Raw genomic sequence first — 72089 nt, 5'->3', positions numbered from 1 at the left:
CCCGGTCTAGGGATCTCTTCCAGACTCGGGCTTCCTAGTTTTCCGGTGTCTCCTCTTGCTGCACTGAGGAAACCTGCATTCTCACATTACCCGTTTTCTCTGAGAGGCGGGTTCGGGAACGGCACTCTCTTATGAAGTGCCCACTCTTTCCACAGTAGAGACAAAGTTTCATGTTCCGACGTCTTTCTCGTTCCTCGGAAGTCAAGGGTCCTTTTATACCCCCGATCTGCATAGGCTCGGAAGTATCCTGGGTTTTAGGGGAGTCAACCTGGGTTACCTTAGGCCGAACGTACGGGAAACGGCCTTCCCCTCTGGATCGATCACCCTTCCGTTCCAACAGTCGGTGTTCCAATTGGACCGTGAGCGCGATAAATTCCTCGCACGTAGGAGGGAGTTGCACCACTTGAGAGAGAACGTCTTTTAACTCCCCTCTCAATCCCTGATAAAAAAGGGAGGTGCGTTTTTCCTGTGGCCAGTCTGTCTCCACCACCAGCCGGTTGAACGAGGTGATGTATGTAAGGAGATCTTGTGATCCCTGCTTCAGAGACATCAATTCCCGATCCAGCGTCAACATATGCGATTTTCGGTCGAATAGCTTCCTCATTTCTGCGCAAAAATCCGAAAACTGATGTAGCATTGGGTCATTTCTTTCCATTAGGGGTATGGTCCAACTGGCTGCATTCCCTCCCATGTAGGACATCATGAACGCTGTTTTTGCCGCTTCATCCTGGAAAACAGCAGGCTTACAGAGAAAGTGCAACCGGCATTGGTTTAGGAATGTCTCGAATTTCTTCGGCTCTCCGTAGAACCTTTCGGGGGGGCCAGAGGTATACTCGTGTTCTGTAGCACATGTACCGTGGGGACAGAATCAGTGACTGGAGCTGCGCTCTGAAGGGAAAATACTCCATTCCCTTTTAACTGGCCTGATGGTTGCGCAATACCAGGAGGGGGAAGTGTCCATTCTTTAATGTATGGACCCCTAGCTTCAGGTCTCCCTTGACGGGATAATCCTGCTACTTCTCGGCAAAGGGTACCTAACTTGTTTTTGAGGTCTCGGTTTTCGGCGCGGAGGCCTGTACCTCTATTTGAAGTGCCGTTAGGTTCTCCACAAGGGAGGTGAGGACAACGTTTGTATCCATCGTTCAGGCTGGGATACAATCTTGGGCTTGACAATCTGTCACGATATGGTCAGAGTGTCAGCGGTAGGATATACACAACCCACTAACCTGAGCCGGCCAGCAGGAACGAGGAGAACGTTGCCTATCCCTTCCTTCCCTCTCCAGCTCACGCCCACTGCGACCAGAAGGCCTATGCAATGCACGGGACCAGGCGGGGGAAAACAAGGGGAAAGAAAGGAAACATAAGTGGTAGCGGTAGAGGTAGTCGTCTGGGGCTGGTCACGACAGGCTCAAAAAGGGGTTCCCAGGTAGGGCCCTAGGGACGAGAAAATAGACAGGCGTTAAAGGGGAGGCCCTAAGCCGACCATCCGCAAGCCCTAGCCCTCTGACCCGGTACTCACAGTTGTTCCAGCCTGAAATCGTGCGGTAATGGCGACTTCTACCTCTCCCAATGCTAGAAGTCGAGATCTTTGGTTCTGGCTGGGCTTGTGCGTTCTTCAATCTCCGCACGCTGTGAAGAGTCGACAGCCCCTCAGGACGGGTGCTGCCTTGTGGTGTACCAATGCAGGAGAGGTGAGAGGACAAGGGAGGGTTACTATGGCCCCCTACAATCCAGCGTCTTGCCTCTCGCATCGTGGGAACGCGACTGCGTTTTGCAGTGAGTGCGGCTCCCCCTCAGTGCTCCACGCTGTTCCTTCACAGCGAGAGCTGCAATGTTCAGGGGAGAACCGGTGCTGGTTTGAAAATCGCCCACACGCCTCTCACGGTGGTGCGTCCTGAAGCCTCACGGCTTCTCCGTAGCGCTCGACCGTTGTTACGTCACAACGGGAGCGTGTGCACGAGAAGGGACTCAGCCCTTCAGTTACGCGTCTCCGCGCGGTGTTCGTCTGGGATTTCCGGTCAGAAATGAGAAGTCCGGCGAATGTCCCATCGGCTCCTCCTGAGTTCCGGACTCGGGGAAGAATCAAGGTGAGAACGAACGACGGTCCGGGGTAGTGCTCTGTTGAACAGGAGTAAGGAGCAAGGTCGGCTTCTGTGGGAAGAGCTTCCTCGTCTGGGCTCACACAAGGGAAACAATTGTCAAGCGCCTCCTAGTGGGGGTGGCGGCCTTTTCTACTTCCTGGATGGACGCGAGTTCGTCCTGCGCGCCCCAGGGTTTTCTGGGTGCTGTAGTTTTTTGGGCCAGTGTCGGGTGATCGCGACAGGAAAACTGTGTAAGATGAATAATACTTGTTAACAGATGGTAAAATGATGATTTATTGTTTTACAAAAATGCAAAATTCTAGGTTTTTATGCAAACGCCTGCCTTGAGCAGCTTGTGTAAAAACCTCAAGGGCATATTTATGAGAGCTTTGCGTCATGCTTACACCACACAATGTGGTACATGCGTGATGCAAACCTTGTAGTCAGATTTATGAAGCCTTGCAAAGCCACTTTGCGTGGCTTTGAATGGATACAAAAATGTGATGTAAGGCAACGGAGCGTAAATCGCTGCCCTGCCTTACTCTGCAAAAGGGAGCCGTTCCATGAGCGTTGCGTGGGTGTTCTAAGGCAACTCCCATGTTTTTTTACGCTTCCCCAGATTTACAAGAACTGGTAGACCTGGGAATGCACTAAAAAGATACGCCTATCCAGGAGAGGCGTAACAAGGAGAAAGATCTTTATTTCTTCTTGTGTTTTTTCCCTCTGTTGCTGCTGCAGCACACCTACAAAAAGGTAAAAGCCTTTCAGGATTGTTTTTGTGCAGGAAGGTAGGTGCCCCTGCATAAAAGCAATCCTGCCTGAACTGTAGGTGCTCTTGCACAACGGTGCAAGGGCGCCTGCGTTGGCGTTAGTCTGCCAAAATGGCACCGGCAGAGGGGGAAAGAACAGGAATGCGCCGTATAGGATAAATACGGTGCATTCCTGCCCTTTCCCTGTGGCGCAGCGCAGCAAGGCGACTTGTGGTGCTGCCCTTTGCCATAAATTTAATAAATATGGCCCTTAGTTTTCACAATAAACACGCATATACTCTACCCACCCCTAGTACAAACCTGTGTTTGTGCCCTTGAATCTATGTGGAGCATAGTTAGATTCATGATGCAGGGTCCAATGTTTCCCATGCGTTTGCTTTGTTTTTGGAGAACATTTTGGATGGGATTTGCCAGAGACAGTTTTTGTTTATTCAAGTATTCATATTTCTTTTTCAGTATCCCCATACTTAATTGAATTTGTTCAGTGTTGTTAAGTTTTTCAGAAGCCACATACTAACTATGTGTTCTTAGCCAACTGTGACTTTTTGATCATGATCACCGTACGCCTTGTTTGCTGTACTTAATTTAACACAATCAAGTTTACTGAAGTCCATATTATCCAGTTTTCTCCGACATGTACTGCATCCCAATGGCGTAACGAAAAGTGAGGGGGGCCCTCTCCGGGCTCAATCAGGAGCTCTCCGGGAAGAGTGCAGTGCCGAGGGGGTCCCTTGGAGCTTGGGGGTCCCTTGGAGCTTGGGGCCCCACTGCACCGCGGGGGCTGCGGGGGCCTGTGTTACGCCCCTGCTGCATCCAATTAGATTCTCTCACTTTACCCCTGAAGCCTCAATTTCGGAATCTAAAACTATACTCTTTTCGAAACATAACATCCGCAAGTTCTTTCAGCGGTCTTTTAGCGACATCCAGTGGTTATTTTTGATTATAACTGCGTGCTTAGCCAGGCATTTCATGGAATATATTTTCATCAAACCAACATAGTATGCCGATAATAAAGTCCACGAGTGAACTCACTCTGCTTACTTGTTGATTTATGAGTGAGGTTGAAATCTGATATTTAGAGGGTGATACCGTTAAAGAAAATTAAGGATAAACTATTTTAGGAGAGCAGGCTAGCAAAAGGGTGACTCTGTCTAAGTCTATAGAGACGTTACTTTTCGTAAAACGACTAGAAGTGTAGCGAGAATAGTTTGCTTATTATGTGCTATTGCACCACAATATGAAAGGCTGTTTTTGAGGAAAGGCTCGGATGGAAACAAAAGAGGGAATTTCTAGTGGTGGAGCGTTACAGAGAAAACGTATCAAGCCGAGGTGGGTTCTTATGGAACAGATGACACGTCACCCTTGATGGACTGTATGGGAGAGAGTGGAGTACCAATGCATGCCACGGGTAAACTGTATCTTAAAAGTGACCTGGTGGGTGACTTATGAACAATGCATTGTTCTTCTACTGAAGAAGGTTCTTACTTTACAGAGCTTGATAACAAGCACCAGCAGCCTGCTTTAGCTGAAGCATTTGGTACAGTTTACTGGCGAAGTCTATGCTAGGCTTGACTGATGCCCGTCCAACCCACAGCCATGCTATTTGTGGGCATAAAGTGTGGAAACCTACCGAGATCGCAGGGGCTATAATACTCACACTTAATAATTTAATTTGCAGTGAATACCTGCCCTTGGCTATTCCTTTGACTCTCCCCTTGAAGCACCCACTCTTATGCACATTTATAATGTTTTTACGTGTAATGCACACCTACATTTTATACTTTGTGGAGGACACTTACATGTGTAAATTACACTCAATTTTTTTGTTTTTGACTTCAGACTCCTTAACACTGCTTTCTGATCAACAAGAAAAGATTGAGTTCAGACTGATTCAGTGGATCTCACAATCAGGGAGCAGATTTCACTGTATCAAGAGCTTCTTTAGCCCCCGGCCTCAGGAGGGAAGTTCCTTAGGGCCATGCAAGCTTCAGTGACCAGACCTTGACCACCTGTGGCTCTGCAGGAGAAAGGCGACAACAATTCTGGGTCAAAATGCTGGAAACAGAAGTTCAAGAGAGATCAGCAAAACTCCCAAAGCCACACGGGAATGCTTCAGTGCTGCAGGGGCGCCTTCTACCTTCAGCTCTTTGCAGTTTGTCTCATTGGAGTGGGTGAATGTTTTCCACTCTCATGTGTTTGGCAAACTAACATGTTTACTATTGCAGGTATGTGCTTTTTTCTAAACTAAACTGCCCCCTGCTCCCAAAGCCAAAATTGTAAATCTCTATCTCGCGTGTCTGGAGTTCTTCCCAATCTTCCTGCTCCACCACTGGCTACACTTGTTTTGTCCACTGGCCTTCAAAGGAACCCTCCTTTCCTGCTACAAGAGTTTGCCTAGGTGCCCAGCAGAGCCTGCATCCAGTGGGATTCCAGAATCCTTCTCTAAATAAACAAGTATTTGCAATGCAATCAGTCTCGCCTTTGGGGCTTTAGAAGTATGTAGCCATGCAGCACATTGTCTGCAGCTGGGGGCCGGTAGCTGTTCCACTGGGATGCGGGAGAGGGAAACAGTGTGTCCCTACTCGAAAACCAGCTGTCTGAAAAATGCCAAATATCGAAGGATTAGTAAAGGTAATAAGGTAATAATGCCCTAAAATTAAGTGGGGGGAGGGGGGGTGGGTGTATTAAAGCCATATCTGAATTGAGAGATCCTGCTACGAAGGGCCATATGCCAAGAGAACGGCAGGAGCCTAAAGGACGAGCCATGTGCATGTGCTCCTTCAATAGTGGGGTTAGAACGCACACCGGCATGTAAATGCGATGGTTGATGGTGCATTGAGATAAAGAAAGGTCTAGGCTCGGGAGCACTGGGAAGGGTAGAGTGTTGCCGAGTGCGATTGGCAGCCATATAGGTAGAGGGGATTACAATATACCAGCCCTGGCAATCGGTAACAAAAGAAGTAAGGAAAAATTAAATAAAGTAGACAAGTTGCATCAGTGAAATTATGCGGATAGTAGTTATGTGTTATTTAGTATACTGGCATTATGTGGGGCGGGATTGTGTGTTTGTTTTTTTGTTCTCATTGTGCAATAAGTGGGTAAGAACATCGTAGGCTCCCTCTTTCTCTAGGTATACAGATCACCTCTCAAATTGGGGGAAAGTGAATGCACCTTTTACATGAGGGCCCATCCTTCTTGATTCCATTCCAGTGAGAAACTCTATTAGAAACTTCAAAGACAGATCTTCTGGTTCATGTCTTATTGTCTTAGTAGTAATCAGGGCTTTAAGTGGGCCGGGTCTGTCCGGGTCTGAGCACCGGCAGTTTTTTTTTGGGGCCCTCGAAACGGGTCTCTATCGGGCTCTATTTTCGTGGCTACTAAAGGTAGTCCGTTCTTTATTTTTATTTTTTTTCGGACCCGTTTTGAGGGCCCAAAAAAAAACTGCCGGTGCTCAGACTCTGCCCACTGTTGCTGCACTCATGGGCGTAGGAAGTGTGGGGGACGCGGGGGATATATCCCCCCCAGATTTTGGAGTGGGGGGGACGAGGGGACAAAGGAATTTCCCCTCTCCCTTCTGTTATCACAGGGCCATTAGCACGTGAAAGCGCTACCTAATGGCCCTGCACTTGACCTGCCTGGAGTCAGAGGCCACCCGCCCTCTGCCTTTTGTTATGCTGCAGGAAGGCTCAGCCGTTCTGGGAAGGGCAGAGAACGGAGAAAAAATAAACGCTGTCTCTTTTCCTTCATGGCAAGGACCGTGTCCACTACTCCTGACCTGCCTCTGGCGGCTGCCCTCCTCTCTTTATTCCTCCATCTCTTTCTGTCTCTGTCTCGCTCCTGCTTACGTGCTGATTTCAAGAGGCAGCTCTTAAGGTACTCTCTCTTGCCTCTCCTTTTCTTTATTTTTTCCCCTGTGAAATTGATCCAAAAAAGGCTGAACACTTTGGCTGTAAATGTCCTCATTTTCTGACCGTTTTCGATTGAAAGAAAAACCTCGGAATGGAGAGAAAAAATAGTTAAATACCTAAATAAAGCAATACAGAGTGGACAGCAGACAGGCCAGACTGTTATTTACACCCACACACATTAGCGCCACTTTACAGAGTTTGCCAGTGAAAGCCCTAGTTTCTTTTTATCTTCTTTCTTTGAACAACATTGTTTTCCCAGGGTGGGTAAGTGCGCCATTCCTAAAGGGACTGCAATACCTGGTTGATGGGTAGAGTGGAAACGTTTAATATGATCATTTCCAACTTTTTAATTATTTTAGCTTATAAAATGCGGCTCTGTGTTTGGGGATGTGGTCTTTTTTAAACCAAACTGCATACATTTTGAAAGGATATAAGCAATGGACATTGAAAGGGGTCCCTTCCTGGTCCTGTAGCCATGCCTTGAACTTTTCAGGCAAAATCACTTACTGATTTCTGAATAATGAGTTTAAAACCGTTAATGTAACCATGTTTTTTTCTGATTACAGTTCGCATGCTTTGCTTATTCATGCATTCCCTATGAGTGTTTGCTTTTTCCAGGGTGTTATTCCTTTTTTTTCAGGCAGCATTTTACTGTTGCTTAGTGCATAATTTGAATTTAGTCGCAGCACAATTGAGTTGTGCTGAAGGCAGTGCGAGTTTCTCTCAGTGGGGCAGTATGGTGTTCAGTGTGGGAGAGAATGTGGCACTCTGGCCAGAGCTGCTGAATTTGGAACTGGAGAACCATGTTCAGACCTTCATGACCAGTTCACCATACCACACTCCTAACAGAGCTTATTCCGATGCTACACCTTAGAAGGCCCGATAGACCTTAGAAGCCCAGGTGTCTTAGCACCCGCAGGTGGACCTGTCCACCACAATCCATACTGCAGTTCAATTCCAGTCTTACGGGCAGGCATATGAAGAAGCACATCCTAGATCAACAGTGAATCTGTCACTGAGGTCACAAGACCCTTGAGGCCAGTCCACCTCACCCATTGGTACCTCCATTGGCCTTTTTCCAGCACTAGCAGTGCAACTTGCCAGGGGTGGCAATGTAGGATTTGCATGCACACCAAACTTAGGGGGTGATTATAATGGCTGTGGGACCACCACGTCACCCCGTCGGTGGCGGTTCCACCGCCATTGGTGACTGCGTCACAGCCCGCCATATTACAATGGCGGGTGGTTACCTGGCGGTCGGACAGACCAACCACCACGCACCCGACGGGCTTCTTGAGCCCGCCGGTGTGGTGGAGGGGCTCGTGGTTCCTACAATGCTGGTGGTGCATACCATGCACTGCAGCAGGGATTACGATGTCCCTTAGCCGCCAGCTTATCAATGGCGGTTCACCTGCCATGGAAATGCTGGCGAAAGGGACATTGGGGGCCCGTAGCAGGCCCCTTTACCCCTGGCCCTCAGACATGGGTCCTGGGGGGCATCTATGATGCCCCACAACATATCACTGAACCATGTGGCAGGCACCGATATATTTAACATGTTCCTTTTTTTTTTACTTTGCGGCGGATGATGCAGCCAGCAGCACCTGCTGCAATGTAAAAGATAGGCACTGCGAACACCGTAGTGGCAGTCGCATTGTAATGCCTATCGTGGGGCCTCCACCTTGAAGGCCAGCGGTCCCATTCCCCGATTCGATGGCGGTGGTACTGAAGTCCATTTGGACTGAGCTGAAAAAGGATAAGATTCATAAACTGTAATTTTACAAAAATTAATGTCACATCTAGCATGAATTGAATTTAACAAAAGAAAATTGTGTGTGTCCTCCTACTAAAATATTGACAGGAGTTAAAGTATATAATTATGGACTACAGCCATGTGACAGATAAAGGTCGCAGTTAAGAAATCCTCAATTTATGTCATCTGGCCGTGTGTGAAAGAAAATGGAAAAATCTTCATGCCTATGGGTAAAACTCAATGGTCCTCCATTTGAAACATTTGACCCAAAGCTGTATGTAAAGAGTTGGCTTGCAAAAGGTAGAAGGTCTGCTGAAGAAAATTGTTGTGAGAAACCCCAGCAAAACAAACACACTGAATATCTTCGAGGGTTTTGGGGAATCCTGCAATAGATTTCTAAGTAATATAAATATTCTTTACATGTTTTTTAAAGTGTTTGGTATTTTTATGGGTTATACTTAATAAATATACCTTTTTGCCTATTTTATTATCCTTTGCTGGATGCGACTTCATGATTTTCTTAAGCACACAGTGCTAGTTATTTTGATTTAGACCACGCCCCTACTCGGATAGGCCACGCCCCTTCAAGACATTAACCACGCCCCTTTTAGAGCACCCCCAGTTTTTTTTTCCGACTTAAAGCACTTGTAGTAATCATTGGTCATCCACCTTCCTCTCCAAAACCCCTTAACTAAGTATTTCCTTGACTCTATTCCAGTTCCATAAATACCAGAAATCAGTTATTTATCGTCTGCACTGATAACCATTCGTGTAGCTTAGGGGGACTCTCTTGTATCTGCTTTATACATGTCTCTAACCTGGCAAGTAAGACCGATACAAATAATAGTCTTTTTTGTTTATTGTTTAAGTTCAGTGTCCCAACATCCCCGTTTGATTCTCTACAGACCCCAAAGATAATTAATTATGCGCTTACCTCGACATCTTGGCTCATCGCCTCGTTTAGGACCGTACCCACATTAGACCAAAACTGCTGGAGTTGTGGGCACTGCTAAAACATGTGGATGTTGTTCACTCGCTCTTCTCCACATTTTGGGCAGACCTTCACTTTCAGACTGCTCATCTTAGTTAGCTTTTTCGGTGTCCAGAATGCTCTACGTAGTGTGAAGAGATGTTTTTTTGTTTGAGCGGTGCAGATTTCGTTGTGTACCATAGTGTAGCCATAGATACTTGCCATAGACGTTGTACATCCCACATGGGCAGGTCTCTCCCCCAAAGCTCTGTTGGCAGTGTAAAGTCCTCTTCTCCAGCTCACATCATAGGCCAGTGCCATTTGGAGACTTCTTTCTTAAATGGAACTCTCAGTAGCTTCTCCTCTAGATCCCTGTTGCCCGCCCCTTCTTTCTTCTGTTCCTTTACCCAAGTTGCCAGTTGGTAGTATTTAAACTTTGACATGTTGCTTCCAACACTCAACAGTAATTTCCAGCCTATGAAGGTTCCTTCTTCTACCAAGTGTCCCCACTTTAATACGCCTGCCTCTTTCAGGGGGATTGATAGTTTGTCTTTAAGACATGTTGGATTTCATGGAGATTCCCAGGTGGGGGCATAAGCACTGTAGTATAGAATCTTTAAGATTTTCCTAATTGATACCATAATTTACAAGCTGATAGTAACGTCTTGAGCTCAATCTTTGTAAAATAATTGGGATGCCCAAATTTGTTGTGAAAGTGACTTTCTTCGGTCACTGCCTGCTGTTGTAACGTATATTCCTTAAGGACTGCTCTAATATTTTTGAATTGGATTGCTCGACAATAAAGTAGGAAGTCTGGACTTGCAATTCCTCCATGCTCTTTTCTCCTTCTCAGCTTTTTCCATGCAATTCTCGCCCACCTGGCCACGTATTCTTCAAAGTATGAATCCCTAGTTGCAGTTTTTTATCAGCCAGTGGGTAAAAAATATGTATTGGTGATCAATGCAGTGCTAGCAGCCATTGTTCAAAAAACAAAGATCCCATTAACTTTGTGTCCCTCCCAAGCTGTGTGGAAGGTCTAATGAAGGGCAGCAGGGAAGAAGCGACAAATGGCACCTGAAGAGAGCCTCGTGAAGGCAAGCCTTCATACTGGGAGATAAGTTGTCCAAGATCACACATTCAACACGCATATAGCTGCTTAACTCTTCATTTTCCAAAATAATTTTAAAATTAGAAACTCTTGTGTGATTTACTAGGCAGAAAGAAAACACATTCAGAAAAAGGAGTGTGTCGGTAAAATATATACATTACAAAACAAACCGTGAAAGCGCCTATATGTTTGGGATCTTTAAATGAATTTCTTTTGTTGTTGTGATAAAGAACATCACGGAAAAGGCACACCTACATACAATAAAAACACGTGCCTTACTGCTTATAAGTACACAAAACAAGTATGGAGTAAACACAAACACAGACAGCTGAATGCAGACATGCTGTCTGCAAGAGACACACATGAAACACGTGGCCAATTCACAGCTTTGTTTTTGGTAAACTAAATATTTGACATAATGCATGTGTAGAATCGTGATGTATTCTAAGCCCATGTTCCACAGAACACTGTGTGGAAGACAGTGCTGCAGGAGTGTGCATCCAAAGTAATGCTGAAGTTCAGGTTTAGTGCGTCCGTGGCGTCAGAGGTGCTGTGAAATAACTCCAATATCTGTACATCCTGTCCGCTTGCCCACGCCTTGTGTCTGTTTTGTGGACTATAACACCCCAACAGGTTGTTCGCTTGGAAACCTTTACACAAATATTTCTTGGAATCAAGGAACCAGCAGAGTGCTATGACGTATGTCCTTGTCAGTGTCTGGCGGGTTTAAAATACCTAGGTGGTGGATATTCGTTAAAGGCACTAAGTATAGCTTCTAAGAGACAGAAGCTGCAAATCTGTGCAGGGGATCCCATTCCCAGATGGCAGTGGGCTCGGCCACGGGGAAGGTGGCATTGGGTCAGCAATCTGCAGGAAGCGGGGAGCTCATGCTGTCGCCGCTCGTCTTTCTCAACGCTTTCCCTCCAGCACAGTAACACTGGCTCTCCCCTCCTGAAACACTACACAAAGCCCCATGCCTTTGCCCACAGCTGAACACAAGCAAGAAAGAACAGATGGATTACCAGAAGGAACACTAAGGCTGGGATGCACAGATTGAAGGCAGGGCCATCGCACACTGTGCCAGGAGGAAGTGTGAATATGTTGCGATGGCCAACAAAAAAGGAATAAGTAAAAACACCTGGGAGGAAACCAGGCACCCAAAAGAGGGACAATTACAACAAATGTACCAATACAAAGGCAGCAATTCTGAATGGGACAACAAAGAACGAATAGCAATGATGGGTGTCCCTAATGCCCGCAGAGGAGATACATGTCTTGCAGACAGTGCATGCGCTGTCTAAGCTCGACCTAAAAATGTGTAACTGAAATAAATTCAAACAAAGATACCCCACTTGACACCCACCTGGGGATTCTGTCTTCCATCCTGAACATTATCTGGCCAGTCCATTGAAGTAGCAGCTTGCAGGCAGAGGGCACAAAGTTACAACTGGGATGATAATAGACATATGTAGGACTCTGCCATTTTTGGCTAAAGTTCCCTAAACCTGTTGCTTTCCCCCTAGACCTTTTTTCTGACATGGTGTTGCCAACTTAGATGCTTTGGGCACTTTGCCACTGTTGATCAGTGTCAAAGTGCAAGTGCTCCCTGTATAAAGTATAATGGTAATTGGTTGTCCATGATTGGTATGTTTGCCTTACTAGTAAAGTCCCTAGTAAAGTGAACTATGTGTGCCAGGGCTGGTAATGCAAATGCTACTAGTGGGCCACCAGCACTAATTGTGCCACCCACACCAGAGGGAACTCAGGCCTGCCATTGCAGTGTCTGCGCGCAGTTTGTTAAACTGCCATGTTGTTCTGACAAGTGCACCCACTTGCCAGACCTTACACTTCCCTTTCTATGCACATCAGACACCCCTACGGTAGGTCCAAGGTACCCCCTGGGCAGGGTGCAGTGCATTTGAAAGGTAGGACATGTACTAAGGTGTGTGCCATGTCCTGACAGTGAAATAATCTCGATTTTGTTTTTCACTGTTGAAAGGCCATCTTGCCCTTAGGAAAGAATGGGGAGGCTGTGTAATATGTTTTCCAGCCTATCTTCCCAAAGGCTTAAGATAGAGAGGTGAAGTTTAGTATGCCTGAACTCGCAATGCAATAACACGTCTTTTTATGAAGGTGGTTTTTGCATTGTGTGTTTAGAAGCCAGTCTTTTAGAAGTGGCTGGGTTTCTGTGCTCTAACATTTCTGTGTGTTTCTGCCTGGTTGTGGATTGACTGTCTGGATTTGAGAGTGATAGTATCTGGGGAATGTCTTGACCCAGGGGAGGAGATGAGACAGCAACAGGCGGACCTGCATCTGGAGTGTAGGGGGAGGAGTAGCCCTTAGAGGTGAAGAGGCCTAGGTTGCTGCCATAAAACAATGGTCCCATCTCCTGTGTGATTGAGAATCCAGACCCCCACTAATCAAAGGAAGGAGGTGTCACTGGAAGGGAGGCACCCAGAACTGGTTTGAACAGGGGTCAGTGCCCCCCTGAACACAAAGACTTCAAAGCCATTTAGGGGTATAACTAGGAACGGTGAAGTCCCTGAACTTTGGAGAATGGCTTAATCAAGATTGAACAAGATTGGAGCTACTTTGTGGTCAACAGGAACCTTTGCCAAGGAAGAACAACTGAAGAGACTGAAGGAAAGGATTGACCCTTGCCGTGTGTTCTGGGGCTGGCCTGCAGTTTGCTGTTTTAACCAAGGAAAGGCTAAAGGGACTTTGCTGTGTCCCCCTGCTTGAAAGGACTTTGCTGTGCTGTGTCCTGAAGTAACGTATCCCCAAGGGCCCAAGGTGAGCTGGCTCCCTGTTGCAGAAACCCAGGAACACAAAAGTTTCCAGGAGAGTCTCAGCGACGCTGTGTGCATGTGCTTTAACCAGCCTGAGACCCTCATAAGGAGTGCCCTGTGATCATGGGCACCTGGAGTCCAAGTGAGTCTCAGCGACGCTGTGTGCGTGTACTTTTTGCAACCTGAGCCCTTCGTGAGGATCGTCCTGTGATCGTGTGCATCGGAGTCCAAATGAGTCTCAGCGACGCTGTGTGGTTGTGCAGCCTGAGACCTTCTTGAGGATTGCCTTGTTAACGTGCACACCCAGAGTCCAAGTGAGTCTCAGCAATGCTGTGTGCGTGTGCTTTGTGCAGCTTGAGACCTTCGTGAGGATTGCCTTGTTAACGTGCACACCCGGAGTCCAAGTGAGTCTCAGCGATGCTGTGTGCTGGTGCTTTGTGCAGCCTGAGACCTTTGTGACGATTGCCTTGTTATCGGGCACCCAGCGTTCAAGTGAGTCTCAGCGACGCTGTGTGCGTGTGCTTTGTTCAGCCTGAGACTTTCGCGAGGGCTGCTCTGTGATTGCGCACCCGAAGCTCAAGTGAGTCTCAGCAACGCTGTGTGCGTGTGCCCTGTGGCACCCTGAGATCTTTGTAGCAGTAGTGGCCCGGACCGGCAGCCCCGGAGGAGCCAACCTCGTTGAGGGAGGGCCCAAATCCCACTGCCCGGAATTCACAAAGATTGCATCAGAGCCCCAAGTCGCTGGAAGAGGAGAGGAGAGTGAGGTCGCACCCCCCAGGTAACTTGTGTTGACGCCTGGGGCGGGTTGCGGGCTTGGAGAGAGACGCTCTTGGCCTCTCTCATTCCGCAGCACGAGCCTCTGCTTCGGCTCGTATCGCGCCCCGTACTGACCAAGTGAGTGGCAGTACCAGGGCCGGAGTGCGGAGCTGCACTTTTTGCTACACCATACCCGTGTTGGGGGCAACTGTTGACAGAGGCAGACTGCGAGTCAGCACGAGTGGCAGAGAGACCGCCTAAGGCACCGTGATTGGTGCTGGAGTGTATTACGCGTTAACGAACTACCTGATTAGTGTATTATGCATTGCATTGTCCCTGCATAACAAACTACCTGATTAGTGTATTAGGCATTGCATTATTTCTGCATAATGAACTACCTGGTTGTTGCGTTACGCATTGCATTATTTTTACATTGCAAAGTGCCTGATTGTTGCGTTACGCATTGCATAATTTTTACATTTCACAGTGCCCGATTGTTGCATTACGCATTGCATTACTATTCCATTGCAAAGTGCCTTATTCTAGCATTACCAACTGCATAACATTGTATTAGGACTACATTGGAATGTTTAGAAGTGCTGATTAATATCACCAGAACTTACAAGGGCTGGCTGGCCTAACAACTGGCCAGGAGGAATATTACAAATACTCATTTGTTGGATTCATATTGTGTGGTCTTATCGTATATCTTGTTATATAAAATGTTTACTCGTTTTTATGAAACTCGAGTGGAGTCCATTTGTGGTGTCATCATTGGGTTGCTGTGAGCGTGGTTGCAAATACTTTACACATTTGCCTTGAAGATAAGCCTGGCTGCTCGTGCCAAGCTACAAAGAGGGTGAGCGGGGGCTATCTCAGAAGGTGTCCTTTCTTTCCCTGACGTGGAACCAAGTGTCCCTATTTGGCCTAAGGTACCTACCTCAGTGAACCCCGGATCCCGGGTTTAACAACAGAAATGTGAAACCCTCAAAAAATTCTCTATAGCTGAGCTCTGCACAATTTATTTCATATCCTACAACTGTTATGAAGATGATGGATAACCATAAATTAACGTTACCACTGATCCTTTAAGACCAGGTTGCCCATATGTTCTACTTTCTATGTTGTTAGTACATTTCATTCAAGATTAATGGAAGGAATATTTTCTAACAGGTTCATGTTAAAGATTTGTGAGCATTTGTGTTTTTGTGCATTATTAACAATGTGCAGAATGTGGTTTTACACTGAAATATACATATATATATACTGATATAGTACTATTGTATTTAAAACAAATTTCTTATGACATAAAGTAGTGTGTTTTCCTGGCCTTGCTTAACTAGGCCTCAATTTGGGCATGGTGACTATGTTTTCCAAAATGGATGTCTCTTGTTTCCCCATTTGTTATTTCTGCAGCACAAAGTCAAGCAGAATTATGTTTGTTAATTTCTATTGTCATTATTCTCAGTGAATAATTCCCATTTTAGGCACAAAACTACAACTTTACTTTGAGGTTCTTCTTCTAGCTCACTGTACCTTATTCATTCATATTATCTTGTTGTTGTTCATGTATTTAGTTTTTTCCCACCCTATCTGGATGAACTTAGCATAGATTGGATAGAATCAATATTTATGTAGTGGGATAGTGCTTAGGTAATATGATGCTTACTCAGACTGTGCTTTGATTTGCTAAGAATATAACACGTTTGATCATACCACGATGATTCTGCAGTTTTAGGGATTTACGTTATGAAAATTATGTATAAAATCTTGATTTTGGAGGTGAGCCAGAGATTTCCTGAATGTTGCTAGGGATGCTGTCTGTTTCTCTCTCAAATTTTCTGCCCACTTGGGACTTGAAATAGTTTTGATTTTTTTCACTTTGCTGAAATGATGCAATTTGCTATGAGCCTCCATGGCAATTATTCTGTACCATACATTTGCATTTTTTAAATAAAACCCTTAAACTATTCCAATGTGTCACGGTTCCAGGTTCTCCTCAGGATCTGGGTGATGCTCAAAGGGGTCCACCTCCTGACATCCCCAAACTCTGACTAAATATACTCCAGAGTGTTGAGGCGATCAAGCGAGGGAAAGGGTAGGGTAGGTGCAGCGTGGAAAGGGAAACCTGAAATACAAAGAACATGCCATTAACATCCTACAACATGCTAACTACTCTCATATAGTCTCACTATTCCTTTCTCATACCTTCCAAGGTATCTCCCTGACGCTCGTTCTTCTATCACGTAAGATCCGGCTCTCACTGACAGCTGCGCAACCATCTATACCAAAACCAAAACATAGAAGGGTAACGTCTTATCGCCTGCACATTCAGTCCCCAGGTATCACACCACTTCCTCGCCCTCATACGTACCCATCACCACACCCTCATGGAAATCATAGAAGGAAACGTGAAATAATGTCGTAAGCCTCAAAGTACCGATGAGGGAGTACCCTTATTGTCAGGGCTCCCACCTCTTCAGATGCGGCCTCCCTTCTTCGGAAGGTGCACTGTCCTCAAGGTATTACTTGGTCCTAAATAATAACACACAACGATAATGTCTCGTAATAGGTATTTTGGGCTAGGTTCCACCTACAGGGCTGCCAGGAGGCCCGGGAAGTCAAACTAGGAAATTAAGGTTATCGGCCGGCTCCACCCACATGGCTGCCAGATGGCCGTAGATGTTTAAGCAAGTATAAGTAAAATAAAGTTATCGGCCGGCTCCACCCACATGGCTGCCAGATGGCCGTAGAAGTTTAAGCAAGCATAAGAAACGTTACACCAGCCAAGTTACAGGACGCCGTGCGGAGCACCACGGCTTACCTGTCCTGGTTCGCAAGATTCGCAGCTTTGTTTTCCTGCAGCGGGGTTGCGGTGGCTGGACTCACCGTCTCAATCACCACACCTGCGCCTGCAAGCTCCTCCGCCGCCGGGATAGTTTTGCTCCTCCGAAGTCTCCAAGGAATCCTCCCGAAAGCCAACAGGATATCGGGACCGCTCACACAGTCTCGAGGCTCACCACAAACCTCACGGTAGCGGAGTCGAGCAGCCGCGCTGTTGCCCGGAGCTGCTCCCGAGTTCAGAATCACGAACAACGTCCTTGCGCGTTGTGCGCGCCTATACGGGCGTTAGTCCCTCCCCTCGCCTGGGGTTCCTGGGACTTGTAGTTCCGCCGGGGTTCCTGGCGCAACTACGTAGGCGCCTTGGCCCTCAAACCCTGACACAATGATCTAGAACTCAGTTATTGAGTGGACCCTTTTAATGTATTTCTAATATTTTTGATGTATTGGGGGATGCCTTACGTCGGGAAAGTTTTCTTACCATCTCCAAATAAACAAATTGTTGGCTTTCTCTTGACATAAAGTTTGTGTGTCAGAATTGCAGGGTCCCCCGCACCCATAACTTTGTGGTAGCAGAGGATGGTTGAGAGTTAAGATCAACTCCTTTCTGCTTTATAACTTTTCCTTTTTGGCTTGTCTCTAGAGTTAGTGGATTTCCCAGAGAGGATTTTTCTGGTAGATTGTGTCACTTTGGACAGCACTGGTCTTGCTCATGAACAGAACAGATTGTACGTATGAATAGGGCAGAATGATTCTTGGTGATCGAGTGTGTTTTGGTGTGTTACTGAAGTGTGAGAAGCCTTGTGTTGCATTATGGATTGTTATAATGTGTTTGAGGCTTTTGGATATGCAAAGTTGATTCTGGGCTTAATTGGTGGTTTGATCACTGTGATTTTGATTACTATTCTTATTTGCGATTTTTGGCGATGAAGCTTTGGTGTTATCGGTTTTGTTTGGTTATCTGATCCATTGAAATCCAAGATTGCAAGATATTATTCCTGAACTTGTCTGCATTAAAATAGTGTTTCTTGTGAGGTGCCATATACACTCCGAATGGGATTTTTCTGAATTTACTAGTTTTCCTTTCCAGTGCATTGTGTCTCTAATTTAAGTTGGAGTAATTTTCTCTCTGGTGCACAGGAATGAATACACTAACCAGGAGTGGATTACTGTTTGACGGGAGTCTGATTTAGAGTGAACTGAGTTTCACAGATGTCACGGAGGTACTGATTTTGATTCTTTTGTTTGCAAGGTGTGTTTTATTCTTACCTGCTGAGTTTCTCCTATTAAGGTTGTTGTTCGTTGAAAAAGGCAGTGAAATTATTTTCACATTCACTGAGAAGTTCCACTGAAATTGGACAATCAACTGAGGAATTGTACTGAGATTTGTGAGACGTCATTGCAGAGTCACACTGTCGGTTGCTAATGCAGTTGCGATGTGGATAACCTCTTGCATAGGTGCCCTGTGATTGGTGGCTGTTCGCTAGCCTGTTTTATGCTGTGTTGATTATGTTGTGTAATAATGGGTGCTGGGTTCAAAAAGCCTTAAGCCTAGAGTACCTGCTATGGCAGAAAATACCTGCGGAGGGTTCTCCTGCAATTAAAATGATGATAAACATTGGTTTCTATATGTGTAACTGGATTCGCTACTGGTATGAATATACTTCCTGTGACAAGGACTGGCAGCATCATCTAGAGGGTACCTTTAACATTCAATAGCTATATTTTTTGATGAATGACGGAAAGCAGTTACCTAGCCCTACACAGTTTGAGGCATTGAATAATTAGGATCAAATGGCTACAGAGGAGGTGAGAAAGAAAATGAAGAAGCGGGTGAAGGCTTAATTTAGACAGTGGCAGGAAGGAAAGTGGAATAAACATGAAATATGCCGGAGAGCATATGATAAAGGGAGTTGAATTTTTCCGTGCGGTAGTTAAAGTGACAGTAGATAGAAAGGTGATGAGAGACAGAGAAGCAAAACAGAGTATACCTTTTTAAATGTTCTTTTGTATTCCAGGCCACCCTCGTACACTGATGGGACCCAGAGACAGGGGCAAAGTTCTGTGGTACCTGATGTGGGTGCAGCAGGGGATAGGAGAAGGCACAGAGATTGACTCAATTTGCAGCTGTGTTAGGAAGTGTCCCACTGAGAATGCATTGACAGTTTGGCTGGGTACTATTAAAGATTCTACTCTTATCTCTCCAGTTTCAAGTTGCATAGCTACTGCTGTTACTGATGAGTCTCCTAAAGAGAGATATTAACATTGGGCCTCTAAAAATTGAGTTTAGAAACAACTTACAGAGGACAAATGGGCACAAATAGATTGATCTACAATGCAGATGAAAATGAGGTACTTTATTAGAGAAGCCGATAAGTGTGCAAATGGAGTAAATAATCAGCTTAAGGAATTGCCTGAAGGGTGTGTGGGTAACATCAGTGGAATGGGAAATGTACAGGGAAATTACAAACTGGATGTGTACAATGATGAAATACGAGTTGGGCTTAATACGTTTGAGCTCACATTAAGGATCTGATTGAAAAGGTAAAGAACTGGAGGGATTTGAAAAGGTACAGAGATAAGTGGAAGAAGAGGGTTGATAAAAAAGGTAAGCTTCTGAGGCACGAAAGAATACAAAGAGGTCTGTTAGTGATTCTGAGTTAGAGGCAGTTTCAGAACTTCCCTGGAGCGAAGTACATGGCGGGAACTATATACATTCCTTTATGAGAAAATTTGCAAAATACACCTTATTAATGGTACAAGGAGGTTCACAGGTTGTCAACAATTTTGAAAATGCTTAAGACCGATTTGGATGCATGGGTTAAGATTGTTGTTCCTTGTAATTATTTAGTGAATGCCTATTATGCGAAGCTCATGCAGATTTTTAGAAAACATGGCTGAGTTGAAGATTCCACAAAAGATGGTTCTAGCAGTTTTGTTTCTGCTTTTGTTATAGGTTTGCATATTGAGCTTAGTTCTCTTATTTAACAGTCGAATGTGTTTGAAAGCTAAGTGTACTGATTTGATGAGATCCTGAAGTATGCCAAGTACAGAAGTGATTGGGTTGATGCGAAGCAGAACAAAATCAGTGAGGAGTTGATGGTTGCCCAGACAAAGCAGTTTCAGAGAAATGTTAAGAACTAGATGGTGGGTTATAATTAAGGTCTAATATCACCCAACAATTCGAGAATTAATGGAGCGCATTGTATGCAGAGTGAGAATGGCATATGAGATGGTGCAGATGCAAGGCCATGGAAGAAGAGTTGTGAATAATTTGGCAGTGAATGCAAGAATGTCGAAAGAATCCAGAATTATTTTGTTGCCCAGATGCAGCAGAGGGTGAATGAGGTGCATACCCAGTCAATAACCAAGCCCAATCAGCTTCTGTGTGGAATGTGAAAAATCAAAGGCAGTCTTGTATGAATATTCCCATAGCTCCAGTGATGCAGCAAAATATGAGAAACAAAATGCTTTATAGTCAAGGGTTCAAGCAAAATCCATTGATTCTACATAATGATTTCCCCAGAAACGAATTCCCAATAACGGTGCCTGGGAGGGGTAACGGGGGGAGGGAGGGGAGGGTTGCTTACTTGGAGCAGTTCTAAAGCTATACCAAAGTGGCCCTTATGTAGATGATGAGGTGATTAGCCACCCCATGTACATCTCGATAGATAAGGGAGCTACCCGCATCACAGTTCGTTCTGTGAAGATTCGAAACCTACCCCTCTCAGGGACAGAAGTTCAAGTTGTAGGCATCATTAATAAACAGACTGCTAATGAGGTTACAAAAGACACACAATTGATGGACGGACTGTAGAACAAATCAAAACATTATCCCCCAGTCAAGAGATCTGGGTTAAATCCATTATTCTTTTGCTCAACATGCCACCCCAGTTTAGACCTGGCCATATGCAAATCAGTCTTGACCCTGTGCCTCATGGGAACAGTCCAGCCCAAACTGCCAAGCCAGGTCCTCCCTGGACCGGAAACAAGCACCCTAGGACCGGTTTCGGGGTTTCACCCCTCTTCAGCCAGGATAGGTTGATTCCAGTGGCACAGTGAGCCCAGGACCCATGTCTGGGCATACCTGGCGCACTTAGGGCAAGAAAGCAAAAGACACACAATTCATGGATGGAATGTAGAACAAATCAAAACATTTACCCCCAGGCAAGAGATGTGGGTTAAATCCATCATTCTTTTGCTCACCATGCCACCCCAGTTTAGACCTGGCCATATGCAAATCAGTCTTGACCCTGTGCCTCATGGGAACAGTCCAGCCCAAACTGCCAAGCCAGGTCCTCCCTGGACCGGAAACAAGCATCCTAGGACCGGTTTACGGGTTTCACCCCTCTTCAGCCAGGATAGCTTGATTCCAGTGGCTAATGAGCTTACAGCAGATGTCCCTGTTAAAATAGGATATATTAAGAATATTCATCAGTTCATAATGTGTGATTCAAGTCCTGTCAGTTTTTTAGGTAGGGACTTGCTTTGTATGGTAAACTACATGATTGTTTGTACACCAGATGGTGGTGCAATTAAAACCTAAGAAAAAAATTCAGTGTATAAAATTAAATCAATTGATTCAAGAGTTCAGTTTTTCCCATTCCATGATTTGCTTCTGGATCTAAGACAAACTGTCAAAGAAGAGGTATGGGATTTAATAGGAAAAAAGATAGTCTTGATAACAAGTGCAAAGCCTGTCAAGATAAATGTAAAACCAAAAGCAGTTTTCCAGAGAATTAGACAATACAAACTTTCAAAAGAGGTAGATAAAAGAATCCAGCCCTTCACTGGAAAAAATGATTGAACAAGGAATACTACAGGAAGAACTTGATAGTCATTGCAATTCTCCCACGATGGGCATTAAGAAAACAATTGGTAAACGGTGTTAGCCCAATCCTGCAGTAACTTTGTTTCATATTCTAAGAGATGCAGAATGGTATGCTGACATCAACTTATGGTATGCATTCCTTCCCATTGCTTTGCATGAGAATTGCCAATTTATTTTTGCGTTCTAGTTCCAAAATAAAATTCTTGTTAGGTTCTGAATCCCACAGGGATAGATAATTTAAGGTTAGATAATTTTTTGTTTAATCCTAAAGAAAGAGTTTGAACTTATGCAGTTACCCTGTACCTTCGTGCTGGTTCAACATATAGATAACCTATTGGTGGCATCTAAGACAAAAGAAGATTGTAAACTTGATAAAATTGCACAATTGAATCATTTAGCTGACAATGGTCACAAGGTTTGACTCACAATGATGCAGTACTGTAAGAAAGATTAGATTTATATCTGTCATCACATTGAGAAAGGGGCAAAGAAAATCTCAATAGAACATGTTTCTGCAATTCTGAAGATGAATCTTCCTAAAACCCAGAGGAGGTGAGGATGTTCCAGGCAATTGTTGGCTACTGTCATCAGTGGGTTTCAAACGTGTCCTTGAGTGCAAAAACTTCAGTAAAGCTGACCCACAGCAACATCAGAGATGAAGCGCAATTTGATGACATATTGAGAGGCCTCCAGAGAATTGATGTAAAGTTGTGCAGTGCCCCCGTCTTTGAATGCCTGATTACAATGCTGAGTTTTTTTTATTTACATCAGAAGTGCTCTGTAAGCCCTTACTTAACAACATGGTGGAGTCCTGAGGCCAGAGGCCTATCTGTCGGCTGTGTTAGAACCAGTAGCTGTAAAGCTTCTTGGTTGTCTGAAAGCAGTTGCAGCTGTTTGCACTGCGAATGAGCAAAGTGAAGGAATTAAGATGCAACATAATTAATTGATTGGGTTTATTCCACATTATGTTGAAATTCTACTGCCCGTACATGGACTCAGCACATGACAAATAGTTGTCAGACCAAATATGAAGAAGTTATACTGGAGCTGAGTATATCAATATTAAAAGGTGTAATTTCCAAAATAATGCTTCCTGTTCCAGACAGTAATAAAGAAAAAGACATGAATGATGATGATGAACCAGAGCACAGTTATGTGCTAAGACCAGACAATAAAGAAAATTCACTTTGAAAGTCTGACTTGATTAGATTTGTAGATGGTTCTTGTTTGAGAGACCAGTGTGGAATACTGATGCTGCCTAAGCAGTATGTTCAATTCTGAATATCCTGAAGCATCTTCCCTACCAAATATAAATTAAGCAGAAGTGGCAGAAGTGGCTGCACAGACACGAGTATGTTGCCTTGCAGAAGATTTTAATGTAATGCTCTATACAAACAGCCAATATGGTTTTAGAGTGGTCAATGACTTTTTGGCAGTTGTGTTTTCAAAAGGGGGGTTTATGACATACTCTGGAGCTCCCCTGAGGAACAGTTCCTACATAATTGATTTTCTGGAAGCACTACAGCACCCAAAAAAAGTTGCAGTGGTCAAGTGTACTGCCCAGAAAGCTGGCAAAGATATAGTCATGCTTGAAAATAAATATAAGGACAAGATGGCCAGATATTTTTCACTTGAGAATTGAACTGTGAAATCAAAAGAACAATTTTTGATTCGAGGAACTGAACAAAATGCATCGAATGAGATTCCAACAGAAGGTGCAAAAAATATAAATTGTTTCTATTGAATGCAATACAGACTTCCTTAAGTGAATTGAGGGATCTCCAGGAGGAAGCCCCAGAGGATGAGAAGAGGTGGGAAATGTTGAGTTACAAAAATAACTATCTAGATGTTTGGATTGCTCTTGAATATAAATATATATGACCTGATGTGATGTTGAACAGCATGAATAAATATTTACATAACCAGTCACATGCAGGAGAGATTCTATGGCATACACGTTCAATAAATATTGGCCAAATTCAGAAGTGTTGCAGGGTTCTTATGTCCGAGATGTCTAATTTGTTAGAGAAATAGTCAGGGAAAATAGATTCCTATCTTCAAGAATCATATTGGTAAATCAGCGGGCCCTTTCGAGATTTTAAATGGATTTCATTGATGTGCCAGTAACAATGGCCTTAAATACCTTCTTGTAATTGTCTGCTTATTCTCTAAATAGGTTGAAGTGTACCCCGCCTGTAGATCAGATAGCATGACAGTTGCCAAGCTTTTGTGGAGGGAGCTGACCTCTATTGAGAAGGATAGTGGCTTCCACTTTAAGAATGACATTTTGAAGTTCATTTGTACAGCTCTCCGATTGATCAAAGGTTTTTTTGCAACTATTGTCCTCAATCATCTTGCATAGTCACAATGATGAATGTGACCATCAAAAACAAACTGGCCAAAGTGTGTACCGGCTTGTTTTTAATACAGCCAGTGCCTTAATACATATTACTTCTGAACTAATCTCAATGCAGGTGATGCCTATGCAAAACTGCTTAGTGTTAGATATCCTTCTTGCATAGGAAGGTAGTATTTGCTGGGTTTTGAGAGTTAGGGAGTGTTGTGTCTTCATACCTGATAACAGCATTGTTATTAACGCATAGATATCAAACAATATTAATATTTCTCATGATGTACAAGCTTTTGGGGAGCATATCTTGTCGGAAACAAGTTGTCTCTGGGTTAGTGTGGTAGGAAAGGGGTTTAGCAAGGTGAGTGAATGGTTCAATAGTTTAAGAGGGGGTGTGTCTAGGATGATTTTAACTGTAATCATTGTATTGATGTGTGTAATTGTTCTATGTCTCTTGCTCAAATTTTCTGAGTATCGGTTTCTAAAATGTGGGAGTAAGGACAAATGAAAATCATCAAAGATGAAAAGGAAAGAATTTGAAATGGAGGATGCCCGAAATCATGTTTACAATCAACTGAAAATGATGGCTGAATCAACTCGAAGAAGCAGAAAGCGATGCAGTCTGTATTATCATAACTGACTATTTAGATTGTGTGGTTTTTAGTCATTATAGAATCAGAAGAAGGAAATTGTTACAGATTTTTGTGCATTTGTGTTTTTGAGCATTATTAACAACATGTAGAATATAGTTTGATACGTGAATATATATACACTAATATAGTAGTAATTAAAATGAGTTTCCTTTGACATCTAGAAATGTGTTTTCCTGACCCTTGTTAACTATGCCTAAATTTGCGCCTAGCAGCCATATTTTTCAAAATGGATGATTCTCGTGTTCTTTCCCCTGCACATTTCTCTTTTATTTTTGCAGCACAGTGTCAGCAGAACCATTTCTGTTTATTTACATGGTCACTGCTAATGCTGTTCTCAATTAATGTTCCCCGGCTTAGTCACAACACTGCAACTTCAAGGTCCTCCCACTGGCTCACTGTATTGTATTCATTCATAATAAATTGACATTGCTCATGTATCTATTGTGTTCCACCATCTCTGGATGACATTAGCATAGAGTGGGCAGAACCAATATTCATGTAGTGGGATAGTGCTTGGGTGCAAAGACAATATAACGAATAATAAGACTGTGTTCTGATTTGCTGAGAATGTTACACATTGGCTCATACTACAATGATTCTGCAGTTTTGGTGATTTCCAGTGCATAAATAATGTTTAAAATCACTCGATTTTGAGGGTGAACTAGAGCTTTCCTGAATGCTGCTAAGTCTGCAGTCTTTTTTTTACCACCCTATTGGGAGATGAGGTCTTTATTGCACCAGGTAGTTACTGGGTGTTCTAAATTCTGCATAACTTATAATTCTGACTTCTGTTCTAACAGTCAATCTCTCTCACTGACTTACACACTTGTACTTATTTGTTAACTTGTTCACTGTAATTTCAAGGTAGCATATTTTTATTTCAATTTCACAAACATTTTCCAAACTTTAGGAATAAATACTTTGAGATAGGGGTGTGTGAAATACAGAAACGGAAACCTCACTCCATTCATTTTTTTAAACTTTACCAATTTCACAAAAGTTTCAAAGGTAAAAATGTTTGCAAGAGATAACGTTTACTAAGAGTAAAGCATAGCCACTGATGGGATATGGTGTCTCTGGCATATTGTGGGCAACAATCGCTTATTGTGTTTCCTAAACCATTGGCATTATGATGGCCACCCGTTTCATAACTTGCCCTTGCTAAACGGGGGCATCCTTGGCATATTGTCACTATCCTGTTTTCTCCCTGCTTCCTAAAGGTGGCTGTGAAATATTTTGGATATCATTGGACTATTGTGCCACCTTCTTGGTATTATGACTACCCATTTCATAATGGTGGCGCTGTCAAATCATGAACTTTTTGAGATGTGGTTGGCTCCTCTGGCATATCTGGAACTTGCATATTGTGAACACATTTAACACTCCCTTTCTCAAAGTGTGCTGCATGAGTACTGCTGTTTAGCAGTCACTGCCTCTTTCAAGATGAGTGATGTTATGGGGAGTTCAGATCCAGATCAACACAATTTTCAAATTTGCAATAAAAATGGAAATGTCTAGCTAGAGTTGTAGGTGCTCAAGAATATATAAATATTTTCAAGGTATAAATGTGAATTGAAATAGTAAAAAGTATAAAAAGCAATATACATAATAACCAATTAAGTAATGATGAAATAGACTACATCAGCACGGCCATGGTTTCTGACTATGCAGACAAGTGGTAGAATATTCTTTATTTGGTTAAAATAAACCATTAAAGATGCACATACATACAGTTTATTTAGTTTATAAAAGAATAATAGCATTAATCTCCCTTCAAGAGATGCCATAGCTGACAATATTTCATCTCTACTCATATGCTCATAATAATCAGCTGTTCATTAAGCGCATCATAGAATGGTAACATCTAAAGTGGTCTGTGCCTTACGATGCCATATACAAGTTTTAAAATCTCATATTTTGTACATCTGTGGCACAATTTAAATACAGTACCCTTCAAATCTAGAAAGTGCATGTTCATTATAATGACTTTCTAGTCATAATAAAAATAGCAGCCTAATTATATAGCAGCAAGCCATAGGTCCAATCATGAAAATAAAGTGATTCTACTTTAAAATGCTAACAATAATATATATAATAAAAAACTTGATTCGGTTGCACAACCATATAAATATGCAGTGCATGTACATTTTGTTCGTACATAACCGTGGTCAAAACTGAAATAGAAAAAATGTATACATCCAATAAAATATCTATTAAAACCAACAAAAGATTGTAGCAGAGGAAGGGCACTGCGTCATGTGCAGAGAGAGTGCCATCATTTAGATCTCAACTCTGAATTTTGTTTTTGTTTTGGAAAAGTAAGTTCCAAATCTACAGTTGTCTTCAGAGAAACACAAATATATAGGCTCTGACTTGCATGGAGGTTTCTCCCTTTGCACAATGGGGACTTCATCCCATACTGTAGCCCTCAGCATAGCCACTGATGGGATATGGTGTCTCTGGCTTATTGTGTGCCCTAAACCTTTGGCATTATGATGGGCACCCATTTCATAATTTGCCCTTGCAAAATGGGGGCATACTCGGCATATTGTTACTATCCTGTTTTCTCCTTGCTTGCCCAAAGGTGGCTCCGGAATATTTTGCACATCGTTGGTATATTGTGACCCGTTCTTTGCATTATGATGACTATCCATTTCATAATAGCAGCACTGTCAAATCATGAACTTTCTGAGATGTGGTTGGCTCCTCTGGCATATCTGGAACCTGCATATTGTGAACACATTTAACACTCCCCTTTTCAGTGTGCTACAAGAGTATGGCTGTTTATCGCTTCATAATTCCACACCTAATTCAGTCCTCCTAGAATATTTGCAACAGACACCGTCTCATGCCCCACTTTTTGGAAACTGCTAAAGGCTTGTCTTTTCCAGTGCTGGTATATGCTGATGAACCAATATTGCAACTTTCAATAAATGTGTTGATTTCTATGGATCATTGGTAAAGACAACCTAGTACTTATAAGTGCTATCAGTCACTGGTTACGTCAAGTGCCTTTAGCCATGTTGTTGAGAAGCCGCTTTGTGAGTGACTCTTTATATATATTGGAATTCTTAAATGAAGCTGCAGTTTCCCTAGTTGTTACTAGGTATGTCTCACAAGTCAAGCACAAGAGCATTGAAACCCTTTCATGAAGCTGCGGTTCCACTAGTAGGTGTCGCTCTCAAGCCAAATGCAATCGCATTGAAATTCTTAAATGAAGCTGCAGTTCCAATAGTCTTACCAGGTGTCCCTCACAGGTCAAAAACAAAAACATTGAAATTCTTTCATGTAGTCACAGTTCTACTAGCAATTTCTAATGTCTCTCAAGTCAAACACAAAAGTATTGAAATGTTAACATGAAGCTGCAGTTCCTCTTGTGGTTATTAGGTGTCCCTCACAAGTCAAATGCTTTGATATTCTTCCACAAAGCAGCAGTTCTGCTTGTTAATAGAGGTCCCGCTCTAGTGAGAAGCAACTGCTTCAAAAGACCTGCACTAAGCTGAGGGGTGTGGACTCAACCTACAAATCTACATACATACTCAAGTTACTCTAATGACTTGTGCTCATTTTCTGTAGGGTATATAAATATACCAAAGCTGGTTTATAGTGAGGACTCAAAATGGTAATTTACAATATGTTTCTTGAGAGTTATGGAAATAATCCATGAAATCCTATCATACATAGGGATTATAACCAATTGGGAAGTACAAGTGTCTAACAAGTTCTGTTCCCAGGGAACTGTTTTCAAGTGTATGTGTACACGTGCAAAGGAAAATGCAATAACTCAGAGTGAACGTATACAAGAGTAGGAATAGGCTGGTCCGTTGATCTGTACCAGTGATACTCAAAGTACGGCCCAGGGGCCGCTTGCTCTTTAGATGCAGCCTCTCTGGTAAACAGCAGCATGGGCTGCTGTTTACTTACTAAGCGCAAAAATTCCCCAAAAATATTAAATAAACTGGCAAGCATATTTTTGCAGGTTAACTGAAGTCAAGAAGTGACTAGGGTGGAGTCCTGCACCACTTAACTTTAGTATAACCTTTATTTTTAAAGACATCTTGCCACAAATGTGTAGAAATAGAATTATGGGCCAGATGCATCAAAGGGTTGTGCGCATTATGTGTCTTTGGGAAAACGTGTTCATGCATATGGCCTCTATGTTTCTTCAAAATGCAAAAATGTGCATTTCATTAACCCGCAGAGGCGTTGTGCCACACAATTGCCTTGAGAGGTACTTTTTTAAATGATAGTTTTCAAACATGAATTTAGAAACATTCATGCTTCCCCACTCTACCCTGATAACAATGCCAATAGCGAACTAAGCGGCGAGTCAGGTGTCATGCGAACCCTCTGGGTGGCCTAGGTTGCTAATATACATGGACAACATTATAATCAAACACAGGAGAAAGTTTGGTAGAGTGCACATTCTGAACTCATGTATTTCGAGGTCCTCTTCTTTTCCATATTGAAGAAAAAAAGAAGCAAAGTGAAAAATGAATTGCCTAGGATCACACAGTTCGGTCAAGGGGAAAGCGGGATTGATCCCAAGTTTTCTGGTTTCACGTGCAATTCAACCACTAGTTTTACATGCTTTGCTTGCCCTACAATTACCATAAACAATCCCTGACCCGACCCGTAACCACTACTGCCACCCTGCTGGCATCAGTGCGGCCCTCGGTCACACCACAGTCCATACTTTGTGGCCCCTGGGCAAATGTTTTGCAAGTACCCGTGATCTATACCTTCTGCTCGGGTGGGAGGGAGTATAAATTGAATGATATGTCAACAGACCAATGGCTAATGGGTGTTATTTGGAAGCCCCTATATGTGTATGTATTTTTGAATGATTTTATTTGGGAAAATATGAGGCTAGCAAGACAGCTTAGGCCAAATCTAAAAAGATACTTTCTTCAACCTATGGAGATGGTGGTGAATGGATTGTTGCTACTGACCTGCACTATAGCTTAGCCAGACCAGCTCATTCAATGTTTCGGCCCCGTAAGAAAAGTAGTAAGTTCCTGCAGGTCCTGTTGCCATGCTTGAAATATGATTAAACCCCTACTGTGGGATTGTTTAGGGAAGATCCAAAAGGACCCGAAGCTACATGATTCCACTGCGGCCCCACCTCACGATGGTGTTCACTACGAGGTAGTACCTTCTAAAAATCAAAGGGCATCTCCTACTACACCCAGTGGCACCTTACTGTTATGCAGCCCCCAATCAGAGGGTGCACCTGGAGTGCACCAAACCGGCTGAGAGGTCAAAATATCATCCAGAGGGAATCCACAAGCAAAAGAATGCATGGAAGAAGAATCCCTGACACATCCCTGAAGTGAACAGCCTCTCCTGGAACCTCAATTGCAAGTGGCAACTGATGGCAACAAACTGATTTCAAAAGGCAGCGTTGGTCCCGATGAATCTCTCGGTTTAAACAACTCTGGTCAGATGCTGCTCTGGATCCTAGAATTTAAATCGAGGGGCTCGCAAGACACCTTAAATCACTCAAACATCCTAAAACTACTTCAAGTCTTGCCGGGCCTGGCTCATGTAAAGGCTGATGACATCTTTTCAATTAAGTTCCTGCTGGCAAGAAGAAGTCAGCTTACAGACCCCCACTCTAGTCACCTTCTCATCCTCGGTGCTTCCGGCTGTGATTTTGGAAAAGAAAATGCATCTAAAAGCCTGGGGCATCGAAGTAACTTCCTATCATGGGGATAGATATCCCCACGTGCTCCTTGCGGGACCATCACTATATGAACAACTGGCTCCCAGTGTGTCCGTACTAAGAGGAGCCGGCAGAAGGACCCCTTCTGCAGGCCATCATAAATTGGACTCAGACTTTACAAAAATGTCTATCAAAGTAATGAATGAAATAGCCGTCGGCCTGCCGCGAAGACTGGAAACAACCAACAAGCAACAATCCTCTTGGGGTTGGTTAATGCAAGTTATGTCCCAACCTAGGAACAATCAAGATTGAAGCAAGGAAGACCCTCAATAAAGGTTCCGGGACACCTGGAAGTCTGTTCTTGGAACATCAATGGTCTACAGACAAAACCTTCGGACCCAGAATTCATAGGATTTTTGAGATCCTTGGACATCGTAATGTTCCAGGAAACTTGGGCGCAGACTTCTATACCTCTCATCGGCTACAAAGAATACATGAATCCAGCAGAAAGAAAGAGATCCTATGGGAGGGCAAAAGGGGGCTTGGCAATTTATATAAACACTAATATAACAAGTGAAACAATGGCAGTGTTTGTGCATGATCCAAATATGATAGTTTTAAAGGTGAAAGGCTGGGCTCATAATTTTAAAGGACCAATTATTGTTGCAAATCTATACATCAATCCAAAGCAAAAAGCGGCATCTTCCAGGAGAATAGCAGCTCACTTATCCCAGTTAAAAGATGACTATAACAAGGCACATTGTCTAGTTTCCGGTTACTTTAATCTTAACCTCTTTAACCGCCCTACAGAGGAACATATGGAAGCAGTGGGCCTCCTACCAGAGCAAGCAATACCATCAAACTTATGGAAGGACAACTCGGGAGCAGAACTCATAAAAGCATGTGAACTACTGGGCCTGCTGGCTCTAAATGGCCAAAAACCATCGGACATTCCACCCGTCTGGTCAAGGGTCTGTGGTAACACGGTTTCAATGATAAATGATATCCTCGTATCAATCCCACTTTACCGTCGGGTTCACAACTATAGTATATGCCATTGTCAGGAAAGCGATCATAACCCTCAGGTTATCAGGGTGAATGCATCCCTGCGCAATCTTGAGATATTTCGTACGCTGTCGGGAGAAACTCATTCAGAAAACCTGAAGCACCTGAAGTGGAGCTCCGGTTCCATAAACTCATTAGCAGAGGATGCAGTCTCACGTCTACAGGACTTAGCTCTATCAGATCTCAACCCAATGTTGTTATGGGAGACTCTTGCTAATAATATGACCAACATCCACAGTGAGAGGAGCCATTAAAAGGGAACTCTACTTGATCAAGGTAAATCGTCAAGTATGCCCATCCACATTGGGATCATAAGAAAGGAAACAGACAGACTTTTCAGGCAATCACGTCAACATCCAGGAGACCTGGATCTTCTACAACAACTCTGTAATGAAAGACTACGGCTAAAAAGAGAGATCTGGAGGCATAAACTTGCAAAACAAGAAACATGGGCTCAGTTACAATATGCCTCTAAAACGCACAATTCGAAAAGATTCTGGAACATAATTAATAGGAACGATAAAGGCCCTGCAGCTGCAAACAATGCTAATATCAGTAAGACAGAATGGGTAGATTATCTAAAGTCACACTTCAAAAGCGGTTTGACCCCCACCGTTTATACATATTGTCCTAATAAAATCTCTGTGGCACAGCGGAAAATTACAGGAACCGTAGTAGAGATGGTCATTAAGAAAGTCCCAGACCCACTGTGCCCCCAGGCCAAATGGGCTACCACAGGCATAATTTAAACATCTTTCTTCACAATGGGCGGTCTTTCTAGCGTTACTGTTTAATTTCATTTTGGAACAACGTTATTCCGGACAGCTGGAGATGTTCGTATGTTCACCTAGCAATTATAGGTTAATAGCATTGATGGATGTTTCTGTTAAAATATTTTTCAACATTTACTACATGATCTGGAATCCTGGTCGCACAACAATGGAAGAATCCCTCTAAATCAAACTGGCTTCCAAAGGGGCCAAGGTACTTTAACCAATCACATGGCACTGAGCCTAATCAGGAACAGAGCAAAAGCAACTAGGACAGCCCTTATTCTGTGCTTTGTAGACTTCAAAGCAGCTTTTGACGGTGTCCCCCGGGACAAATTATGGGCCAAGCTTCAGCGATGGGGTATCCCACCGAACATCCTACAAGCAATTGGGGTGGTATATTCGGATACCTGGGTCAAGATTAAAATTGGAGATGGCTTTTGTGTACCAAGGAAGGTGCAAACCAATCTAGGCGTTAAACCGGGCTGTGTCCTAGCCTCCTTTCTCTTTAATTTATTTTTGGCAGACCTCTCCACTGAGCTAGACAAACAGAAGGCTCATGCTCCGACCGTTGGAGGACAACAATTGTCACATATCCTCTACGCTGACGATCTCGAGCTGTGCAGCAATACTCTAATAGGACTTCAAAGGTTGCTTAGCCCTCTTGGAGCATACACCGAAAAGAATGGCCTGGAAATACATTTTTCGAAAACTAACGTCATGGTGTGTAATCGTCCTTCTAAGATTAATCAAAAATGGTGTATCAAAGGACACCAAATTGACGAGGTCAAACTCTATGTATACCAAGGAGTGAAAATAGATGTAAATGGCTCCTTTGTTACCCAGAAGCAGGCGATAAGGTTGAAAGTACAGGCCCTCAATTATGGCTTTTCATCGCTGGCTAGATCTATCCAAGGCCATAATCTAAAGCTCAAGGGTCAGTTTTGAAAGCAAAACTGTTGCCAACTCTTGCTTACGGAATAGAGATTATGCTGGGCGAGGATGCTCTTTTGTTAGAACAACTGATAATAAGAGCCTATAAGCAAATCTTTAAGCTCCCCAAGTTTGCCTCTCCTGCGCAAATCCGGCTTGAATTCCTGCTTACAAAACAGTTACTTGCTAGACATTCTGCATTTGTAAAGCTCTGTCATAACCTGCGAGCAGCAGCGGAAAACACCCTGGCTAATCTAGTCTGAACTGAAATTAACTTGCAATGGGGAAGTGGTGCTCACAAGAAATACTTAGAAAACAGCATTAGGACGCTTGAACTGGGTGACCTTTGGTCCTCTAACATCTCTTGGCAAACCTTTAAGAATCTAGTAAATTAATCAATTATACTGCAAAGTTGGGTGGCAGACAAAGAAATCCTGATGTCACCTTGGGTGGCTGGTATTGAAATCAAACTCCACCCTCAGAGAATCAGCCCTGTTAGCCGCTCCCTTCCACAGAAGATAAAACAGTAATTTCTGGCCCTAATATTTGGAGAAATACCCACACTTGACCTTATGCTAAAATGGAGGATTTCTGGTCTAAGCAAAGATCTGTCCTGTCGTTTATGCCACCAGGGGAAAGGTGGCAGCTTCTTCATTGGGGCGTGGGGGCATCGTCCCACTGCTTTCTCGCAGAGCGAGAAGGCAGAAACATAAAATGGTAAAACTACCATTTTATGTTTCTGCTTCTCGCACTGCAAGAAAGCAGAAGTGCCTGGAGTGCCTGGTTGGGGCGGGCGGGCGGTCGGTCTTTCTCGAGAGCAGGGGGGAGTGGCTTGCCCACTGTTGTGGGTAGTGACCCAGTCATGCACTCTCCCTTTTTAGGTCTCGCGAGCCAAAGGCTCGAAGAGACATTTTATATCTGGGCTTTTCAAAGTGCTGCCGTGGCCTAAAGCTATAGTGCACGTGAACGTGCACGCGCGCAGCGCCATGTGTCTTTACTCCGTAGCGATCGTAATCACGATCACTTTCACTTTTGCGGGCTCCTCTGTTGCTGGCATTCCCCCCTCCCTTCTCGCCCAGCCCTTCTTGTTCTCTCTTCGTTTCCCTTTCGCTCCTCATTCTGCTTTCTATATATTTGTATTCTTTCACCTTCTGTCTCTGCCCGTTACTCTTCCTCACTCATTTCTTGTTCTGTCTAACTCACTTCTCTCCTTTCTTCATCTTGTATCTATTTCATAAGTTGTTTCCGAGTTTCTTTTGCCTGCCCCCGCCTTCCGCCTGTGTACGCACTCTGTCCGGCATGGTGCCTGTTAATGGGGCCCACCTGCCCTCCCCTAGAGTGCTTGTGTACCGCAAGCTACCTGTGTAAAGCCCGGGGTGGCTCCAGAGTGCTGCTGTCGCCCTGCAGTGAGCCTCATATTTTTTATTTGTTCCAGTTTGCGCCTTTTATAAATGAATGCTTCTTTGATCAATATGTCCACCATCTCCCGCCAGTCAAGTTCACTTAATCTGCCCTAAAAACATAATTTAAAGTGACCGAGTTCAACTTTGGCGCCCTGCTATGCCGGCACTACCCATCACTGCTAGTAAGGAGGCTGTTCTGTGTTAAAAGAAAAATTAAAAGGCGCAGCTCTTCACCCGCTTCGGCATACATCAAGCTAACACCCTGAAAGTGGTAGCAGCTGTGTGTGAATAGCACTTAATCGTTTTCGTGCCCATACTAATGGATGCTTCAAAAGATGCAAGCCTTGTTTATTAAAGCGATTAAAGGATGCTTCCAATGGAAGTGGCCCTGTGGCTGGAGTTGGACCGGGACCGTGCCTCAGGCTGGGGTTCATACTGGCACTAGAGTCTGCCTCTGGGGTGCCAACGGGACAGGGCCTCGCAGGTGCTCGATGAATGTGTTAACAAGCATTTGCAATGCAATAGGTCTCGCTAGGATTCACTAACAAAAGTGGAAGCTGCACATACTATATGTAACATTCTCACTCAGGTCACATCCTTGCATGCGTAACTTAGATGCATTTGGAAATCACATTCCGCAACTAAACTACAGAAGTGTGAGTCAGAAAATTACATAACATTTTATACCACTTGAGTCCTGCTGTCCTACCCTGCCTCTACACGGCTTCCTTAGCAAATACAAAATACTGCTGCCTACCTATGCTGCCCTCCCCCTCAAAACATCCACTCGCACCTGCAAACTACAAAATAACAGCTGGTTGCTCCTGTCCCTCCTCCTCCACTCCCCAACACAGAAGCAAAACACAGGCGTCAGGTTTGCTGCATCTGCCAATGACACTGGGCTGAAGTTCAGACTAAAAAAACAAAATAAAGAAAGGGTGGCTGCAGGGCCAGAATGAATGCAGCCTGTACTGGCGTCACTGCTTCTGTAAGGGTGAGTCTAACTTTGGCACCGTGGGCTTCTCTTAAGGAGTGGGAGGTTCAGAACACAGCATCCGTACTGTTTAAATAAACTATGTAAAGTCAGCACTGAAAAACTGAAATAAAAAGCATTTCATCCAAATGAAGCTAAGAAGAGGGCGATAATTTTAATGGGCAATAGGACCAAAGTCATAAAAGGCAGACCTGCTACGATTAATGTTTTATGTGATTATTTAAGATTTTTGTTTAGTGTCGATTAGGCCAGTTAGCAGTCTGAGCGCTACATATAAGGGCACAAACTTTAACAAAATTATTATTTATACAAAGGCATGGGTAGACTATATGTCGCATATGCTTCGGGTGTGTATTTTTAAGAATGTTTGTCCTCCTTGGAAAACAAGGCTCTAGATTAGGGGTTCCTCGGTGGGGAAGGTGGGAGGTAAAGGAGGAGGGTATAGGGGAGCAAAAGCCAGACAAGCACATCAAATGCATTTGGAGATGAACGCTTACTATGACTTGATATTTTCTCTTAAAATAGCAAAACAAATCCACAGACAATTGTTCAAAACCAAGATTTCTTCTTGCTGAAAGTACAACATCACTCCTACTGCACGATAACTACGGGCTGGGTAGACACTGGACAACAACAAGCATTTGCAATGCAATAGGTATCGCATTTACACAAGTTTGAGCTATTGGCATTGTAAACGACAATGCCTTTTATTAATGTTTTGGTTTTAAAAACATAAATAAAATGCATTGGCATTTACAATGCCAATAGCTTAAACTCGTGTAAATGCGAGACCTATTGCATTGCAAATGCTTGTTCTCTATGTCGGCTGCTGAATGCAGCCTACATGGAGAAAATGGCCCGGCTGGGGCGCTCTCCGCTGCGCTTCACCAATCACAACGCTGCCATTGCAGCTTTGTGATTGGCTTAGGGGAACAGGAGGAGGGAGGCTGCCTAAAATGGTTACGCGCCAGGAGCAGCAGGAGCTGAGGCGGCGGTGCATGATGCGGACGCGGAACTGGAGGAAGGTAAGTTTTTTTATTTTATATAATACCGTCCCGTCCCACCCCCGCGGACCCACCCGCCCGTTTTGCCGGCCGCGACCTAGACAGTCAGTACTGGCATGGGAACAATACACAAAGCACAGACCCGAGCGCAATATTCAAACACCTTTCCAGTCTGCGCGTTCCTTACATTTGGTGTAGATATCATTATGGTTGCGTTAAAGCGCAAGCCTTAACGCGCGGAATATTACCACGCAGTAAGTAGAGTATTAGGGAGCGGTGAATATTATGTGCAGTGAAGGCAGAAATGTTAGAATTCCCCAGCCCCGGGAGCCGAACCAGCTCTCTGACAATTCCCCGCCAGCTCTTCACGATTTCTTAGCAGCCTGAAGTGTTTCAGTTTAACGTGCGTCTGCTAAGAGGTAGGCGCCTGCTTTGCATGGTAGAGGGAAGGCTGAAGTATGTCTTACAAATGTAATTGTGCATGCCAAAATATTAATCAAATCATCTGTAATTAGTAGTTAAGTAAACCCTGTTGGCTGAGATAAGGCAGCGCTGGAAGCACAGAGGCTCGGAGATGCTTAAGCAGGATGGTTAACTATCACAAAATGTGCAGCATTACATTGCATCATTTGCTTTTTCTTGCCACATGATTTAAAGAAACTCCCACCTAATTTGGTCCTCCCCTGCATCATAATTCTAATGGCCCTGATCCTGTCCCTACAGTATGTACTGTAGCTAGATCTCCACGTTTTGTGGTGCACACGTGCAAACAGGAGTCTCCACACTATTGTTCTAAGGATAGCTTGGGCCCTGCGAGAGATTGGCTCCCCGAGGCATGAAGTAAGACAAGAAAATACAACTTCTGAGGAATTTGTGCCAGGTTACTACCCTGATGTTGGTACGTGAGGGGAGTGTGCCTCCCTACCGAAGAGGGAAATGGACACTTTGGGGTGAAATGAATCAGCGGACATTTGAAAGGGAAGGCAAATCCTGGAATGGTACAGACCTATGGGAGACGCCAAGCACACAATGCACATAGGAACAACAAAGTGGAGAAACCAGTAGAAGCAGTAGCTACATTTATTTCGGGTAATATGTCTGTAAAACCAGATAAAAAGTTTCAATAAAATAGCATAAATATTCCCAATTATCCGTACATTAAAAGAAAATAAATGATTAATATAGTATTGTGTATTTAAACAAGCCGCCAATTTAAAAAAATAAATAAATAAGTGACATAGCAGACAACTTTGATAAATGTGCTCATTTTACATCATTCTAAAATCTGGTTGAGATGACTGGTGTCTAACAAGTCCCCAAGCTATTTTGTCTTCTGTACAATCTACAATGTACATTGAGGCAGGGAATGTATTTCTTCCACAATCAAGTCAGTGCAGCAGGACAAAACCTGACATTATGGAGGCAGGAGCCTCATTTACAAGTAAAAAGTATTTAATGGTAAAGTGCCCAGTCTGGATTAAATATACATCTAGGATTAAGTGGGCTCGACCTTCTCCAAAAACATCTCAAACATTGGAGTGTTCTTCACTTTAGAAATACAGGGGGGGAGAAACCCTCAGCTTGTGTGTTGAAGTATGGCTGATGCCAGATTATAAACTTTTTCGGATTCTGGTTAGGTCTCTAGCTGTGCGGTACCTATCTGGCTCGCCAACTTGTGGACGTGTTTAAACCGGCCCAATTAACTGCCCACTACAGTGCCTATAATATCAGTCACACGTGCTCTATAAAGGCACATCTCTGGGGTTCCCCACACCCTGACGTAGTAAAGGACGGGTCTCAAGTGGTTGGGATAAGGCAACGCTGGAAAGCACCGAGGCTCGGAGATGCTTAAGCAGAATGGTTAACCCATTACACTAATGCGCGCGAGTGGTCATTTCTTGTTTTATTATTGGCTGTCAGCTGTATGTGAGTAGTAAAAGCAGATACCATTGATCACCATGCATGTCCCCAAAAGTGACAGGTCCCCCGCAGGTCCACCTGACCCTTCGCTGTGTCCTTATAAGTGACTTGTCTGTGTGTCCTTAAAAGTGGCAGGTCCCAAACCCTCAGGATGGATGTAGGTGACCATCTAGCCCAAGGGGCGGCAATAGGGTGGGGCTGCTTTTTGGAGACATCCGCGAACCAGAGCCCTATGACGCCTGTATGCACTTGTTGTGGTGTAGGGGCCACACCTCCTTTTAGGATCTGTTTAGGATACATATAAGGCATCATTAAGAGCATTGTACAGCAAGCAGACGCCTGAATACGAAAAGGTTCCCATAGCAAAATGAAGAGATACAGCCCGCCTGTGAAAAGACCCTTGTTGTGTGGCTCCCAGCCCACTATCAATAGATATTACCACAGCTTAACTCCCCTGGTATTGGACGAGAATGCTGAACAAGAAACACCTAAGGATATGGGCTGCGACGTTACTGGTTTTCGCAATGGCCTTTGTCGGAGGGTGGAAGAACTCAGTCTCAAGGATTGCATATGTCGGATGTCCCCGATTAAGGGCAACAGCAACGAAAGTGAGGGCTCGTGTAGTGGCAGCGTGTTTGCTGGCCTCAGTTTTGTGGACATGGAGGAAGATGAAGAAGCTGTAGCACCTCCTAACACACCCGTCCATGAAGAAATTAATCTTCAGGAGGATACAGATCCTGAGAAGGTCGCTGTGCAACAGCCGGGTACAAGCGGCGAAGATGATGGGGCATCGCAGGACATTAGTGACTCAAGATTCCAGAGCCGCCGCAGTGGTCGGTGAAAATGTGGAGATTAGTAGAAATGTTATGCGCAGGCAGTTCAAAATGATGTATTTTATTTCTTCAACCAATGGCCTGTCAATCTTTATTCTTTTTGACCCTTAGAGAGCAACCCCAGCTGGATGCACCTACTTCATAATGCGCTATGGTAAAGAGGCTGTAACACCTCCTAACACACCCGTCTATGAAGACATAGAACTTCAGGAGGATACGGCTGCTGAGAAGGTCGTTCTGCAACAGCCGGGTACAAGCGTCGAAGATAATGGGGCATCGCAGGACATTAGCGACTCAAGATTTCAGAGCCGCCGCAGAGGGCAGTGAAAATGTCGAGGTTCGTAGGAAAATGTTATGTGCAGTCAGCTACATAAAGATGTATTTTATTTCTTCAACTAATGGCCTGTTAATCTTTCTTATTTTGAACCCTAGAGAGAAGCCCCAAAAAGGCCTGCGGTAGAGTGGCGGCCTGCAAAAGCGAGCACTGTGATCTTCAATTGTCTGTGGTGTTCAAAACAGGCTGAAAGCTCCACATGCCAAGTGTGTATGCGGCTCTAAGAGCGGCGCATGTGAAAAGGAAGATCCAGGACTCTATCAAGCGTGACTATTACAGCCTTTGTCACGGAAACCAAATGAACGATCCACAGCAGGCGGCTCACGAATGTTTGTGCAAATCATACAGAACAAGAACAATACGCTATATTTGTGGTTTGTTAGACCCGTACAAGGTGTATAAACTGTAAAGGGTGGTGTACGGGCTGTTCACTGAAAAGAAATATGTCCACCCTGATGTGTTGAGGATCTTGTCAGCTGCACTCAATGAGATCCGATATGCCTATGACCCGAGCTTAAAACTACCTGGTATGCAGGGGATGTGCACGACTTTTGATAGAAAGATGATAGAAAGACGTATGTGTAATCTGTATAAAAGAAATAGAAAAATAGGGGCTTTGGCCCCCGAAGACTATTTAACTAAGGTCTTATGTAACGTTACATGATCGCGTGCATTTAGAACACACTAGTGGAATGTTACACCGCAAGGTTGCTAGGTGTTAATCAGCATTTACTATGCGTACTATGAAAAAGTGTAAAGCATCTTTTGCTAGTATTGTTTATTTTAAAAAAAATTACCTTACACAAAACAAGCGTCTTATTTCATTTGCTGTTACGGATGATATCATGTCGGGGGCCAGGTTAAGAAAACTTTATTATGACAAGCGGGATTGGCAGCTTTGGAAGCGTCGAAGCTCTATATAGAAGGGCTGCAGATGAAAATGAGCTGGTAAGCAGAGACCTGGTCAAGACATGGCTATTGGGAGAGGAGACTCCATAAACCGGCCAGAAGACGTTTTAAGAGACGTCCTACAATCGTTAATGCGCAAATAGATTATCAGTGGCAAGCGGACATAATCAGCCTTCAAGATATAGCAAAACATAACAACGGCGCTTGTTATATATTAACCGTTAGACGTGTTGTCCAAGTACACCTACACAGAAGCGCTGAGCGATAAGAGGGGCTAGCGTCATGGCGGCTTTTAAAGCCATCTTCGAGAAGGGACGAATTCCTCAAAAACTACAGACGCTGGTAACGAATTCTTAAACAAGGCATTTCAGAAATTGTTAAATCACCACGGTGTTCAACATTTTGTAACACACACGGAGGTAAAAGTAGCGGTTATAGAACGGTTTAACAGAACTTTAAAGTCTAAGATGTTGCGATATTTTACGGCCAACTACACCTACAGATACGTGGATGTTCTACAGACTTTTTTTAGATGTATATAATGCCAGTTATCACCGGACCATCAAAACATCCCCTGTGGAGGTGACTCATAGTAATTCTTTATCTGTTTGGAGAACGGTGTACGGGCGCAATTTCGCTACAAAGGTGAAGAAACCTATTTTTATAAAAGGTGATCACGTGAGGATTTCAAAATTGAAAGGGGTTTTTATGAAGGGCTACCAACAGACTTTTAGCGACTAAATATTTATAGTGGAAAGTGTGGAGCTTAAAGAAGGGCTGTATATTTACAGGTTAAAGGACTACGATGGGGAAGCAGTGTCGGGGGTCTTTTACAAGTAAGAGTTACAAATGGTACCTGATGATCCGAACCGTGTGTATAGGGTTGAAAAGGTTCTGAAAAGGAAAGGTAGAGGGGCTAACAGCCAGGCATATGTCAAATGGAGGGGCTGGCCGGAGAAATTTAACAGTTGGGTGTTGGCCAGCTCCCTGAAGGGTGTGTGAGCCAAGGACCGTCTAAAAGCCGTTGATAAGATAGAGACAACTCCCTTTTATATTACCTTACCATCCAAAGCTTCTTAGGGCATGTTCCCCGACAACCAGATTTCTAATTATACCATGAAAGTGGCTAAGCCGGTGGACTTGAAAGGGAATTGGGAGGTAGCCCTAACAGAAATCTAATACCCTAGAACCTGGAATACATTTACACAGGGCGAGGCCAAGTTTTACATAAAGTGTGAGCAGGATCCAGTGAGCATGCATGAGAGCATCCCATACGGTTACTACCCAACCATTTTAAGTGTTGTCGATGCCATCAACAAAGCCATAGACCGCATAGAAACATATACAAATACTCATCTGTCACTAGATAACGTCAGAAGGGAGGTGTTTCTTAAAGCACCAAGCAGCACCACGACGTTTAACTGCTCCGGTAAATTAAGAAGGGTGTTAGGCACAGTGCTGCATTCGAAAAGTCCAGTGGAGCAGGATCACACGTGCCCTGATATTAACGGTGAGTTCTATACGCTCTATGTGTATCTAGCAATATTGTAGAGGCCCAGAGGATCGGTGATAGTTACTCGCCACTGTTAAGATGGGTCCATGTACAGGGCGAAAATAATACGATGGTCAATATTAAATTTAACAAACCAGACTATGTTGCAGTTTGTAAAAACCATTTTGACAATATTTCAATTATGATCTACGATGATCAGTCTGAGCCGGTGTCCTTCAAATACGGGAAAGTTATTGTTAAGCTTCATTTAAGACCGAGACGCGACAGCGGTTATTAAGCAGGCATCATGGTGGTTGTGAAAACATACGGGGACCCTGCTATGTACAGGGACTATTACATAAACCAAGCCGGATATGGAGGTCCTCCGTACTTTCAAGGGTCGCCAGTTATGTACGTGGCTGGTTTAGGTTTTCTTTTTCATGAGTCTGTTTAGAAGAGCTATGCCGTTCTTGAGAAGAGGCTATAAAATTGCAAAACCGCATGTTAAGGTGGCTGCTACGAACATTGCCCATGATGTGGTTGGGTCTGTTACTTCGGCGGTTGCAGAGCGCATGAACAAGCAGCCGCAAGAAGGAGCTGGGTTGGTGTACAAGCCGCGCGCTAGTGTTAAAAGGAAGCGCCGTGCTTCGAGACGCAGGGGACCACCGGCACCCAATAAAAAAAGGAGTTCTTCAAAACGCCCTCAGAAAAGAAGAGCTCCAAGACGGAAGAGAGCTGCGAAGAAGAGAATCGTCTCTAAAGTAAATATTTTTTAAAGCAGCGTAAACTAAACCATGGCCTTCGTACATTGCGCATCTGGCGAGTGCGCCAAATCAGAGTTAGACTTGTTTACTCTAAAACCCACGCAGACAAGCATCGAAAACAGCTTGTTCATGAAGGTGTCGCCTTTAGCCGCAGTGACACCGCTGGCCCCAATAGAGTTTTGTGTGTCAGGGTCCACGGTTATGTATTTGGATCTCAACAACACGCTGCTGCATCTTATGTGTAAAAGCGGATGGGTCCGACATAGCAACAGACGCTAAAATGGCAACGATCGCTTATCCCCTTGCGACCATGTTTAATCAGGCTCATCACACAGAATGATAACATGTACGCCTACAGAGCCTACCTTGAGAGCATTCTAAATTACAGTAACAACGTCCTTGACATACAGCTTTCAGCGGGTCTCTTCTACAAGGATACATATGGCCAGTTTGAAACCACGGTTCTGGACGGTGCCAATCATGGTTTTGTAAAAAGAGCAAGGTTTGCAGCAGGCAGTCGCAACTTTGACCTCATGGGACGCATACATTCAGACCTCTTCTTCCAAGATAAACTGCTCATCAATGGTATTGATCTTAAGATCAAGCTCACTCGCAACAAGGACTCATTCTGTCTCAGCAGCAGGATGCGGACCAGTACAAGCTGGACATACGGTCCGCGAGCCTGTTTGTAAAGAGAGTGAAAGTGTCCCCGAGCGTCAGACGCAAATATCAAACACCAAGTACGCTGTGGAAAGAGTAACTCTGAAGGTGTTCAGCATCCCAGCAGGTACCCGATTAACCCAGCAGCAGAATTTATTTCTGGGGCAACTACCCAAACTCATCATCATTTGTTTTGTGGACAATACAGCTTTTAGCGGCACCTATACCTTAAACCCCTTCGATTTTAGACACTACAGCATCAAGTACGTGGCGCTGGTCCACGAGGGTACAGTGATTCCTGCAAAACCCTACACCCCCAGGTTTATAACCTCTAACTACATCAGGGAATATCAGGGGCTGGTTTCGGTAAAAGGGAAGCATCTGAGGGACTGCGGTGAAGCCGTGTCAAGAGAAGGCTATGGGGCCGGATACATGCTGTTTGCATTCGACCTGACACCCGACATGGAAGACGGCGATCACTACAACCTTGTCAAAAACAGAAACCTAAAAGCTGAAATACGCTTCAGTAATCCGCTACCTGCGAATGTGAACATTATTCTCGGTATTCGACAGCATCATTCAGATCAACCACGCAAGACAGATTTTGTTTGACTATCTTTAAAACATTTTGTGAAATGGACACTGTGCAGATACGGGCATTCTTAAGCAGGCATAAATACGCTAGGAAATACTTTTTAGGCGTTTTCCCTAGCGATGGGTTACCACCTGAAATAGAGCTAATAAGACCCCGCTCCCTAGTCTTTAACACCGATCCGCATGACAAGAGCGGAACACACTGGGCGGCAGACAGTGACAAGGTTATAGTGTTTGACAGTACACCTGAGTTCCCCGAACACAGTATCTATACACAGCCTATATTCAAGTTTGTAAAAAAAGCCGCTGCGAGGGTGGAGTATAACAAGCTGAGGGTCCAGAATTCCATAGCCATCACATGTGGGGAACACTGTATTTATTTTATCAGTAAAATGTCGGAGGGTATGTCGTTTAGAAATTTCTTAAATCTATATTCGAGTGATCTTGTTAACAACGACATTATAGTTGTGAAATATGTAAAAGAAAACACAAGGGCCTCGATCAGACCTGTGAAAACCGAATAGGTCGCTTGTCAAAATTGTAAGGCCGTGTAACATGTGTATGTTTAATGATAAATGTCTAAAATAAAGACATTATTTTTTTTTAAAACATGCATTCAGACTCTGTATTTCTATGCTACCACATACAACATAATTAAAAACATTTTAAAAAACGACAGAGGCAGGTTGAAAAGTTATAAAAAGTGTTTATTACAAACAGCTATGTAGGGGTGCATTACGACAGCCAATGCTCAAGAAACATAAGAAGAAGAAGAAAAACCAGACGCTGCTATACGCGTAATAGACACATTTATTTAAAAAAGTCTGTAGAAACATTAGGGTGTAATCCAGGTGTGGTGTTTGGACAATGTCTTTTTTCACGGTACATTCACCGCTGCAGGTGTAGTACAAGCGGGGGATAGCCGTGGAGCGTCAGAGCCTGATGGTGATGGATGTAGGGGGCCTTCAAATTTTCAAGCAGGCGGCGGTGATCATTATTACCCACGAGCGTGGAAGGGATGTTGAGTTCAGCAGCAGCTCGCAGAACTGATCCCAACCGCGCAGTGCATTTTTGAGGTGTTAGGATTTTGGGGTGCGTGAGACCTTTGTCTAATATTATTATTATTATTATTATTAATCTTATAAGGCACGTAGCTACCAAAAAGGTTTCCCAGCGCCGCCATACAGGACAAGTGTGAATGCTTTAGTTGTTGTGAACCTACTGATTGAACAGCCAAGCCTTTAGGTGTTTACGAAAGTTACTGAGAACAGTTTCTTTCCTAAGGAATAAAGGAAGAGAGTTCCACAGGAGAGGACCTAGGTAAGCAAAGGACCGACCACCTAGCCGAGAACGTGAGATCCTAGGTGCTACAAACTTTGCCTGAGTAGCAGAACGGAGGGACCGCAAAGGAAGATATGGGTGAACAATGGCCTGTAGATATTGAGGGGCACTACCAGATTTCACCTTAAACATATAGTTCAGGGTCTTGAACTTTATGCGGCTCTCGACCCTGAGCCAGTGAAGTTCATGAAGAAAGCTGGAGACAGGAGTCATACGTGGAATCTGACATAGCAACAAAGACTAGATTGTACATGTGCGACCCTGCGATCGTCTGCCCCTTGTAGAGAAATTCGCCTCGTTCATTCCAAGATGTTAGGTCTTTAGAAGTTGCAAGTTTACTCATCAGCATTTGAGCGGCCCCCCTGTATCTTTTTTTTTTAAGAGGTCGTCAACAAAGGCATCTGAGGGTGATGCAAGGTCCTGCGGTGGTTGCAGGGTTTGAGGGTCATTCGTAGGGGCGGCTGGTTGTTCAGAGTCCGGGGCGTATAGAGTCAGCTTATTTTTCTCGGTATTCCACTGGGTGTAGTAACTTAAACAGTTTTTAAGGGTAATGGTGCAGAAAGGTTAGCCTTGTCGTAGGGGTTTAGATCTGTCTGGTTCAAAATGTCTTTAATTTCATCATCCAGTCGCAGAGTCTAATTTCTGCGTATATCCCAGGCGTTGTCCGTGGAAGAGCTCAAATGGTCCATTTGCTGTCTATGAACCAAATACATCTTTGTGGCATGCTCCATCACTGTCCCGAGAGGAGGCTTGTAATTATGGGTATAGCTATGCCCAGCAAAGAGCCTATAAAACCTCCAGACTGTTTCACCAGTTTCTTCTTGGTAATGAGTGAGGCCCTTTTATTACTGAGCTTGTTGATACGATCCCTCTTCTTCAGAACCTGTAACTGACTCCTTGATATAGGGACGTTGCCTTTTAGGGTATTTAGGGCTATTTCTGAAATGGCAGACACTAAGTCATCAGAAGCAGCGCACAGGATGGCCTTTCTGTGTTGGGAACTGGCCGTAACAAGCATTTTCAGGAGAGCTAAATTGCGGCATAGGCGGGCAGACATAGTCAACACCTTGTATTATACGGACAGGCCTGTAAATGTCTCTAAAAGTCATCAGCGCTGCTTTTTGTAGGCCCGGACCTTGGGCTTAGGGGTGTAAGCGACTGGTAGATTGGGGTTAAAAATATCAGCCCTCAGTCTATAGTCTTCTAGAGTTTAATTTTTTAAGTCGACCAACAGGTAGCCGTGAGGGTTTGCTGTAGCGTCGTTAAAGGCCTCCATGAAGAAGTGTGTGTTTCCTGGGTACATCTGTTTAGCTATGACTGATATTTGTTCTTTGTCATGGGGGGTTTTAAATAAAACAAGGTATGAAGCGTTGAGAGCTATAGACCTGCTGTTCTTACCCTTGTAAAACAAGTTCTGCACAATGTAGCATATGCTTAGATTGCGGTGATGTGAATATTGAGTAAAAGCTCTAACTCAGGATGATCCCCCACCTTCACGCATAAGGTCATCGACAATTATCATGTTTACAAGGGACAGTGGCAGTAACTCATCATCGTTGAGATTATCTGGTATACCTTCTATAAATCTGATATGGTGGAAACTACGGGACAGGTCAGTATAAATAGTTTGACAGCATGAATAAAGCCACACAATGTTATTAGGAGTTTGGGATAAAACATCAGCAGCATTTTCTAAGAGCTTTTTTATAAAGTAGCTTTTACCGCAGTTTGAGGGCCCTGCTAACAAGCAGGAGTATGGATGCTGTAATCTGGTGTCCATGGTGTGGGGGCTGCCTCTCTAATGTGGCTAATAACCATACAGCAGTGTTTTATAGTCAGCAGTCAGGACCCTTTTATCAAAAACAACGCATAATGTTATATGTAAGGGTTGGGTTGTAATTTCCCACTTCTTTTGGGATCTGACTATGCACGGCTGGTTCACAACTATGGTTTTAGCATTTTCACATTCGTCTGATGCAGCGTATTCGGGCACCAGATTCTTCAGACTGTCAAAATTGATTGTTAGGGTATTGCTGACATTTAATGTTATGCATTTGACCTTCATACACACTTTGTTCTTGTTTGTGCGGTAGGAGTAGGTCTTCGGCCCGGATGAGGCGTATTCTATTATATATTCATTCTTATCGAGCTCGCTGGTCAAATTACCCAGATAATCCCCAAGAGGAGGGTCTTCGTCTCCTGGTTTACTGAGAAAAATCACAGAGTCGGTATCATTATACAAGCAGCGGTCCTGGAGTTTATCCATAACCCTGTAAAGCTCTAGACGAGCGTGGGCGGTCGTGAAGCACCCTATGAAGATGTTTATGTTGTTACACGTTGTGGGGTATGCTTTTGTGTATTTCCAACACACAGCCGCTGTCTCGTCATCGATAAACTTGCAGCTGGACACCTAGTAACAAGGGGCAAATAGGTACTTAAAGAGTTAGTCAAGACCTGTTATTAAGGTCGTATTTGACAGGTTTTTACGCTGTGTGAATTTTCCCCATAAGGAGTTGAGGCAGAGTTTGGCTAACTGTTGACGGGCGGGGTTGACCTCTATCAATTGGGGGCGTAAATGGATACCCTCGTGAGCGTAGTAGTCATCGATGTATTTCTGCTTGGCATCCTGACTAGTACACCATTCGGGATACCCTGAGGCCTCCTGCTTGTCTCTGAGAAACAGATTAATGTATGGGGCAAATAGCCATGTCGTGGTCCTCTTTAAATGCCACACCTCGTGTACCCTCCCGAGCCTGTAACCTTTCTCTAAGGCAGCTTCTACCTCGATGCTACACCAGGTCCCTGTGAGCATCCTTTGTTCTTCGGTGGGTCTACATCCGCCAACCTTTTTAAGCACTGCACATGTTCGACAGAGGGGGAACATCAGTTTACCATCGACTCTGTATGGTAACACTGGAAAGTAAAGCTGCCTTGGAGGATAGATTTCACATTTGACCAGCCCAAAGTATTCGGATATGGGCTTAAAATCTCTATATATGATGGTGGGGTGCCCTATGGGGTATCCCTTCATTTTGTTCACAAATGGGTACAGACTGGTGAAATCATAGTAGTGTATTTTCTCACCTTCACCAGAGGCCCTGTACAGTTGTATGGCATTTGTACGACCGCTGAATAAGGCATTGTGGGGTTCCAGGGGTTCTGGTAAATCACGACTCTGAAGGAAAGAGCAGAGTTCGTTGTCGGTTGTTAGCATCTCTAACCACTCGTGCTCCCAAAGAACCCGCATGGCAAAGCCACATTTTTCAATATACTGGGCCTTCAACAGAATACGTCTGTGTAAGTGTTCAAATTTGGCACCCAGCAGTCTGTTAAACTCGTGGGGCTTGTAACACTGAGGGCAGCCGTGGTAAAAACAGCCGTTGTATTCAAAGGCCATCGGCACTCCCTTAATTACAGCGTACCCATCCAGGTAATAGGGACCCAGGCTGTATTCACCACCCTGTAAGGCGTGTTGAATGTGTATGTTGTCCTTCTCAGAGACGTACATAAGCCATAGGATAGAGGGGGTTGAATAACATTTCTGTTTGCCGTTATAGAGGTCTGGCGGCACTAGAGCGATAGTTTTTGGTCTTAAAATCTTGTGTTTGTAGATGGACATACAAATGGATGCCAAAGTGATGTTTTGAAAAGGGTCTATGTATCCGTCTTTGTCTTTTGTGGGGTCTTGAGTTTCAAGACCCTGACTTTCTTAGTCATAGGCATCACAACATCTCTGAAGAGGTTGCATGCTGGTCGCAGGATCATTACATCAACCTGACAATAAGCTTTCAACTCTGTTTGAAAATGAAACTCATTTTCACGGTTTTCAGAGTACCATTGTAGAAAGCTCTTTTTCTCGGCGGGCATCATATATTCAACCCCGTAACTGTCAAGAGATGGCATGGGGTCCACATAATTCTGGTTCGCCCAGGTGTTAAAGTGTGGAAAACAACCTTTACACCCTGGGAAACCAAAGGCTTTGGGCAGCTTGCTCAATTTCATGGGTAGAAAATTCAGGATGTCTATAAACCTTATTTTTAACTGGAAAGCTGTTAACAACATCAGCTTGGAACCCCGAGTGATGAGCTCTACTTGTACCTTTTCACTAATCATATTTTGTAAAATAAAGAATGAGTCGTAGGCTTTTGAGTTGTGGGCCAACATGGTATACCCTTTGAATTTGGTTTGAATGAAAGTGTTAAGGAAATCACCAACGCACGTTCGTCCTTCAAACTCCCAGCTGTCGTCGGAAGTTAGATGGTGTGCATAAATATAGTTAGGTTGGTGTACTCCCATCTGTTGTGTGCATTCTATATCAAACACTATGTAGGCTTTGGTTTTGGTCTGGGGTCTGCCTTTAACCATGTAGCACCGGGGGTTGGTACCCGCCTTAAAAGGCGTCTGGCACCGTGGGCATTTCATGCCTTTGCATTTGTGATCATCTGCCACATACTGACCACACTCAAAGCAATCCATTGTAGGACTGCATTTAACAGCTTTGTTATGGATGCTCAAACAGTCTTGCGAGCGACAAAACATCTTACAGATTCGACACCTCACCTTCAGGGTGACGTCTATGACGCAACCAGCCCTCTGGCACATCTTACAATGCATTTCACACTAATGACGTGCCTTACTGCTGTATATGTGGTCGCAATGTATGCACACATACTTGACTCTCAGAAAACTTTTAAGGTTCAAGATACCGTAAAAGTGATTTTCGTGGGAAGGACATATACGGTCTTGATTCTCACACGGTCCCCTGTTGTAAAGTACTTCCAAGAGCCGTTGTGATAAAGAACTTTCACCGTCACAGAGAAATAGTTCTCAAAAAGACCTATGTCGCCAACGCCGACCATGCTGTCTGGAGGTATTTCAAGAACCCCATGGGTTTCAGCCGCTCTAGCCATGATGGCAGCGTCGGTGATTTTGCGTCCCATCAGCAACCCTACGATGCTGGCCGCCAGACAGTTGTTGGTTGTGCCGTTGTTAAAGTCGAGCAGCCAACATTATTTCTTACCAATTATCTTGCTGTATAGCACGCTCTTTAAAGGTCTGGAAACACCCCCCTCGCGGCCCCGTACAATGAGGGCTATGACTCTGAAAGTGCCATAGGCGACTAGTTCAGCCTTGCTCTGTAAAAGCCTCGAAAGGTTTTCTAAAAATTCGACGGCGTCAAACACATCTCGGGACCGCCGTTTGGTGAACAAAGGACTGTCAAATCCATGCCCCTGGAAGCGTAGTTGGAAAAAATCATTAGGACCCACATCGATTAACCTTTCTATGAGCGTTTGTGGATCAAAGTGGTCTCTGTATGCTTCACGACGTCTGAAGGTCAGTGAGCAATTGAAAAAGGACTGAAGGCTGTGGGAAAGGTTGGCGGCCATCTTGAGTGTGGTGAAAGGAGAAGAACAAGCCAGACTAACTAAAAAAAATAGACCGGATGTTTGGTTGCGGCCATTTTGAGTGAGGAAAACGATCCGAGATTGCTCAAAGAGGAAGCAAGCCCAACTGCCTGAAGAAAATGGACCAAATGTTTCGTGGCGGCCATCTTAGATGAGGAAGAGTTTGGTTGCGGCCATTTTGAGTGAGGAAAACGATCCGAGATTGATCAAAGAGAAAGCAAGCCCAACTGCCTGAAGAAAATTGAGCCATGTTACATCATTACAGTTTGCGCTGCCTGATGTTTAGCTAAAACACCATGATCGGAGGACCTTATCTGGTGAAGGTTAGCAAACCTAAACTCCTCGTAGTGCTCTGTGGCGTTAAATCTCTACATCACGCCTGTAGCTTCTAACGCTCTCTAAAAAGATGGCCTCTGAATCCTCATCTTGAGGGATTTGACTGGAGGGGGAGTTCGCTTGTTAGAAATGGGATTTTTGGCTGGCTGTGCCAAAGCCAGGCAGAAACCACTACTCTAGTCAGGGCAAGGAAGTTACACGCCAAAGATAACCCCTGCTCACCCCCTTGGTAGCTTGGCACGAGCAGTCAGGCTTATCCCGGAGGCAATGTGTAAAGCATTTGCGCACGCACACAACAACATCCCAGGCCCACCACAAAAGAAACTCCACACAAGGTTATATATAAAAATAGCCTTTGTATTATCATAACACATTAGAATAGTACGTACATATTATACAGGGTGCCACCTGGCACTAGGTCATATTTACAAGGGATTATTTACACCTGACAGGGACAACTGGACCACTGTCAGTACCGTCATAAAGGGAACTTAGTAAATGTAGAATTTATCGTAAACATGGAACACCCCCAGTGACTACTGGTAATCACTGTACTTAGCATCGGCCTGTAACATAAATTACATTATGCACAGCATCACACCAGGCGCACATTGCATTCTGCGCCAACCTCACCATCATAAACACATGAGGCAATCCTCTCACCAGTCTAAACGCATTGGACCCTAACCTCCTAAGTATAACTACATTAGGCAATAACTCTCACTAGCATAACCATAATATGCGAACCAACCTCATAATCATAAAACACATTGAGGCATCAACACAGGAGCGTAAATCATTCTACAGAAATCACATTTCCTAGCATCCAAAATCACAGTAGGGCCTGGTGCCCTATAAATCTAACAATTCCAACAGCCCCCTTGGCCAACTGGCCATCGCAAATAAGGGGCTCAAATGCCCTGTGTCCCGAAAGTAAGGGCACGCTGCCAATGCAGCGAAGGTCAAGGGTGCGCCACTGCGCAAAACCTAAATGCTGCAGCTGCCCACTACTTGCTGGGCAGCTGAGAACAATAGTCTGGGGGCCTAAACGGTGCAGCTGCCCACTACTTGCTGGGCAGCTGTGACAGTTAAAAATGAGGCAGGGGCTCTCAATGGCCCGTAGAAGCAATATGCAAAACGTTGGAGCCACACACGGCTCTAGAAATAATCAGGTCCCATGGAGCACACTAGCTCCCAAAGTACTAAAGAAAAAGAACGGGCCCCCTGGCACTGTGGAGCGCACTGTTGCTTTAAATAAATATGGCCCACGTTGGAGCGCAGTAGCGCTTGAAACAAACATGCCCTAAGAGGTGGAGCTACCTAGGCTCTGAAAACAATGGTACCCCCACTGTTGGAGCGGCCCACTGCAAGACGGGGCCGCTCGAAGTATATAACTCGAAGGGCACTAAACAACAGGGAGCCCCCACTCACCGGGACACCACACGGACGAAGCTCCTCCTCACCGGAGCTTCCTGGTGGCTGCGCACGGCTCACTCCTGCGGCGGGGGCAGGCACCAGCAATGTGCCTCGCGCCCCCGCAGCCTCCAACTTCTACTGGCTGGCATCCGCGGGGCTCTCCCTCCGCAAAGGGAGCCCCGCACGGGCAGGCGCCATCATCATTCTTCTGGGCAGCTTCTCTGGCGGCGGAGGCGTGCGCGGGACTTCCTTCCCAAAACCGGAAGTCCCGCCTGCCGTCAGGCACATCCTTGCCTGACTTCCGCCCTGTCCGCGACTCGGGACGCCGCGGTGATCTTCTTCGGGCACAATGCGGGGTGGGCACCCGCTCAATTAAAGATCCCTGAAGCGGGGTGGGCACCCGCTAGTGAGCATACCAGCGGGGTGGGCACCCGCAGATGAAAATATCACAAAATAAGCGGGGTGGGCATCCGCGAGGTACAGAAAAATGCGGGGTGGGCACCCGCCAAAGCGCAAAGGGGGGAATCCCTACATTGGGATTCCATCTGAGAAGGGTCTGCAGCCCAGCGCTGCGCAGCCCCCACGATCTCCCTCTGCAGAAAAAAGCCAGGTGCGCTTAAAGGTAAAAGCGAAGCACACACAGGGCACCAAAGAATGCAGCCAAAGTCCTGGGTCCCAAGAGAAAGTCCTTTAGGCATCAGGGAGCAAAACAGCCCCCAGCAAAGGCAGAAGGGTCCCAAGAAGCAGTCCTCCAGGCATCCAGGGGCAGGGCAGGGCCCAGGGAGGCAAGCCTTACCCTGGGCCCCAGCAGCAGCACACCCCTGGTAGTTTCAAGTCAAAAACAAGAACATCTTCATGGGGTCACAGCCCCTCTATTTATAACAGCAAATCCTTTGTTTTACAACTGTAGGCCAAGGGAAGAACCAGCTACAACTGCTTCAGGAGCACTTTGTTTTGCTCAGCTCCCCTCTCTATTCACAGGACAGGCCAGTGACATCAGATGCACCACAGGAGGTGGAGCCAGCATTGTGAAGGGAAGGCCCAGCCCCATTCAGGTCCCAGGTGCAACTCCTCCCTCCCATCTACATGCAGATCTCTCCATTCACCACCAAGCAGACTCACCCTGGCTCCTGGAATTCCCCAGCCCTCTCTGCTCCTGTCAATCTCAAGCCAGACAGGCAATTCACATCACACAGCACACAGACATGCCAACTTCTCGAAGTGTCACTTCTCCACCAGTCACAATAAATCTGTGCACACTATTGCGCAGCATTTATTCTCACGAGTTCGCACATACCAAACTCGCCCCTGCACTCCTCTCACATCAGGAACTACCATGGATACACATATCCCCCATGCATTTCTATGGGAGGGCAGGCCAGTCTCACTAAATGTAACACAGAGTGCACGCACTTGACATTGGGACACAGTGCTAAAGTGCCTATAGGCCTAAAACTACTAACACTACATAGGAAAAAAGGCCAGGATAAATGCAAAAACTTCCCAACACCGCTGGTATAAATTTTGGGGAGTCTGGTTTAGTAAGGGCTGTGGGGGCATTTTAAGCATCCGTGTAGCACATATTCTGGCTTTCTTTAGTTTACTTATTAAAAGCCGGCGCTGCTTAGTGCTATTAGCCCACTTTTGTTTTTTCGGGACCAGGCTTTTCTAGGTCACCGCCCCCAGCCTATCTGAACAATATGGTCTGTGCCTATGTGCGACGTACTCATGGAGGCCTTTTCTACAGCCCCACACCTCGACCCCTCTATGTATTCTGGTTGGTGGAGTGTTGGTGCTCTACCACCAATGCCCTTCAATTGCCCGTCCCTCGGGATGTTCTCTCCTGAACTTGTATATTGGTGGGTGGCTGGTACTGTTGTATTTGGCTCAGACGTAGCTTGTGAAATGGTATGACTGTTTGCGGGACTCTATGTACTTTGTACGCCGGAGTAAGCGTAAGAAGCGCAGGGACTTTGTCAGTACGGTTTGAACCTTACAGCTATATTTTGATGTGTGTGCTCTTTTATTAGAACCACGGGCATAGGGTTACTTTAGGAGATGGCGCTGTCCTAGTCACGCCTGTACACACCATATGTCCGATACCGCTTCCTGACATGTTTGGAGGATTACCCTTTTACACAGGTCAACCCTTTGCAGGATCTTCTGCTGTGCCTCCACCACGGCCCTGTCACCGCTACCCCCAGCCCCAATTTTAAGGTTGCGGTGTTCGCTTGACGTTTTAGCTTTCTGACCGCCATTTGTATATCCTTTACATGAGCCCGTAGTACCTCTTTTGGGTTTACAGAGTCATATTGTGGAGGGGTAGGGATAAATACCGTGCTTGGTTGTATAACAATCTTTAACACCCCAGGGTCCTCTCTCGGTCCTTCATCCCCAACACCATTCTGTAACTGTGGGCCGGGGGGAGGGGGGGGGGGGCGGGGGGATCATAGAAACAGGATCCCAGTGCGAACACCCGGGGGCGTTTGGGAAGGGTCCTCACTAAATGACACCTCCATACTATGAATTGACCAGTCGTCCCAACCCGTACTGTTATTGGCGTATATTGCCTGGGGTGTTGCGGGGCTTACACTGGTCGCGGGGCTGGTTGGGTCATACGCTCCCGTAGGAGTGATAGGGGACATAAGGCACGGGGGTGTAAATGGCCGTTGAAATAATCGAGGGTCCTAACGGCTAAGGCATTGTCAGGGCTGGGGTATGGTGAATGTGTAACAGGCGTCTGCAAAACCCCATTGTATGTGTTAGAAGGCCCCTCTGACGCTGCTTCTGAGGGTCTATCAAGTCTGTCTACCGAACCTGTCACTGTCTTTGCTGTTGGTATAAGATCCTCCTAAGGGTTGACCATTTTCAGACATGTTGTCCCTAAACCCGTCAGGAACGACTATAGAAGGTTTTGGGGGTTGGTCTATGGGGCATTCCTCTACTGAAGTCGCTAGTTCAGTCAGTCAGTCAATTACTTTTATTCGATCAATAAAAGATCATAAAAAGAGACAAAACAGACATAAAATCACAGTACATAAAATACAGAGCAAAAGTACACCAATTACAGATCTGGTAGTGAAAAACATAATCAAAATTTAAAAATGTGAAGAGAACATATTTTGCTAGTTTATTTGAAACCACCGAGGGCTTCAGAGGATAGGAAGAGTCCTGAGGTGTAACAGGTTTGATTAAGAGCCCTTCCAATGTTTCTACCTTTAACACCTGTACCCCTTGCTTATTCTTAAGATATTTTCTTGAAAGACGGTTGATTTTAGGGGCTTGGGGTTGTAACAGAACTTCCGCAACCAGTGTCACAGCTGGTGGGCCCTTAGAGAGCGCGGGGTAGAGGGTTCATTCCCCTGCTTAGCAACATTTGTTAATGAGAGATCTAAAGGAGTAGTTAGGGGCTCAGGGACCACCGGTTTCTTGCTGAGGTCTAAAGGGACTGCTTGGGACTCCGGAACCAACGACTTCTTCTTGAGGCTTAAAGGACCTGTTTGGGGTTCTGAGTTCAGCTGCTTCTTCTTAAGGGTTGGTTTGTTTGAGATGAGGCTCCCTTTTGAGGCCTGGAGAGTGTTCAGATACCCAGCATCGCTTTTACACAGAACAGGCCTTACATTGTCGGGGGTTGTAAACACTGCTCCGCTGATGGCCCCCTCCCTCTGCAGAATAGACATTCCTGTCGGAGTGTTCACCATGTTGGCAGAGTGGTTGATTTGACATTTCACAGCTGCGCCGGTTCTCTGTTGTATGTGGGTTTAGTATGTGTAGGTCTTATTCTGGTGTACACGCCTACTCACACCTTTTGCCGCAGGCCCGGTGTTCAGGACTGTCTTTGTTATATCCCTCAGCGGTTCGTAGCCCTCTTAGCCTTATGCGTATCTTTGCCGATGATCTTTTGAACGGCTCCTAGAATGTAACATAAAACTATACATTAGAAACAATAAGGAACCTGTATAAGATGTTTACACTACCCGCCTTAGTACATCTGGTACTACATGTCTGTGGCCCCCTTTGTTTAAGAGAATAAAACGCAGAGTTCATTTTTCACACCCTTTTGTAAAAACACACCTGTTAACGGCCTTTTCCCAGCTCCTTTCTTTATCACAGGTCCATCTTTAGATGCTGAAGATTTCCTTTTCACAGGCCTTTTTTTTGGTCACTGCGCCGGCTCTTGCACAATCACGGCGTCCTGGCGTGACTCTGAGGGCACTGTAAAGATAAAAATAATCACATTTGTAGTATAAACCAGGCCTTAGCAGGCCCCTCTGAGGAGCGTTCCTATAGTTCACAGCTGTGGTTTTTGGGACCAAACACTCCCAAGTCTTAGACAGTTTAAAGAACCAGAGCCCTTTTGATTTACCTGTAAGAACTGTGTTATCCTGTACACTCAGCGGCGCGTCTTGAGCCTCCGTGTGGCATTGTAAACCATCAAGAATCCTTTGTAGTTCAGGATCACTATCTATAAAATCACACATACATGAGAACACCATTAGAAAAGCAGAGCTTCTAAGACATCGGTGTACAAAAACTACTCAGAAATATACACCTCTAAATACATATACCTGTCTGTAGGGCGAGCTTTTTTATCGTCTGAGGATTAATTCCGGGATGTCCTGCGTCTGGGTTAAATTAAAAAAAAAAAAAAAAACGGCTGCTTTAAAACCACACCTCATAAACATGATATTACAATTTCACACATTAACCTTAGAAATTGCAAATACACATCACATAGAGACACGCATCCTTACACAGGGTATACGTAAAACAGTATCTAGGAATATGTTAAATATGTTACAACGGTTATGGGTGTACAAACTGTAGGCACAACATGTCAGACCCACAGTCCTGGTTAAAGTTTGGGAAAACATAAAAATCAAAATTGAAAACAAAACCCGTGCCTTTACGGTGGGGTACACATTCTTTACAGCCGGCATATAACACATCTGGGTATTTGATGCACCCTCAAAGCATCCGCTAGACAAATTCACATATCCCTCTCCAACAGACTGTGATTCTGGGCAAATCACTTAATCTCCCCATAACGACCAAAAATGAATGTGTGCTTGGGTAACATAACAGGTGTTCAAGTAAAAGACACACACACGCATGCACGCACGTACACACACACACCTTTAAAAGGCCCATTACTTGTTAAAGCATCTTTGTTGTGCTTTCACCCTTTTAAGAGACACTGCAGCTCCACTTTACATATTTGGAAGCTCCCAGGCAATGTTTCTTCCAAAATAACATGACCACTCAAGTGATGCTGATTTTATTATTATTATTTTTTTTATTATTATTATTATTTATAGCCAGGGGCTCTGCTTACACGGCCCCTGGCTGCATGAAATACCTCAACAATGCCACACTGCGTCCCAGAATCCTCCCGGACCTCCGTGGGCTCTAGGGTCTGGCCCAATGCACCGGATCCTGCCAACTGCTATGCGTCGCGAGCCCCAACATGACGCACAAGACCCTGAGCCTATTAAGTTTATATAAAAAGGGTCACTAACCCCCTGCTGCACAACGAGCGCGGGATGGAAACTCCCGGGGGGCGTCATGGCGGCAGGGAGCTTCCTCGAAGCGTTTGCGAGGGCAGGGTCAGCCCCCTCTGGGATGTCATCATGGGGGACACCCCTGAAGTCTCGGAGGGGCGGGCCCTGCCCTCGCAAACGCTTCGAGGGAGCTCCCGGAGGCCATGACGCAGCCGCCGCCATCAGGACACACGTGGTGGGGTGGCTCCAGAAGCACCCACATCATCACCAGACCCAGAGCAGCGCCCTTGGTAAGCAGGCTCTGGGGCATTTACTTATTTATTTTTATGCAGGGGACCGCGAGCCCCGCACAACGGGCGCCACTAACCCAAGAGCCCTCACGGGTCATCGTAGGCTCAGGGGGGCTGCCGCAACACTTCGGCCCCTGTCTCTCGACCCCAAGCAGTGCCTTCCACAAGCGGGCTCGAGGGATAAATTAAACATCACAGGAGCCTCGAGCTCCACACCGCGGACTCACGACCCCAAGCAGCGCCTTCCACAAGCGGGCTCGGGGGCTTTTATTTATGCAGCCTTGCCCTCAAGAACCCCGGAGCACTGGCTGTGGACAGCATGCTCTGGGGGCTTAAAAATCTACTTTAGGGCCTCTGTGCTACCAGGATCACGCAGCCCTCGGTCCCACAACCCCGGAGCACCTCCCGGCCCTCAGTGTGCTCTGGGTTTTATTTTTAAAAATATGCTGGGTCCGGCGGCCCCCACACACCGGACCCTGGCCGAGGTGTCCCACTACATCTCAACAAACCGCCCTGATCACCGTGGCCTCTGGGGCTTTTATTTTTAAAATCCTATGTCCGCGATCCACACACCAACCCCCTTCCCTCACAATCACCATGCCTATTATGGTCCTGGACCCTGCGTGGACTTGCTACATTTTTGACCTTGTGCATTACTGCCTTGGCCAGCTATCAACAGGTAGTTCACCATCAGCACCACAGGCACCGTCCCCGTGGGTGAGTACTTAAACATTTTCTATTTATTGTTAAATTGTTTGGGGGTTAATTTTGCGGTCTCTGGGGACTCTAAAGCAGTAGGTAACTATGTAAAAAAGAAATGCTTCTAGACATTGTTAAAACTTAAAATTACAAGCAGATTTTACATCCCTCATTATTTACAATAAGCATCCTACCAACACCCTCATTAAACATTAATTAAAACAACGTGAACACCATCATACATTGCGTTAAGCACCCTTTAGAAAATACAACATTGTTCACATTAAATGCTTTCCCCATTGCGCTTTGCGCCTTTTAAAAACTTAAATTTACAACCATGTTTCACCGCCAGCATTATTCACATTAAACAACATATTACAGAGCCTTAAACATTATTTAAAACCAAATACAACTTTGTTCACATAAGTGCATAACCCAATACATTAAATAACCCATAAGCCGACAACATTGACCCACCCCCTTATTTATTTACCTCCATTAATGTGTAGCATGCATCGTCAATCTGTGAGAAGTTGATCTGATCCATTGTGGCCTTTAAGTTTCTGATGTAGGTCTGTGCAGCAAAACAATCCATGCATGTCATTCCAAAGGGGTTTTTGAATGGCTGTTTGTGACGGAGTCCTAAAGTATGCTTTTTATACTTGTCCTGGCATGCTAATTAGAAGGACACCACACTTTATTGTTGGCGGCAGGGTTTAGAGCCATGTATAGGGGGTTCATTATTGGGACCGTTTTCTGACCAATGTACTGCTTATGCCATATGCCCCTTTATCCTTTGACATAGCTCCGGCTAAAGTTTTATGGACATGATGAATGACCCTTTTTAGAACCTTGTAGTGAGAGTCATTCTTGGGAACATTTTCGGACCACTGCATTGTTTTGTTAGATACTCCCTTCATCATTTGACATTTGTTAATTAAACCTATGGCTTGTTGTGGGAGGGGCCGCGTAATCAGCATTGTTTGGGACTCCTTCCCCCGGGAAGGACAGGTCCCTCTCAAGTTTGGTGACATGATGGATCATTATTTGACAGTTGTTAATTAAACCTACGGCTTGTTGTGGGAGGGGCCATGTAACCACCATTGTTTGGTACTACTTTTCGTGGGCAGGAGGGACCCCTCTCAAGTTTGGTTTCTAACCACGGCCTTGTTTTGTTAGATGCGCGCATTATCATTTGCCACCTTCTAAGCATACCCGAGTCCTGCCTTGGGAAGATCAGTGTGATTGTCTTTGTTTGGGACTCCTTCTCCCTGGAAGGATGGCTCCCGCTCAAGTTTGGTGCCATGATGGATGACCAGTACACGACCTGTCCTGGGATGGTGTTTTATAACCCTACAGTTTACTATACCATTTGAGGTTCTTGGGAAGCTTGGGACTGTCTGATTCATTTTTTTTCCTGTTCTCAGCGTCACTCAGTCTGGGAAACTTCCTCTTTGTTCTTGTGTTTTTTGACGTCGTGACTTTGCAGCTGGGTCTCATTTCAAATTACAGCCCCTGCTTCTGAAGAAAGACACTTTTAAAAACACCTCTGTGCAGCAAACCACTGTCAGACAGCCATGCTGCCGGGGTTGTGGGGTCTTGGGGACTGCCTGCTCAGGCACCATCTGTCACACCTCTGCAACCCACGTTTTAAACAGGCCCAAACATGTCCCTCTTACATGAAGACACTTTTTGCGCACACCCCTAAAGACCCTGCTAACCTAGCATAGGCTTCAACACATACTCTGCACTCACACTCTGACAAAAACCCTGTGCCACACCCCTGCATCAGTCCAGTTCCGATAGGGCTGTCACCCATACAGCATGTCCACATATTTTCGGCGCACTTTTAAGGACACACAGACATGTCACTTTTGCGGCCAGACCTGTCACTTAAGGACACAGCTAAGGGGCGGGGGGACCAGCGGGGGACCTGTCACTTTTGGGGACATGCATGGTGATCAATGGTATGTGCTTTTAGTGCTTATGTGCGCGCGTGTTTAACCTGTGACCAGCTGTCTCAAAAATTTGGGTCTAAAACACTGCCTCGCACATTTGCATGACCTGATCGGAAGCATGGTTAGAAGTGCATGGGGGAGGGGCGCTGATGTCTCCAGCCATGACGCGAGTGTGTGCGTGTGCCAGCCTCGGGTATAAAGATGACTCTGCGCTGCTTTGCGAGTCTGATGGTAATTAAACTCACCCATCTAACCAGCAGCCTGCCGTAGTCAGCAGCACCTGCTTTGTGATGACATGAATGAGTCTGCCATAACTGGACAAAGTTAGTGACTGACGGGGGGATTTCTGCAGATCACCATGATAAGGCCTTCCCCCACCAGTATGTGCTCAGATAAAGTACAGCGGAATCAGGTAAATCGAAGAGACAGCGCGAGTAGTACATCCCTCTGCCTACTAATGTTAGTCACTAGACTCCCAAGCCTCCGTGTTCATGCCAAGTCAATATCCATGCCTTGCATTAAATGAAAAGGAAATGCTTCAGTGATTATACTGAAAAAGATACGTCACAGAAAGTTATGCAAAGCATTTGAATGTTAAAACCAGGTTGCTGCTGACAAAGTTTAGAAATACAAGGAACCAATTGTCATTGTATGATAAAATGATGAGCTACATTCCCTAAGCGCTGGAGTCCAAGTAAATTCATCACCCTGTCAATCATGGAGGGAAGTTATCCCGAAACCCGAGCCATGTCTCGGGCGATATTTTAAAACCTGGGACATGTATCGGGTCTAGAGATCAAACAAGTACTTACTTGCACCCACTGGGGTGAACCACTCGGGAACTTCATGTACCAGCTTCCCTTGGGGCGACCCGGAGGAGGGGCTAGCGGTGTGCGCTCCATTGCGGTTGTTTATAAAAATGGCTCCCTCGAGCTTTGAGCTGACGAGCTCCTGGACGACGTGCCTGTGCGGGCACTGAGGCCTTTGACGGTTGCTTGGCAGCCCTCTCTTCCACCCCTAACTATTTTCTCTACTGAGGAGGGAAGTTATCCCGAAACCCGAGCCATGTCTCGGGCGATATTTTAAAACCCGGGACATGTATCGGGTCTAGAGATCAAACAAGTACTTACTTGCACCCACTGGGGTGAACCACTCGGGAACTTCATGTACCAGCTTCCCTTGGGGCGACCCGGAGGAGGGGCTAGCGGTGTGCGCTCCATTGCGGTTGTTTATAAAAATGGCTCCCTTGAGCTTTGAGCTGACGAGCTCCTGGACGACGCTCCTGCGTGCCTGTGCGGGCACTGAGGCCTTTGACGGTTGCTTGGCGGCCCTCTCTTCCACCCCTAACTATTTTCTCTACTGAGGAGGGAAGTTATCCCGAAACCCGAGCCATGTCTCGGGCGATATTTTAAAACCCGGGACATGTATCGGGTCTAGAGATCAAACAAGTACTTACTTGCACCCACTGGGGTGAACCACTCGGGAACTTCATGTACCAGCTTCCCTTGGGGCGACCCGGAGGAGGGGCTAGCGGTGTGCGCTCCATTGCGGTTGTTTATAAAAATGGCTCCCTCGAGCTTTGAGCTGACGAGCTCCTGGACAACGCACCTGCGTGCCCGTGCGGGCACTGAGGCCTTTGACGGTTGCTTGGCGGCCCTCTCTTCCACCCCTAACTATTTTCTCTACTGAGGAGGGAAGTTATCCCGAAACCCGAGCCATGTCTCGGGCGATATTTTAAAACCCGGGACATGTATCGAGTCTAGAGATCAAACAAGTACTTACTTGCACCCACTGGGGTGAACCACTCGGGAACTTCATGTACCAGCTTCCCTTGGGGCGACCCGGAGGAGGGGCTAGCGGTGTGCACTCCATTGCGGTTGTTTATAAAAATGGTATTGTACATGTTAGCTTGTGGTTCTATCCAGTATGATTAAGAATAGTTGTGCTACTGTGGTACCAGTAAATTGCAGTTTATTTTGTTGTTCATTTTAGTTCCATATTCCCAGAGCATTCTCATTATGTGTCAAACTTCTATATGGTTTCTCAACTCCCACAACTCTAACCAGTAGTTTTGACTGAGCTGTTCTTCACACCTTTTGGTTTGCTTGAAAATGCACCATTTACCCACTCTTTTTTTCAAAATTTTCTTGGGTTGAGAACTCTTCCGAACCCCCCGTAGGGGGTTCAGTTTCGCTCGCTACGCTCACTCGCCACAGTGAAGTACGACAAATGTTTTACGCCTCACCACTTTCAAATGTCACCAGTCGCCACTACAGGGGAATGAAACACTGCTTCATATTGTTTGTGTTTGTCCTGTTTTGATGGCTCAATGTAGATTTCTATTAAGGCGGGAGTTCCTTGAACGAGGAATTAGGTCATGCAGGCCTGCACTGGTGGAATCTATGAACCCAAACAACATCATGCTGAACATTAGACTGACTCAGTTATTGAACATATTTAAGAAAATGATCAGCTAACAGGTTATGCGATGGGATTTTGGAGGGGGTCCCTGAATGTCTCTTTAAAACATTATAACTCATAAAATGTTAACTTATGTACAGATAACTGTTAAGGGCGGGCTGCTAGGGATTGCACTAATCAGCTACTCCCTATCCAGTTAGGTTCAGATAATTACTTTGTCTATTTTTGTACCGTTTAATGAGGGGAAGTCTTGCACAAATGCACTTTAACTGCAGGGACTGATAGTCCATCAGGCCCTGTATTTATACGTGCCTCGGCCATGCTTATATGCACTTTGATTTCAGACGAGGCTCCGGTGTAGAGGGCGTTTCCGTAGTCGAGTCTGCTGCTGACTAGGGCCTGGGTGACTGTTTTCCTCGTGTTTGTCGGGATCCATCTGTAGATCTTGCGGAGCATGCGGAGGGTGTTGAAGCAGGTGGAGGAGACTGCGTTGACTTGTTTGGTCATGGTGAGTTTTGAGTCTAGGATGATTCCCAGGTTGCGTGCGTGGTCGGTGGGGGCCGGGGGGGGTCCCCAGTGCTGCGGGCCACCAGATGTCGTCCCATGCTGAGGGGTTGGACCCGAGGATGAGGATCTCCGTCTTGTATGAGTTCAGCTTAAGTCGGCTTTCCTTCTTCCAGTCGGCGATTGCCTTCATTGCCTGGTGGAGGTTGGATTTGGCGGCGAGAGGGTCCTTGGTGAGGGAGAGGATCAGCTGCGTGTCGTCGGCATAGGAGATTATGTTGAGGTCCTGCTGTCGGGCGATGCGTGCTAGTGGTGCCATGTAGACGTTGAACAGCGTCGGGCTGAGGGAGGATCCTTGAGGGACGCCGCAGATGATCTCAGAGGCCTAGGACCGGAACGGAGGGAGGCGGACTCTCTGAGTTCTGCCGGAGAGGAAGGAGGTGGTCCAGTCCAAGGCCTTCGCCCGGATCCCTGTCATGGATGTCGGTGATTTTCCGGTGAAAGAAGGTGGCGAGGGAGTCGCACAGGGCTTGCGATGGTGGGATGTCATTGGCAATGGAGCTGGGGTTGGAGAGTTCCTTCACGATGGTGAAGAGCTCCTTGCTGTTGTGTGCGTTGTTGTCAAGGCGGTCTGTGAAGGAGGTCCTTTTGGCGGTCCTGATGAGGTGGTGGTGGTTGCGGATGGTGTCTTTGTGGGCAGCGCTGCTGTCTGGCGTCCTGTCGCTATGCCATATGTTCTCCAATTTCCGGCAGGTGCGTTTTGAGTCGAGGAGTTCCGGGGTGAACCAGCTGACTCTTTTAATGGTGTCTCTGTTGGTGGGTTTTTTCAGCGGGGCTACGGTGTTGGTGCAGTCGTTCATCCAGCGTTCGAGGGGGAGTGCACCCTCATTGGGGTTGGTCGGAGGGTTGAGTGCAAGGCTTGTCTGCAGTTGTTCTTCAGTGACTTTGCCCCAGCAGCGGCAGGGGGGTCTGTGGGGTGCGGTGGTGTGTGAGGGGTTTTCAGAAGGAGAAGTGGATGCAGTGGTGGTCTGTCCAGGTGAGTTCGGAGGCGTGGCTGAAGGTGACGTGGGGGCTTGAGGAGAAGATGGCATCAAGTGTGTGACCGGCGATGTGGGTCGGCGTCATGACGAGCTGTTTCAGTCTGAGGTTGGCGAGGTTGTCGATCAGGGTGGAGGAGGAGGGGGAGTTGTTGTTCTCCAGGTGATAGTTCAGGTCTCCAAGGAGGATGTAGTCGGTGGAGGTCAGTGCGTGTGTGCTGATGAAGTCGGTGATGGAGTCGCAGAATTGAGGCCGGGGTCCTGGCGGTCTGTAGACGAGGATGCCTCTTAGGGTGGTCTTGGGGTCCGTGTGGATCTGGAAGTGCATGTGTTCGGCGGTGCTGAGGGGGTCGTTGGTGTTTGTTGAGACCCTGATGGTGTTTTTGTGGACGATGGCGATTCCTCCTCCGGCCTTGTTGGTGCGGTCTCTGCAGGTTATCTTGTACCCATCTGGGATGGCTATGGCGATGTCTGGCGAGGAGGCTTCGTTCATCCAGGTCTCAGTCAGGAAGGCGACGTCCGGTGATGCGCTGTCGAGTAGGTCGACGGCGTGTTTGTATGTGGAACAGGTGTTGATCAGGATGCATCTAAGCTGGTTGGGTCCCGTCGTGGCAGGCGTCTTGGATACCCAAGATGCTTGGCTTTCCATTGACTACCTAACTGGGTAATTATTGGCATGGAACCTTCTACGGGATGTGGCATTTTGCTATTGGTCTAAAAATTGTGTTTGCCTCAGAAATGATACATGGCAGTGTGCACGTAACTGGGGCACTGTGTAGCTGGCTTGACCACATGAAACCATCACATGTAGCGCCCATCATACAAATAAACTCACAAAATCAACCACACCACTGTCCATCATACCAATGTATACTATTACAGCAACACAGTATCACTACCTGACACTCGTTCATCATTACATTCACCACTTCATTTTAATTCAGACTAGCAACTACATCAGTCAGTCCCATCACACACCTTCACACACAACACCCCATGCATAGAGCAACGTCATAACAGTGAAACCTGACCTGCTGCAGCTCATCTGTGTAGATAAGGGGCATTGCTACAAGCAAAAGTGCTGTGGCTATTTGCTGGTATGACGAGCAGTGTGCGACCTACTTTGTTTATGCTGTGGCTCTGTGTTTGTAAGAGAAATGTGGCCTGATACTGGACGTTCAGTGTCCGTGTGTGAGTGCACGAACCAGACATTTTTCCACTTACCCTTTAAGTGTTATTTGGGGTAGAGTAGCTTGCACTGTGTATGCCTGTGCAAACTGTGTTTTAGCAAAGCTGGTTAAAAACTCATTAACTTTACAAACGCCCAAAAGATTGCCATTGCCCACGTTTAAGTGTTTTTGTTACATGCCTAAAACACTGAATGAAACTATCCTTGTCTCATCTACTTACCTATCAAATAGTTCTAAATATTGAGATTTTTAGCAAAATACCCGGCTGCAGCCAAATAGCAGAGGTTATGCATTGGTTGGGGAAAAGAAACGCTTTTTAAGTCACCAATAAGCGAAGATTTAAGCCTTACATTTTTTTTAATTGGCATATCGTGTTTCTTCGCGTTTCATTTAGTCCAGGTACCACGTTTATTTCCGTTCAGCGGGCTGAGTGAATTCTATTGTTAGCATTTCTCAGCTCTCAGCAGTCTATTATTGTCACGCAACAAAAAGTAATGAAAACGTATTCTCTCTAAATTCGAGGAAAGTCCTAAAAGTGCATTCATTTTTTTCCAAGGCTTTCTGACCCCCTTCGCCTGAGTTTCGAAGCTCCGGGCCCAGCACAAAGAATGTTCAAGATCCCTCGCCCGCGCCAGCCATTGAAGAGAGGATAATGGCGGAAGGTTTCTTTGTGCAGCGTTGTGAAATCGTCTCAGAATAAAGTCCTTCATTCGCCGCTTTATCACATATTGATTCCATGCCTCGAATTTAGCGGCGCTTTCAGCTGACAATGCCATCTGGTGGCTCTTGGGCACCCTTCTCTTTCTTATGTTTTCTTCAGAAAGTTGAATAGAAAAATGTTTTAAAACAAATCTCATCTCGGTTCTCAGACACGACTGTATAAAATGAAGCAGAACAAAAAACGTAAGGGCCGCCAGGGTTTAGTCGTGCACCGTTCAAGGGCGCACCGGATTTGGTCGTGTACCTCTCCATAGCTGTCATGCTTTTCGGGTGAGCACATACGAACTTTCTATTTATTCAAGTAAGGATACGACCATACATGCCAACATTTCAGAAGAGGAAAGGGGGAGATTTTCTAGAAAAAATCGGGAGAATGGGGCCTTGAATCGGGTTACTGTCATGAATGGGCTTTGGAAGTGTGCTGCTGCAGGATCGGACATTTGAAACGCAAATGCACGTTTTTAGGTCTCGCATAGGGCAGCGCATGCGCTGCCTCTCCGAGGCATTAAGTAATTTGTAAATGTGTTGAATCTCCGCCTACTGCAGCTCTTTGTCAGTAATTGGTTCCTGAGCTTGTCTGTTTTAGTGTGTTGGTTTCTGACAGGCTAATGCCCTTTGTCGATCAGCCTTTACTTTTTTAAGAACGCCCACGCAGCACCGCCTAACTACAGTAAACATGCTTTATGTGGCATGAAGTGTTTCAGTTGGAACTCTTTTGTTTCTTTTCGTGGCTATTGCTGAAAGAGTTTAGCTGTGTTTAGTTTGAGGCATTGGAATGAAGTGAATTGGGTCAGTAGCGTGTTTTATTATTATAGCTGTGTTTACTTTGAATTGGGTCCATAGCGTGTTTTATTAGCTGTGTTTTCTTTGAGGCATTGGAATGGAGTGAATTGGTTCCGTACTTTTAGTGTACGATGGTCCGTTTCTGCTATTTATTTTGTTTTCATTTTTTTTTTCAGAACAATTACACTGTTATTTAGCGCGTTTTACTTATGTAACTAGAAGGGTTTAGCTGTGTTATTTTGCTGCATTGGAATGGAGTGATTTGGCTCGTAATTTTAGTGTACGATGTTCCTTTTTCTGCTTTTTTGCTTATGTTTATTTATTTTCCCGGGAGAGTTGCATTGCTATTTAGCGCGTTTTGATTTATTTTCCCGGGAGTTTGGCTGTCTTTACTTTGTGGCATTTGAATGGAAAAGACCTTTCGCATCACTCTGTGTCTTCATTTGCATCTCTTTGAGGCTGGGAACGAAGAGATTACAATCTATACTGCCCATTTTAATGTACTTCATTATCTTGGCCTGGTTTCGGTTCTCAGCTGTCACAAACAAGTTGACGCTTCACACCATACCAGACTTTCTGTCTTCCGATTTTTTTACCCTTTTCACACATTATTCCCAATTGAAGGGCACTGCGAAGTGGCTGTGTGCGCGTAGCGTGGATGCAGGTAGGAAACCCTTGAATAATAGTGTACATGGGCGCAATGCTTCAGGCTCTTTTATAATTGTCCCTTGTGCCTTTATGAATATATAGCAAATGGCACACCATGTACTGACTTCGTAAGGATAGCAGGATGATTTGATGTGTGAATGAAGTCCCGTAAATATACGATCATACTTGATATCAGCAGCGAGCGTGAAGCGTGTTGATGTGTAAAATGGTATACATTTGCCCAAAACAAACGTTTCTTATTTACAACTGTGCTCGTGTTATAAGGAACATCAGTTTAGCCTTTGGTGCTATTTTGTTGTTGTAACCACATGGGCTCACTGTTTTCGGGTGTTTTATACTTGCAAGCTCTAACTTTATTAATCCCTCTCGAATCTCATCCCATGTTCTAAGTGTGTAAAGACGGCAGGATGATTTCATGTTACAATTTCGTGCTGTAACTATACTATCGCAGCTGATGTTAGCAGTGAGCGTGAAAATTCATCATTTTGTAGACAAGCACGCCGTCGTGCATAAAACTAAACATTTGTATTTGAAACTATGCTTGTTTTATAGTGTATATGGGCTCAGTGCTGCAGGCATTTTTTTTAGTTGTAACTTCTGCCCTTATTAATTCACAATAAATGTCACATTATATTCCGAGTGTGTAAGGATAGCAGGATGAGCTGAGATAACAATTACGTGCTGACATTATACTATCACACCTGCTGTAATCTGCCAGTTTTGCGAGCATTGGAATGGAGTGATTTGGCTCGTAATTACTATCGCAGCTGATGTTAGCAGCGAGCGTGAAAATTCCTGATTTTGTAGACAAGCACGCCGTTGTGCTTAAAACTCAGCATTTGTATTTGAAAATATGCTCGTCTTATTGTGTATATGTGCTCACTGCTGCAGGCAGTTTTTTTAGTTGTAACTTGTGCCCTTATTAATTCTCAATAAATGTCACATTATATTCCAAGTGTGTAAGGATAGCAGGATGAGCTGAGATAACAATTACGTGCTGACATTATACTATCACACCTGATGTAATCTGCGAGTTTTGCGAGCATTGGAATGGAGTGATTTGGGTCGTAATTACTATCGCAGCTGATGTTAGCAGCGAGCGTGAAAATTCCTGATTTTGTAGACAAGCACGGCGTCGTGCTTAAAACTCAGCATTTGTATTTGCAAATATGCTCGTCTTATAGTGTATATGGGCTCAGTGCTGCAGGCAGTTTTTTTAGTTGTAACTTCTGCCCTTATTAATTCTCAATAAATGTCACATTATATTCCAAGTGTGTAAGGATAGCAGGATGAGCTGAGATAACAATTACGTGCTGACATTATACTATCACACCTGATGTAATCTGGGAGTTTTGCGTGCATTGGAATGGAGTGATTTGGGTCGTATTTACTATTGCAGCTGATGTTAGCAGCGAGCGTGAAATTTCCTGATTTTGTAGACAAGCACGCCGTCGTGCTTAAAACTCAGCATTTGTATTTGGGAATATGCTCGTCTTATAGTGTATATGGGCTCAGTGCTGCAGGCAGTTTTTTTAGTTGTAACTTCTGCCCGTATTAATTCTGAATAAATGTCACATTATATTCCAAGTGTGTAAGTATAGCAGGATGAGCTAAGATAACAAGTACGTGCTGACATTACACTATCACACCTGATGTAATCTTGGAGTTTTGAGAGCATTGGAATGGAGTGATTTGGGTCCGTAGTTTTAGTGTACGATGGTCCATTTCTGCTATTTATTTTGTTTTAATTTATTTTTCCGGAAGAGTTGTACTGCTATTTAGGTCGTTGTATTTATTTTACTAGAAGGGTTTAGCTGTCTTCATTTTGCGGCATTGGAATGGAGTGATTTGGCTCGTAATTACTATCGCAGCTGATGTTAGCAGCGAGCGTGAAAATTCCTGATTTTGTAGAGAAGCACGCCGTCGTGCTTAAAACTCAGCATTTGTATTTGAAAATATGCTCGTCTTATAGTGTATATGGGCTCACTGCTGCAGGCAGTTTTTTTAGTTGTAACTTGTGCCCTTATTAATTCTCAATAAATGTCACATTATATTCCAAGTGTGTAAGGATAGCAGGATGAGCTGAGATAACAATTACGTGCTGACATTATACTATCACACCTGATGTAATCTGGGAGTTTTGCGAGCATTGGAATGGAGTGATTTGGGTCGTATTTACTATTGCAGCTGATGTTAGCAGCGAGCGTGAAATTTCCTGATTTTGTAGACAAGCACGCCGTCGTGCTTAAAACTCAGCATTTGTATTTGAAAATATGCTTGTCTTATAGTGTATATGGGCTCAGTGCTGCAGGCAGTTTTTTTTAGTTGTAACTTCTGCCCTTATTAATTATCAATAAATGTCACATTATATTCCAAGTGTGTAAGGATGGCAGGATGAGCTGAGATAACAATTACGTGCTGACATTATACTATCACACCTGATGTAATCTGCGAGTTTTGCGAGCATTGGGATGGAGTGATTTGGGTCAGAATTACTATCGCAGCTGATGTTAGCGGCGAGCGTGAAAATTCCTGATTTTGTAGACAAGCACGGCGTCGTGCTTAAAACTCAGCATTTGTATTTGGGAATATGCTCGTCTTATAGTGTATATGGGCTCAGTGCTGCAGGCAGTTTTTTTAGTTCTAACTTCTGCCCGTATTAATTCTGAATAAATGTCACATTATACTCCAAGTGTGTAAGCATAGCAGGATGAGCTAAGATAACAAATACGTGCTGACATTACACTATCACACCTGATGTAATCTTGGAGTTTTGCGAGCATTGGAATGGAGTGATTTGGGTCCGTAGTTTTAGTGTACGATGGTCCATTTCTGCTATTTATTTTGTTTTAATTTATTTTTTCGGAAGAGTTGTACTGCTATTTAGGTCGTTGTATTTATTTTACTAGAAGGGTTTAGCTGTCTTCATTTTGCGGCATTGGAATGGAGTGATTTGGCTCGTAATTACTATCGCAGCTGATGTTAGCAGCGAGCGTGAAAATTCCTGATTTTGTAGAGAAGCACGCCGTCGTGCTTAAAACTCAGCATTTGTATTTGAAAATATGCTCGTCTTATAGTGTATATGGGCTCACTGCTGCAGGCAGCTTTTTTAGTTGTAACTTGTGCCCTTATTAATTCTCAATAAATGTCACATTATATTCCAAGTGTGTAAGGATAGCAGGATGAGCTGAGATAACAATTACGTGCTGACATTATACTATCACACCTGATGTAATCTGGGAGTTTTGCGAGCATTGGAATGGAGTGATTTGGGTCGTAATTACTATTGCAGCTGATGTTAGCAGCGAGCGTGAAATTTCCTGATTTTGTAGACAAGCACGCCGTCATGCTTAAAACTCAGCATTTGTATTTGAAAATATGCTCATCTTATAGTGTATATGTGCTCAGTGCTGCAGGCAGTGTTTTTAGTTGTAACTTCTGCCCTTATTAAATGTCACATTATATTCCAAGTGTGTAAGGATAGCAGGATGAGCTAAGATAACAAATACGTGCTGACATTACATTATCACACCTGATGTAATCTTGGAGTCTTGCGAGCATTGGAATGGAGTGATTTGGGTCCGTAGTTTTAGTGTACGATGGTCCATTTCTGCTATTTATTTTGTTTTAATTTATTTTTCCGGAAGAGTTGTACTGCTATTTAGGTCG

The sequence above is a fragment of the Triturus cristatus genome, chromosome 11, assembly GCF_964204655.1.
Source record: "Triturus cristatus chromosome 11, aTriCri1.1, whole genome shotgun sequence".
Taxonomy (NCBI): domain Eukaryota; kingdom Metazoa; phylum Chordata; class Amphibia; order Caudata; family Salamandridae; genus Triturus; species Triturus cristatus.
Note: the sequence above shows the minus strand (reverse complement) of the source record.